This window comes from Panthera tigris, chromosome F2 (assembly GCF_018350195.1).
Source record: "Panthera tigris isolate Pti1 chromosome F2, P.tigris_Pti1_mat1.1, whole genome shotgun sequence".
Classification (NCBI taxonomy): Eukaryota; Metazoa; Chordata; class Mammalia; order Carnivora; family Felidae; genus Panthera; species Panthera tigris.
The window spans coordinates 60130249-60186822 of NC_056676.1; the positions used below are offsets into that span (position 1 = coordinate 60130249).

General features: G+C 41.3%; 1 long non-coding RNA gene and 1 pseudogene across 2 annotated transcripts; both read right to left on the minus strand.

Annotated features, from left to right (window-relative positions):
* Window positions 1–19505: 19505 nt before the first annotated feature.
* LOC122234989 lies at window positions 19506–49132 on the minus strand. Of its 2 annotated transcripts, none has more exons than XR_006213008.1 (5): window positions 48729–49132; window positions 36074–36231; window positions 32895–33043; window positions 28780–28904; window positions 19506–20405 (listed from the first exon to the last, which is right to left on the minus strand). It is a non-coding gene; the product is annotated as an uncharacterized LOC122234989 (long non-coding RNA). The 2 variants fall into 2 exon arrangements; XR_006213009.1 differs by lacking the exon at window positions 19506–20405 and adding an exon at window positions 22563–23586.
* Window positions 49133–55415: 6283 nt separating this feature from the next.
* On the minus strand, window positions 55416–55824 carry LOC102967180 (annotated as a pseudogene).
* Window positions 55825–56574: the final 750 nt, after the last annotated feature.

The following is a 56574-nucleotide window of genomic DNA, read 5'->3' on the forward strand; positions in this document are numbered from 1 at the left end:
CTAGTTAAATATATGCCAGTCACAGGCCGCCCCACCTTATGATGTCCTGGGACAACTTTTTAACAAAATTTTTTACATTGTCTGCTCCATTGATTGTGTGTTGGGCATGAAAAAATAAAGAAAGGGTTTTTGTTACTAAGAAACACAATAAAAGGGATTTTTAAAGATTTTTCTATTTATAATATACATTTGAGGTATTAACGTCCTCCTCATGAAGAAGCCATTTGATATTAAAGATAAGACCCCAGGTCGAAAGTTAGAAGGTAAAAGGTGATATAAACTGGCCAACAAGCTCTTCCATTCAAAAATGACTTTTTCCATCCCTCTATCTCCCGTTTCCCCACCCACCTCACTCCAAACCCACCAAACTGATGCATGTTGACAGATGAAATATTGACAGACCAAGGAGACGTGAAAAACAAATGCTGTTTAAGAGATGGTGGCTGATGTTAAGTAGCCTAGAGGAAGAGAAACCCTTGGAAATTAACATGGAACTTGACCCTTCTTTTTTTTTTAATTTTTTAATGTTTGTTTATTTTTTGAGAGAGAAAGAGAGCAAGCAGGGGAGGGGCAGGGAGGGAGAGAAAGAGAGAATCCCAAGCAGGCTCTGTGCTGCCAGCACAGAGCCCAACACAGGGCTCGGGCCCATGAACCATGAGATCATGACCTGAGCTGAAATCAAGAGCTGGATGGATGCTCAACCAACTGAGCCACCCAGATGCCTCACGAACTTGACTCTTCTTAATGCAATTTGACACGTCTGGGTTTCTGAACTATGGTTTGTACCAATGCAGAAATCCCCAGTAAAGATCCACATTTCAATAGGTTTAGCTGTTTTGTGTCCTCTTTTCGCCAATTTGATTGAATCATTTCCGGCTTTGGTAAAGAACACTGCTCCCATTTAAAAGATTTAAATTTAAATTAAGGGATTGTTTTTTGGTTTTGGTTTCCCAACTGTGGAGGCCAAGGATCCAATAGAAAATAAACAACCTTATCAGAGCCTGTCTTACAAAATGAAGTTTAAAAGGAGACAATAAACATCATACCTGCGTTATGTTTCTGTTTAAAGCCGCAGTAGGCACCACTCCTTGCTTCTTTATCTTCCTCAACAGTATTAAGTGGGTGCCTACCACTGTGGGCAAGCAGCATGTGTAGTCCTTTTGTCCTGGAGCCAGTCACTTCCTCCATTTCAGAATCATGGTCTTAGAGTAAATATTTTAATTGTTCATTCATTCATAGATGCAATAGTTGTTTATTGGGCACCCACTAGAGACCAAGCATGGCTCATAGCATGAACAAGACAAAGTCTCCACCTTCATGGAGTTCACATGGTGGTGGCTCAGATCTTACAGGAACACCTCCTCTAGACACCTGGCTGATGTGGGTCCTCCTTTCATACTGGAGTGAAGAGGTATCCTGGACACTCACAAACTCTTTCCCACCTGTCTCCAGGCCATTCTGCACCAACTCTGCCATTTCTGCCCCTCCCAGTTATACCCATGTCCTCCTGGCTCTCGCCATTTGCTTACTCTGGATCCCAACACTGGATGTCTCAGACCCAGGAAAATCTCTGGTCTCCCGGGGACACTCTCTTGGGAATGGGCAACCCACACAAAAGCCTCAAATCTTTCCCACAGCCCCTCTGCATTGGGTTTAAAGGAGATTTTGAAGTTGTACCTGGATTCAAATGCAAACCCAGCTGCTTTTCCAGCTGTATCCTCTGGGGAAAGTCACTTAACTCCATTGTGCTTACTTTCTTCTTCAAAAAAGAATAATACCAACCTCATAGGTATGTTGTGAAAATTAAAGAAGATAACCTTTGTATGTATTCAGCACAGTCCCAATCACTTAGAATCCTCTGTAAATGATGCTATTATTAACATGTAAATTACAGAAAGAGGTCAGTTCACGTGTATTGACTGGCCCCTCAACCTGGATAAATAATTTTCACAATATTATAGAAGACATTTTTGTCTTCTATATATCAATAGATATATAGCTTTCACCATGGGTGCTGGCCACAAGAGATATTTACTCACTTACTATTTGTCAGATATCAGTTGTTAAGTTTAACCTTTTGTGCCTTGACTGGACTTTAAGATCTACATGTACAAAGTATGTGTTCTGTGGCAGATATTGTGTAAACACATTACACCCATCACATCACTTAAATCACATAAATCATGATTATCCTTGTTTTACAGAGGAACAAACTGAGACTCAGATTCAGAAACTCGCCCAAGCCAGTTCTATGACTAGAAGTGGCACAGCCAGAATTTTAGCCCAGAGCTGCTTGACTTCCTAGCAAAAGGTCTAACTAAGTACAGTGAAATTGCAAATTCACATTCCTTAGCTCATGATCTGAGCAAGTTCAACCCAAAAGAATGGATATCGAGAGAAGTTTCAATAGTAGCCTAAATCTATATGACTCAATTTGAAGGAAATTGAGCTGAATTGGGAAAAATGAGGCTTTGACCAGAAGAAAGTTTTACTTAAAATTGAAAGACAATAGGGGCGCCTGGGTGGCTCAGTTGGTTGAGCGTCCGACTTTGGCTCCTAATAACGCAGTTCGTGAGTTTGAGCCCTGCGTTGGGCTCTGTGCTGATAGCTCAGAGCCTGGAGCCTGCTTTGGATTCTGTGTCCCCCTTTCTCTGCCCCTTCCCTGCTCATGCTCTGTCCCTCTCTGTCTCTCAAAGATGAATAAATGTTAAAAAATTTTTTTTCTTTTTTTTTTTAATTGAAAGGCAATAGTTTCAGATTTTTTCAGACCACAATTCTTTAGGATCTTTGTTTATGATACAGCTAGGGGTAGAAGGAGCTGGTAGATGTGAGCCGTTGTTTAAAATGATGTTGGGGCGCCTGGGTGGCTCAGTCGGTTAAGCGTCCGACTTCGGCTCAGGTCATGATCTCGCGGTATGTGAGTTCCAGCCCCGCGTCGGGCTCTGTGCTGACTGCTCAGAGCCTGGAGCCTGTTTCAGATTCTGTGTCTCCCTCTCTCTCTGACCCTCTCCCGTTTGTGCTCTGTCTCTCTCTGTCTCAAAAATAAATAAACGTTAAAAAAAAAATTTTTAATGATATTTAGGGGCACCTGGGTGGTTCAGTAGGTTAACTATCTCACTCTTGATCTCAGCTCAGGTCTTGGTCTCACAGTTGTGAGTTTAAGACCCATGTTGGGCTCTGCGCTTGGCATGAAGCCTACTTAAAAAAAATTTAAAAAGATATCTAGTTGTTCTTCAATAAACTCCCAGCATATATGACAGGATTTTGCAGCAGGCCAATGTTTTTCTCTTCTGCAGGCTGCCCACTAGATCCGAATCAAATGACCTAGACTCAAATACTTTGGAGAGAGAATAGGATCATGAAGAACCACAAATTCATTTCATACTATCAAAGGCCACATCTGTTCCCACTAAAAAGCAGGCCAGGCAAGTAACAAAAGGTAGAGTTGTTCTCCTGGATGATAATATCTTGTCTAGCCTCCAGAAAGCTCCCCTCTACCCTGATTCTGTGGAGTCTCTTGGACTCTGACTCTTACCTTTTGACCTAACCAGTCCCCTTTTCTGGAATTCACCCCATTATTTGCCATCACCCTAAGTATTAGACTCTAATCTTCTGCTAAATTATTTTTCAGATTTCACCTTTCTTCTACAGCAACTTCCTGGCACCAACTCCTCCTAATTAATGACCTCTGTTTATGGGTTTTATTTTGTTACTCACTGGCCTTTGCATGACTTTGGCATGGCTGGCTTCCCATTGTGTTTTAAGACACCATCTGTGACCTCAGGTCCAGAGTCAAGCTGGATCATCTCTTTAGCTGAAGGTAAAGAAATATGAGAAATGTTTGAAGGAACTGAGATGTATTACCTGAAGAAAAGAACCAAGGAGCCCATATCAAATGCCTTCACGTAATCAAAGGGTTGCTAAATGAAAGAAATTCTAGATTTATTCTGTAGCTCCAGACAGGAAATTAGAACAAATGAAAAGACTGCTTTTTGCTCAAAATTAAGAATTTTCTAGCAATTACTGTGTCCAAAAATGGAATAAGCTGCTCTTATAAGTAACGTTTCCCTATAACTGAAGATATTCAAGCATAAGTTCAATAACCACTTCTTGGGAATGTTGTAGAAGAGATTCACAAATCAAATAAAAGCTAGTCTAAGTACAGCTAAAGCCCTTCGACCTTTGCAATACCATCATATGAGATACTTTAATTATTTTTTTTCAACCAATGGATAAAACCACAGCTCTCAATAAGCCCCTCTGGTGGTGTAACATTTCTTGAGTTCTCTTTTATTCTTTCTATGAAATGAGTTCAGAATGCTGTTAGCCCCACACATTTCTAAGACAGATGCTATTGTGAAATGAGTAGAAACTCACATTTCTCTCCCAAACACAATGCTTTCAGTGTCACTTTCAAGAAGAAGCAAGGGAGTCCTACAAGCGCTCCCTATTAGAATCTCAGGAGAAAGCTCTGAGTATCAAAAACTGAATCCTAGCTATTATGGAAGAACACAGTTTGTTTGTTGCCTGTTTCTCATCTCTGATGGAAAATGTTTTTGATTTAAAGTTACAATCATTTAAAATGTCAAAACTTTCTTCACAGCATATAACCTGAGGCTATATTCAGAAACCAAATGAAATTCCATGGAAACCACTTACACCGCTCAGTGGATTGCGAAACCTCTTTTAACTGCTCCTTGTTGAAGAAATTTAGAACACAAGTAGAACGATGCTCTCTTAGGTCAATCACTGAACTTTACTGCCTCTACTACAACTGAAACATGAAAGGGGGCCCCCGCAGCATTCCAACACCTCTACCTTAAAATGCTTTAAATGATTCTTCAAGCTGTAAATTGAGATATTTCATGGAAAAGGTTTTTATCACTGTAAAGTGTCTCCTTAAAGAACTACTCCACTTCCATTTGATGGAATACTACACAGCCATTAGACATTATGTTCATAAAGAGTTTATAATAGCATGGAACAATACTAATGTCACTTTTGTCAAGTAGAAAAAAAAGCAACTACATACAGTCTACTAATGAACAAAAGCCATTTACTAGAGACTGTAGTCTTCTGGTCAGGATGCTGCCAAAAGTCCTATCCTTCATCCCCTGTGCTCTAAATGTACAAAATCATTGATAAAATATAATAAAGGAAAACCAAAAGATATAGGTGGTTCAACCATAAGTACGTTCATGGACTACTGATGGGACAGAAATGCAAAATCTAGACAGGACTGAAGTCTCAGGACCGGTGGGCTCTGGGTTCAATCATGGCAGCAACAGCTAGGTGTGTGTCTCACTCAGAATACAGGGAGATGGGGTCACAAGCCAGGATCACTGCTTCAAGTTAGAGTGGCTTCTATCAGCCTCTTCACTCCAGAAGAAGCACGAAAATAAAAATAGCTCAGCCCAACCTCTGCAGCAAATGCCTCTCAACAGACATTGAGTTCAGGAAGGCAAGTGGAACCAGGCACCAACTCAAACTACCCTCTCTCTGTGATGGATCCACAAGATCCCAGTATCACCCTGTATTATTAGGCTCCTAGGGCTGCCATAACAAAGTATCACAAACCACAAACAAACAAGTGAATGAAAATAGAAACCGACTCTGTATACAGAGAACAAAAACTGGTTGTTGCTAGAGGGAAAGGGAATGGGGGGTGGGCAAAATAGGTGTAGGGGATTAAGAAATACAGACTACCAGTTATAAAATAAATAAGTCACAGGGATGAAAAGTACAACATAAGGAATGCAGTCAATAATGTTGTAATAACAGCATGATGACCACACTTACCATGGTAAGCATTGCATAATGTGTAGAATTCTCAAATCACTATGCTGTGTGCCTGAAACTAATGTAACATTGAATGCCAACTATACTTCAATAATAAAATTTTTTTTTAAGTATCACAAACCTGGGGCATCTGGGTGGCCTAGTCAGTTAAGCATCCGACTCTTGATTTTGGCTCGGGTCATGATCTCATGGTTGATGGGCTCAAGCCCTGCATTGGGTTCTCTGCTGTCAGCTCAGAGCCCACTTCAGATCCTCTGTCCCCCTCTCTCTCTCTACCCCTCCCCTGCTCGTGCTCACTCTTTCTCTAAAATAAATAAACAAACATTAAAAAATAATTTTAAGGTATCACAAACCAGATGGCTTAAAACAACAGAAATTTATTCTCTCACAGTTCTGGAGGCCAGATATCCAAACTCAACATGTCAACAGGGCCATGCTCCCTCTGAAGGCTCTAGGGAAGAATGTGTCCTTACCTTGTCTTGCTTCTGGTGTCTGCGGGTGTTCCTTGGCTTATGCCAGCATAACTCCAATTTCTACCTCCATCTTCATATAATTGCCACAGAGTGTGGTTCTGTGTCCAAATCTCCTTCTCCTTTCTCTAATAAAGATATCAGCCACTGCGTTAAGGCCCATCCTAACCCAAGATGATTTTAGCTTACCTCAATTACACCTGTAAAAACCCTATTTCCAAACAAGGTCACATTCATAGGTACCAGGGTTAGAATTTCAACATATCTTCCTGGGGGACACAGTTCTACCCACAATATACCCTGAGGTAAGAATCCCTACAGTTGGCTTTCCTGGGCCTGGCTCTGACTTGGAGACCCAGAGAGCTAGATGAAGGATCTCCAAAACCACTAGAGAAAAACAAACAAAATTAAAACCCCCCCACTCAAAGTGAGTATAGAAATAAAAATTTCAAATGCATGGGGAAACAAACCAAAAAAAAAAAAAAAAAAAGCCAAAGTATAAACAACTTGAACACAAATTTACCCTGACTTGAAACTTATTTTATAAAAATATCAGATGAAGTCTTTTAAATTAAGTACATTAAGGAGGATAAATGAAGTTGTCATGTCCATTACAAAGTACAAGGAATTAATAAGCAAGCAGAAGTCAAACAAGAACAAGAGGCTATGAAAAATTATCAATTAAGTCTGAAAAATACATTATGGTTATTGAAATTAAAATGCCACAACAGGATAAATTCTGGACTGTTCCCAGTTGAGGAGAGAATTCATTATTTCAAAGATAGTCACCCTGAGGTGAGGAAGTCACCCTGGATATGACACAGAAAGACAAAATTACTTTAAAAATTAGGACAGCTGGGGCACCTGGGTGGCTCAGTCAGTTAGGTGCCTGACTCTTGATCTCAGGGTCCTGAGTTCAAGCCCTGCAATGAGCTGCACGCTGAGCCTTAAAAAATAATAAACAAACAAACAAACAAACAAATAAAAATTACACAGCTAAGAAATATGGAAAGAGAATGAGAGTCTCTGGTATTTAACAAGTGGGAATCTACAAAGTACAGAATGGAGGAACTGACAAAGAAGCAATATCCAAAATGATACTTGCTGACCACTTCAAAGTGAAAGAGAGATGTGAGTTCTCAGAGAACAATGCCTTCTGATGAATAAAAATAAGCCCATATTGGTAGGAAATGGAGGATAAAGAAATAACCTCAAAAAGGGCCAGAGAGAAGACACAGATTACACACAAATGACCAAGAAGTAGTCCTCGACAGGATTTCTAAGCCACAGCCATGGATGGCAAAAGACAGGGCGGTGGTACCTACAAAGTGTCAAGGGAAAATATGTATCAATCTAGAATTTTATACCCAGTTAATCACTCATTCTACTGTGATAGCAAAATAAATATTTTTCTAACCATAAAAGACCAAGAATGCATATGCCCCACAGATACTCTCTAAAACAACTACCAAAGAATGCATTTTAACAAAGAGAAAGATGAACCCATAGGAAGAATGCGAAAAAAAGAAACAACAAAAAAAGAATGAACACACGTAAAAAGATGTATTAATATTGATAAGTGAAATTAACTATTGGCTGTAACCATAATTATTACTGACTGTAAACAATAACAAAACAATACCAATAATTGGTGCAAATCAAAAGGGAGTAAAACTACAACTTGAAGCAACTATAGCAGGAAGGTGGGATGTTCAATGAGTAGTTACACTGTGCTAGGATTCTGAGAAGAAAGCAGAAATCCCAAAGAAACTTAGAATCACTGAGTATACATGGAAAAAAGACTGGAAAGAAATACAATAAAATGTTAACAATGGCTGTCTCAGAAAATAATAGTCTTTTTTCTTTCCTTCTCATTCTCTGCTGTATTAAATTTTCTAAAACAAATATATAGTCCTTTCATGAAGAGAAAATTTATCCTCCTCTATAAAATCATTTCACATCACCTCTTTTGTCCTCCTCTAGTCCTGAAAGGATGCCCATGCCTCAAAGGTAGAAATGACAGTGTTGGTAATACTATCTCTGGGTGGTCAAATGGCATCTAGAACTTTGTCAAGATAATCTGACCATTTTGCACTGTTGGACGAGTGTCTTGGTTAGCTCAGGCTGCCATTATGAAATACTATAGACTGGGTGGCTTAAACAAGAGACATTTATTTTTCACAATCTAGAGCCTGGGAAGTCTAAAATCAAGGAGTCAGATGATTTGGTTTCTGGAAAGTCCTCTCTGGTTTGCAGACAGCCTTCTTCTCTTTATGTACTCACATAGCCTTTCCTTGGTGCATGCACATGGGCAGAGAGAAAACTTTTTCTTCTTAAAAGGCACCAATCCTGTCAGATTTAAACCCCATCCTTATGACCTCCTAAAAACTCTATCTCCAAATGCAATTACATTGGGAGTTAGGGGCTCAGCATATGAATTATGAGGGGACACAATCTAGTCCATAGCAACTGATATCCTGGAGATTTGCCAAACCCCAATCACTCAATACCTCCCCAAGAACCTATACAGAAAACCCTCACTTATTCAAAATAACTGCCCTAAATCCACTCTGGACTGAAGGAATGTTGCAGCCTTCTTTTTAAAATAAATAAAATGCAGTTTTATAGCATTCAAGTACAATTCTAACCTAAACCAAAAAACAAACTTGGCAAGAGGTAGCACTGGCAGTCCTGATAGGAATGAATTCAATAGGAGCTTCCCTGGCAGGCGACTCTGTGCTACACAAACATAAATACCCGTGTATGTCAAGTAGTTATAGTTCTTGAATGGACAATAAAATACAGTATTCCAATGTTACATCTGATACAGCAAGTCTATTCATAGGCAGAATATTTAGGCAGAAGATATGGTCAGCAGAGGTCTGAAGAGGGTGAGGGACACAGAGCAATTTGTATAGATATGCTGTGAAAAAACATTCCAAGCAGAAGGAACCCAAGGAGTAAAATCTCTGCTTGGCATGTTTGAGACAGAGCCAGGAGCCCTGTGTGGCTGGAATGAAGCGCTCAAGGGAGGTGGTATGAGAAGGAAGATAGGGCCAGGTCCTGTAGGATTCTCAAGACTTTTAAAGGATTTGGGCTTTTACTCTGAGTGCAGTGAGGAGCCACTGAGGAGGGACAGGATCTGACCTAGAGTTTCACTCTGTGTGCCTAGAATAGTCTCTACCAGGCAGAATGGAAGCAGAGAGACCAGGTGAGGGACTCTGCAGTAATCCAGGGGCAAGTGGTGGTGGCTTATCCATGGGCATAATAAACGAAGGTTGAAAAGTGGCTGGATTCTGGATATATTCTGAAGCTGAGGTAAGGGATTCATTGATAATTACCTATGGGCTATGAGAGAAAGAGACCTAATTATACACTTGATTTTTCCACCAACCACCTCACCCCTCCAGGACATGACTAGTGTTCATAGACACCTTCTTCATCCCCAGACCACACTCTAGGAAAAGGCAGCCTGTCTATGGACTTCTAGGATTCAGAGCGTGGCTGCCCCTCTTCCAGTCCTGACTGAGGAAAGAGCCAAAGACAGACTTGGGGGGAACAAAAGCCTTGAAGAGGTACAAACTTTGACTTGAGGAACACCATCTGCTGAATATCAGGACGGGCATTAAAAGTCTTCCCCATCCCTTCGATTGCTTTATTCAAACGCACAGAGGTTCTGCAAGGGACCTGCTATCCACAGTGCCCTGCATAATCTGTTCCTCTCCCCATCTCCTCTCCCTGCATGATAATAAAATATTTGCCAAGAGGAAGGAGAGAATTACGCACCAAAATTCAATATACTCTTTGAAAACTTTATCCCTCCCTATTTTTCCTCTGAAGGAAGGCACTGCACACATCTGCCTTACCAAGTCTATTCACAGGCAGTAATTGTCATTATTAAAACACACACACACACACACACACACACACACACACACACACACACACACTGGCTCCATTCCTATCTAGTTTGTGCCTCACAGTTTCTTTTTCAGTAATAAACAACCTGGTTAACTGAGGAAGGGAATCTTTTACTACAACCCCTAACCAGACCTCAGTAGTTTAAACCCTCCTGAAGAAGATAAAAATCACACCATCATGTTGTATCTTTCTCATATGAAAACGTCTTCTAAAATGGATTGACCAGCCAAACAGTTTAATATTTCAGGGGAAAAAAAGACAAAGAGCCATTCTAGATAAGGGGGAGGGGACAGTACTGACTATAGGCTGTTGGCAGGCTGCCATTCTGTACACATTTTTACATTTTTGAACAGTACTTACCCAATGTTCTCCTAAATCCCATTAAATGAAAACTTTCTCTAATTTTAAAATTAAATTTCCTGTATTTCCTGATGGGCTTCCAAGTTCTTCTTTTTCCCTCCTCCCCTCTGAATCCCATGGTATTTCTACAAGAGGAGAGGTATTAGCCTCCTGGACAGACTCCAGTTGGCATAATTGCCCTCAGCCTCACTTTACCCCCTTGGGATTTTCCATTGGGCATAGATTGTTTCCTTACTTCCTGTCCTGAAGTAGTGCAAGTCCTGCCCTAAAGCTGTGGCTTATGCCTCTGACCAGTCCCCTCGCCACAGGGGGGCATGCTTCATTTACTCTTCAAGAATCTAAACATTGGACTCCAAACTTCTTTAATTACTTACCCCAAACATAAGTAGATTTAGAGCACTCAACTTCAACATGTTCATATTTACTTATACAGCTATGTCCTTGCACTACTATACAAATAAGCTGCAGAATTTTTAAAAATCTAACAAAAGCAGGAATTAAAGAAATATTTTAATACTGTATATTTTAATAACGAAACAAAATAACTGAATTATTATTAATAATATTTTACTACAAGCAGAAAGACTAAGTGTCTGGCATTACTTTTGCAAATCTTAGGGGGGTACCAGAATTCAAGGACATGTTTTCCAGATCTCTGTATTTGGGTACTTAATTTTGTGGGCATTCAGAACTGACATGGATGCCTACCACAGATATACATATCCCCGTGGAAAAAAACACATCACTGGCTTTACTTATGGAGCCATGTTTATTTATTAAGTATTATTATGCAAAAGTTTTGGTTGAAATTCAGCTGGTTAAGTGTCTATCTTCCCTTATGCCACTCATTTTCATTTGTAGACTAATTGGAAAATGCTGTATTTTTGTTTCACAAGTGGGGTACAAACCCACTGTAACTCTAAAAACCCACTGGACATTTGAACAGGTTAGAAAACTCTGATTGAGTTTTTTAATACACAGATATAAAAGTTTTTGTAGACATAACATGTATCATTTTGGGAGACAAAAGCACACACTCACAATATAGTTTCAAAATTGCATCTTTAAAATTCTTTTCTATAGAAAGATTTTATTTTGAAAAAAACCTAGTTCTTACTTATTTTTAAAATATCACATTATGTGAAGAGACAGATTAGATATATTTTCAAAAATATCTTTAGGTAGCATTGTAAGGAGGACTATTTGATCTCAACCTGAAATACTTGTGACTTCATAAAAGAAATTAAAATTAGCGACTTTAAGTTTGAGAACTCAAAAAATTTGGAATAGGATCATTGTTGAAACTCTGTGCAGTGCAAAAGATGGTCACTCCCCACCTCAATACAAAATGATAAATTTCTACTGTGTGGTATTTGTCAAGGTTTTCCAGAGAAACAGAACCAATAAAGTATATTTAAAGAGAGATTTATTTTAGGGAATTGGCTCATGTCATTGTGAGGGTTGGCAAGTTCAAAATTCGTAGAACAGGCCAGCAGTCTGGACATTCAGATAAGAGTTGATGTTGCAGTGTTGAGTCCAAATTCTCTAGGCCATCAGGCTGGAAAACTCATGCAGGTGTCTATGCTGCAGTCTTGAGGAGAATTCCTTCTTTGGAAAACATCAGCCTTTATTCTTAAGGTCCTCTACTGATCAGATAAAGCTCACCCACATTATGGAGGGCAATCTGCTTTATTCAAAGTCTCCTGATTTAAATATTGATCACATCTACAAAATTACCCCCATAGCAACATCTAACCTGGTGTTTGACCAAACAATGCAGCACCATAGCCTAGCCCAACATTGATACATAAAATTAATCATCATGTGTGTAAACGTCCTTTTTTAAATAAATGCTGCTGTGTACATACACTTTTATAAAATTAAACACTTTGATTAACTTAGCATTCCAATGCATTCTGTGACAATACGCTGGGAGCAGATAAGCCAGCATTGTCAGCTTTCTGCATCGGGGAGTTCCCGGTCTCACTTGGGCACTGAGACCACAGTGTCAACCCATGTACTAAATGCAAGGAATGCTTACCTCCCTTTTTAATTTTTAGATTAAAACATGTAAACAAAAATTGAAATATTTTATGACCATGTGTCTGTCTGGAATCCTTTGGTCTAAAGCATTAGGAAGCTATGAGGAAGAACATCTCAGGGCAATGATTTCAAATGTTAAAACACTAAAACAACACTTAAAAAGGTGTTACTAATGCATATTTCTAGGCGAAACTGCTGAAATTGTGACTCAGTGGAACTGGGGTACAACCCAGGGATCGGTGTTCTTAACCATCACCCCAGGGACTCTGAGATAAGTGTTTGTTGTAGGCATCACCATCAGCCTGGGTGATCACAGACCAAAAACTGGGCAAGTGCTGGCTCAGTGCCCACTACGGACCAGGAACTATGCCAAAAAATGATGCATTCCTTCCTCTCCAAAGGCGTGGGATGGGACTAGTCTCAAAGAATTAAGTTTTCTAGATTCTTGTCATTTCTTTTAATGTTTATTTATTTTTGAGAGAGAGAGAAATTGAGAGCCAGAGCACACAAGCGAGTGGGGGAGGAGCAGAGAGAGAGGGGGACAAAGGATTCAAAGCAGGCTCTACACTGACAGCAGACAGCCTGATGCAGGCCTCAGACTCAGGAACTGTGAGACTATGACCCGATCCAAAGTCGGACACTTAACCGACTGAGCCACCCAGGTGCCCCTAGATTCTTGTCTTTTTAAAAGTACAAGCCCTGGGGCACCTGGGTGGCTCAGTGGAGTGGGTTAAGCATCCGACTTTCGCTCAGGTCATGATCTAATGGTTCATGAGTTCAAGCAAGCCACACACACACACCCCCCCCCCCCCCCCCCCCCCCCCCCGTCGGGCTCTGTGCTGACAGCTCAGAGCCTGGACCCTGCTTCAGAATCTGTGACTCCCTTCTCCCTGCCCCTTTCCCGCTCACACTCTGTCTCTGTCTCTCAAAAAATAAATAAATGCTAAAAAAAAAAATTGTTTTAAGTACAAGCCATTGTTATGAAAACCAGTAAACAATCTTGTCTGTGAGTCTATAAGGAGGCAATTGTTCAATAAAAATGTTTTGCGCTACCACACCCTTAGATGGCAGGTTGGAGAAAGTGCCCTGACTGAGGGCAGAAAACCTGACTTCCAGGTACAGTTCTGCCACTAACAATACAACCTGAAGCAAGTTATTAAATCTTCTTATGTCTTGGCTTCTCTAAATATAAAGTGAGGGGGTTGGACTAGATGATTTGTATAGTCTCTTCCAGATCAAACATTGTAGGATTCTGCCTGCACCTGGGAAATCAGCATAGCTCTTTCTTCTTAACAAAAGCAAGATGCATTTTCAAATAATCAAAAAAAGATAGATATCTTCAGTTGAAATTTGTAGGCTTCCTTCATTCACTCAATTACATTTCGTCTGGTTGATATAAAATGAACCAGGCTAGTGATGCAGGTCTGGCTTGTTTCAATAGGGCCCCTGTTCTCCAGAGATCGACCGTGTCTCAACCAAGTAGAAGAAGAATAAAGTGGAAAAGTAAAACAACCCAAGACCAATCGAATTCGTGAGCCTGAGGCGCATGCAGTTTGTTCTTGGTCTGCCCCATGCCAAAACAAATGAATTTTATCAAACTCATGGAAGAAAAATAATCACCCAAACTATTGTTTAACATCCTAGAAAAAAAGCAAGCCACCTCATACATTATATTTATTTTTAATAAAAATAATCATCTTTCACTAATGAGTTCATTTTTACCATTATGCACATGCATTTGAACCTTTCTGCTACTATTTGCTTGAGAATATAAGATGCTCAGTATAGACAAGGGTTCATCGGCCAGTCTTTGCATTCAGAGCCACAGCCCAGAGTGTAATTGTAAAGTGAGCGATTTGTCTCCAACGCCTCTCTGCTTTGCACCACACTCCAATAAAAATTATTACTTTTAAAATACACACAACATGTGTGATTAGTCTTTTAGACTGGCACTTTCACATACTTCCTTTCATTTGGTCCTCACAACCACCCTGTGAGGTAAACTGAGGAGATATCTCCATTTTACAGATGAGAAAACTAAGTTGCAGAGAAGTGAAGTAACTTATCTAAAGTTGCATAGCAAAACATAGCAACTGGTGACTTGCATTCAGGTTTCCTGACTCTAAGAAGGAATTAATAGGGTCCCATGATTATGGTGTCCCTGGCTGACGACTGCACACATCTATCCCCTCCAGCATTTCTCCTGGTGTGAAACCTTGCCTCCACATCCAGACTCACTTCTTTGTCCCTTTCTTTAGGGGCCTTCTTTCTGGTGCCAGATAGCTAATAAGTGAACCCTTACTAAAATGTGCATGGATGCCACTGAGTTTGTATTCTTCTAGATAACATAGAAATTATCTGATAAGAGATGTCTGAAGGCAGAGACTTCACTCAAAGACTATATTCTAATGGTGGTGAACTATCAAGCCAGTCAGGAGCTGGAAATATTTTGCATATTTTGGATCAAGACAGCTCCTACTACTGTTTGAGTCATAGTCACAAAGGTCCATGGCTTGCCCTAAAGTTCTCTCATGAAGGCAGACCTATCAAGAAAACTCCCATACATATAACATCCCACACTACTCAAATCCCAGTTGAATGTAAGTCAACAATTATTGAGCACTGACTACTTATAGGCAATGGCTTACATGATATTGAAAGTCAAGTAGCTAAAGAGTAAAATCCTTGATCAGCTACCAGGGAGACCACAAAGAGAGATGATTAACTACAGGCCTCAAGGGAGAGGCCACTGCTGGAAAAGTAATAAGTAGCGTTAGCATTAAGCAGAGAAAACTAGAAGAAAGAAGTCTCCTTTCAACAGAATTGACTTGATAAAGCTCTTGTTCTCAAAACACCAACTTTGAGCAATGGTAGGCCAAGAGACTGAGAATTAACTGATGGTAGTAATAAAGATCCCAACAAAAAAGTGAACCTGATCTAAATATCATAATATATGTAGAAGATGGTCTGTGGAATTTGGACACTAAAGAAATCTAGACTTGGAACAGGACGGACCCAACTCTGATGAGTAGATATTACCTGGCTTCTATAGTTCAGAGTCTAAGACCTAAAAAGACATGAATAGACACTTCACAAAGAGAATGTCAAAATAGCCAATACATGTAAGAAAAGGTGCTCAACTTTATCAGTCATCAGGGGGAAGAAAATCTAGTTAAGACCACAGGAAGCTACCACAACACACTCCCCAAATGGTTAATCTGTAATAGATGACTGATCATACCAAGGATTAGCAAGAATGTGGAGCAACTGGGAGTGGGAATTGGTACATCCACTTGGGAACAAGTGTTGTAGAATCTACTAGAGCTAAATATATACAATGATCCTTGACCCAGCATCTCTCTCCTGGATGTAGCCTCTGCACAAATAAGTGTTTATGACCACTAAAGCACATCCATGTGTAAGGATTTTCACAGCTGCTTTATGTTTTAAGAGTCAAAGCTCAGAAACAATCCAAATGTCCATAAAAAGTAGAAAATATAAATAAATTGAGGTATATTTATACAATGGAATACTACTTAGGAATAAAAAGTAACAAACCCCATGGATGAATGAAGCAACATAGATTAATTTCATAGACATAATGTTGAGTGAAAAATGTCAGACACAAATGAGTGTACACTATATAATCCTATCATATGAAGTTCAGAATAGGTAAAACTAATGTATAGTGATAAAAGTCGGGATAGGGGATGCCTGAGGTGGGTAAGAAGGGTTACTAACTGACTGGGAGGGGTCCAAGGGAGACTTTTTAGATTTTTATCATTTGGATGGTGGGGGGTGGGGAGAGAGAGAGAGAGAGAGAGAGAGAGAGAGAGAGAGAGAGAATGATGCATAGAATTAATCAGCAGAGAAGGTGAAAATGGATGGGGAGCATTCCAAACAATGAACACAGCATAAGTAAAGATGTGGAGATGAAAATATAAATGGAGAACATAGGTGGCTCAGTCAGGTGAGCACCCAACTCTTGATTTTGGCTGAGGTCATGATCTCACGGTTCAAAGGACCAAGCCCCCGTCAGACTCCACGCTAACAGCACAGAGCCTGCTTGGGATTCTCTCTCCCCTCTCTCTCTCTGCCCCTTCCTCTGCTCATGCTTTCTCTCTCTCAAAATAAATAAATAAACATTTTTTAAAAAGAAAATATAAATGGCTTCCTCTAAGGGAAAGAAATATAATTTGTTGTGATCAAAGTGTGCATTGTGAGGTCAATCAGAGAGATGCAGGAAAGAGAAAATGTGGCTTAGAGACAGACATGATGGGTCTTGAACACTATGGTTGGATAGTTTGGACTCGGACTATGCAGCTAGGAGTTCGTTTATGCAGAGAGTATGGAGTAAAGACAGGGAATACATGTAGACAAGTATGGGAAAAACCAGCTAGTTCAAACCAAAAATGTCTTCTGTCTCTGAACTCAGACAGGACCCAGAAGTCTGCCCTGAAGCAGCTACAATCTTCTTACCCATCCCATCTTTCCATGGACAAGTGCTAAATGCACCCATAAGCCAGTTTTCTGGGAGCATTGAGTCTGTCTCTAAAAGTGGTATCTTTGGTTCCAACATATGCCCAAGATTCTGGCCCTAAAGAAATGACCCACCAAATACAAAATTAGCCTCGTGGGGTTAACATCAGACCTGGTCGAAGCCTCAGTTGCCAGCACTCTCATTAACTATGTCTCCATAGAGAAAAATGAACGAAGATTCAGCCCAAATGCTAGAGTTGTTTACACTGAGAAAAAAAGACTTTGTTGAGATTTTGCTACTCCAATGAATTTTGAGCAATTTCTCTTATTCATAGTATACTGTATCCAGACTTTTGGCACATAGTAATTACCATGCTCTTTAATACATGTTTTATTTTAAAAAAATTCAGAGGTAGCAATTTTCTAACATTGGCCAATAAGTCTTTCTTCATAGAAAAAATATGGACTTCCAGCTTTAATAAAGCTCTGAAAATTATTTACTGATATTTTTGGTGACAAAGTTATAATAGTAATTTGTTATCATATAGTCCCTTTCATACCAATATAGTTAAAACTTGCAATATTACTGTGGTATAAATTATGCTCATTTATGAAATATAGATGCTTTTACATGAAATATGCCATGGTAACTGTTCATTGAAAACATACATGACATGAAGCTAAGGTTCTGAGAGTTGAAGTCCTGATGCAGGATCACACAGCTATTAAAAAAAGACCTTGGATTTTGACCCCAGATTTTCCAATGCTGGCTTGACTCATTCCAAAGACAGCTCCCACAGGCTATCAGTGGTGCGGCCAGTGATATTAGTTAACAATGCCTGAGACCAAATTACAAGCCACAAAAGTGGTCTTTCATCTCCCTCCTCCTCTGGGCTCCCCTTCTCCACGCTTCCAGGTACCAGAGCTGGTCTAGTACCATCCAAAGCCATAGGGAGATCTCTTTAGAGCCCCAACCTCACTCAGTCTTCAGGGACGGCAGGACTGGGGGAGTATCTGGGTACTCAGGTGAGTGGAAGATAGAGCCAGGGACATATAATGGGGCAACCAGTTGTTTGAAGTCTGTACCTTCTCCTCCAATGTAGTAATACTTTACTGGGCTTTGACCTCATCCTATGAATAACTCCATTGTAGAACACATCACCCTATCGCTCAACCATCTTCTCCAAAAGACAATTCCCTTCCAAAAGCAGTTGAAAAGAAACAAACAAAATAAAACTCTGACTTACGGCATTTGTCCTTTCCAGCTGCTTCTTTCTTCTCAGTTATTCACCCTCCAGTTAAGAAATACAATGGCAGTTGTCCATGATACATGAGTTTACATTCCGTGGGATTCTACTTTATATTCTCTTTAGAAGGCGTGTGGCACAAAGAACACACAGCTTAATGACCCAGAACCACTAAATCAGCAAAGAGAAAGGGAGAGGAGGCGAGAGATGGAGTTGAACAGGGAACGAGGTGGCAGAGACAGCCAGGGAAGAGACAGCAAATAGGAAAATATCAGTTCTGCTGAGGCTGACCCTGTCTTCATCCTGATGCACAAATACACAGGACTTCATATTCTGCCAAGTAACCCACTCACACTAAGAATATTAGTGAATAATATAAATTATACTGCAGAATTCATGGGAGGGGGGCAGGGAGCGATGTAGGGGTGAAGAGTTTATATCATGTACCCCAAAGCCCACAGCTCATACATTCAACATGCCACCTTTCCTAAGTTTCTGTGCTATCCCACACTATAGATGTCTTTTCTGGTCCCAGATCCTTTACCACAAGATATGTTTCCTCCCTTCTAGAGCAATCTGCCTTTACCAATATGGTATACATCATAAGATACGAACACGTAGCAAAGAGTCCTCTAGCACCAAGATCTACCCTCCCTAGAAGGTCATAGGAGATTATACATAGGACTTTTTCCCCCCATAACTGATAGACAATAGCTTAAGCAATTAGGAAAGGGGGACAGAAACTGGCATTTTTAGGGCTTCTTATGCACTGGCAACGTGCTGGAGTCTTTCCGTATGTCTTGCCCGAGAGCAACACTTAACATCCTTACTTACATTCAGTGAAATGGACACAACAAAGGCAAGAGATTATTCATGCTCTCATGACCCAAGTGGCATTTCCATCTCCGCCCCTCTGTGAGATGTGGAATGTGCCTAAAATGAGAAAGTAAGTAGCACTAATTTAACAGAGAGTGTTGACATGACAGAGATATGAGGAATGCACCATGAGGTCCAGCCAACTCAGGCCATCTTCTGAGGCTTCAAGATAATTTGGGACAGGCTTCCAATAAGATGTAAAATATTGAGAAGGAAAAAAAAAAGGGTGGGGAGCTGGGCAGGAAGGAGATGCCATATCAGAATCTCTCATTTTCCAATGCTAAACAAGGTTTTATTATTGGCTCCAAATGTCAACTAATTCCTTCCACTTAAAGAAATTCTATAACTTGCCTGTGACCGTCCTCCACGTCGACATTTGGCAGAGCCCGGGAAACACTGTAGTGTTGGCCGCGTGGGCGGGAGCTGGGACTCCAGGACCACAGACAGAATGACCTAATTTGCAGAAGGCTTTGGTGGACGGGAATAAAGACTGGTTCTCTGAAAGCTGGGATGGCAAGTTCAGCCTCGGAGAGTAAAGGTTATTTTATCAGGAAATAAATCAGAGGCCTGTACCGTGACCACTTTTTTCCAGGCACATCTTGGTGATGAGGAGGGTGTGTGTTCAGACCACAGGAATCTCAAAACCACCCAACCGCCCCATCAGCTCCCTGGGACACATCAGGCTGGTGAAAGCCCCAGAAAATAGCATGCTTGAGTTTTGGCTTTGTGTCTTTCAGAGTGTGCGTGGTTTCTTTCATTGGCGTTTGTATTGGGGCTTGTTTGTTTGTTTGGACAGTCTCGTTTGGGGGTTCGTGGTTGCTGTCCTTCCCTCTGTGTGAAGTGCCTGACAAGAAACCTAGTGTCTGCTTCAGCCCCTCTGGCCGGCTGCCAGGCTTGGGGTGCCGGCTGGCGCTTCTGCTGGCCTGGCTCACAAAATACATTCCAGTGGGCACCAGGAAAGCGAGGAGGGGCGGACTTCAGGGCAGGGAGCAAGGCAGGAGTCTACCAACCTGTTACGCAGCCCCAAGGGGAGAAGCAAGTGTCTGTCATAGAGATGTCCGTTGAGAGCAAAAACACCAAGGCTGAAGAAAGCAGGCGGAGGCAGGGGACGCCACGCTCGGGCTGGCAGTCGGTACGCCCTTTTCGATACCAGAAACACATGGTCCTTTGGCAGTGAGCGGAAAGTAGAGTTTGGGGTCCTAGTGGACATCTGTGAAAGGACAAAAGGGTGGAATAGAATTGCCAAGGCAGTTGGACATCATCCCTCGTTGTGGCCTGGAGGTGCGTCCTGCCCCAAAACCTGAAATAAACTCGAACACCCCACCTTCAGAGAAGGTGGAGTTATTTTTAAAAATGCAGGCTTTTGCTTTGAAGCTATTTCCAAAGCCTAAGATATAATTTAGTTTTGAAGGGGGGAAAGCGACGAGAAAGAAAAAGAAGTAAAAACACAGTTATAAAAAAACAAAAAACACAAAAATAAAGTCCTAGAATTAAATTTTGCAACCGAAACATAGGCCTGTGGGTCCCTCATCAATCACGGCTCTGTGTTGCTGTTTTGGTGATTTGGTGATTCAGATTTCTGAATTTTATTTTGAATAGTATAATTTTCAGATTAAGATTTTGAAAGGAGTACAGACTCAAAGGGAAAGAAAAAAAAAAAAAAGGAAACTGCTCCTTACCACTCCTTCAGCAGCTGAGGGCGTGGACAGATGTGCCTGAAGGAATGTTTTTTCAAATTTTCCACTATTCCCCAGCCCCTTGCTTTCTCGGTGCTCTGGAAGTTTGCCTTGCTCAGAGGGCCTCGCCTGTCTGCCTATCATCAGAGACAACCTCAGGTCAGTGCTTCAATTATCCACTCTCTTTTTAGAGATTTAACTCAGGTATAAAATGTGTTTGGGGCTCAAACTCAGCAGATAACATCTCAAACCAGTGGTTAAATCTCTAACATGTTTTTAAGGGCAAACATTTTTAACTTATTTTCTGATCCCAAAGTGCAAATAAACAGAAGGCCCTACACTGAAATTATCCATAGCAAGCCCCAGAGCTGGCAGGCCCTGACTAATTGCATCCTGAGAAGGCGGAACATACAACAATACAATTTTTACTTTTTTTTTTTTAAGTTTATTTATTTATTTTGAGAGACAGATCACCAGCAGGGGAGGGCAGAGAGGGAGGGAGAGAGAGAATCCCAAGCAGACTCTGCACTGTCAGCACAGAGACCAACACAGGGCTTGACCCCATGAACTGTGAGATCATGACCTGAGCCTGAAACCAAGAGTCAGACGCTAAAAGGACTAAGCCACCCAGGCACCCCTAATGCTACTTCTTAAATGGGACATCCTTTGTAGGGAAACACTGAACAAGCAGAGAAGGGGGTCTGGGGAGGAAGCAGGGGGCTATTTTGAAAATTTCTTACAGTTTCAAGAAGACTCCTGAAAGGAGAGGGAAACCCAATTTCTTCTTCATTCTTCCTTCCCTAAAACTTGTATAAAGTATTACTGTAATCATGTCTAGAGCTGTCTGATTTTTTTAATGTTTATTTATTTATGTGTGTGTGTGTGTGTGTGTGTGTGTGTGTGTATGAGAGAGAGAGAGAGAGAGAGAGAGAGAGAGAGAGAGAGAGAGAGAAAGCAAATGGGGGAGGGACAGAGAGAGAGGGAGACATAGACTCCAAAGCAGGCTCCAGGCTCTGAGCTATCAGCACAGAGCCCGATGCAAGGCTTGAACTCACAAATCACAAGATCATGACCTAAACCGAAATTGGACGCTTCACTGACTGAGGCACTCAGGCGCCCTGAGAGCTATCTGATATTTAAGAAAACAGGATTTGACACCACGATCATTCACAGCCACTACATTGAGCATTTTTTAAAATATTTATTTACTTGGGGGAGACAGAGTGACAGAATGAAAGCAGGGAAGGGGCAGAGAGAGAGGGAGACACAGAATCTGAAGCAGGCTCCAGGACCAATGCAGGGCTCCAACCCACCAAGTGAGGGATCATGATCTGGGCTGAAGTTGGACGCTTAACCGACTGAGCCACCCAGGCACCCCACATTGAGCAGTTTTTTGCTGGGGTTACAGTGACTTAAAGATAAAAGCCATGGCCAGTCGCTTCACAGGGTCAAGTTGAGGACAGGAAAGAAATAAAAAGAAAAATAAAAGGATCTGGAGGTATCAACCACACACTAAATACATTGGCAATAAGTGCCCTGGCACAGGGAGGTGGAAAGAATAGAAATGGTCTCAAAGTCCAGGCTTGCTAAATGAGGTTGCTAGCAGGAGCTTTGGAGCCGAACATCTAGGCTTTTAACGTGACCCCATCTTGGAAAATCTCCGGAACCGTTCTGTGCCCTGGTTTCCTCATCTGTAAGATGAGGTTAAATATAATACTGGGCTCGGTGGGCACAGAAAGAACTTGGAGCAGTGCCTGGCACCCAAGAAGTGCTAACTGTGTAAACTGGTATATGATTATAAGGGAGCGGCTGATATTGGAGAAACCTCAAAGGAGGGACCAGAGGTGAAAGGCCCAGTAGCTGAACTGCTTTGCTCCTTTATTTTTCCCTCCTGAGTCCTCAATTATCCCCAACCTGTTGTTCAAGTTTCCTCAAAGAGCATGGGCAGAGTTCCCACCTCACAAGTGTAGGTCTTGTCAGGTGCCTGAGGAGGAGAGGAAAGGACAGCTGGAGACAAGGCTTGCCTGCCTCCGTCTTGTCCTCCTCCCACTGTTTGACCCTCCTCCCTCTGTCTCGCCCTCCTGGATTCAGACCTACAAGAGGAGGGTAAGGAAGCTCCCCAAACACCCTAGCTTTGCTGCTCCCCAGTTTCCAAGTGCTATACACACTAGTCCAGATTCTTTTGGGTGCAAAAGTAGCAAAACTGAAACTCAAACCAGCTTTTGCAGGAGAAGGGAGTTGTTGGAGGATGCCCAGTAGTCCCCACACATGAAGCTTCGGAAAGGCAGGGACAGGAGCAGCTCCGGGGTCCCCAGAGCCTCAACCCGTCAGGCTTTTCTTCACGTCTTGTTTCTACTTCTCTCTGCTTGTTGGCTTTGTCTCTTCCATCTGGCTTGCTCAGGAGGCAGGAAGCAGGGCCACTGGCAGCTTCGGGCTCACATAGAGAAAAGGCCCTTATTCTTTTAGTTTTGAGCTGAAAAAAGTCCCGGAGAATGACTCTGGTTGGGCTCGGGTCACATGGCCACCCCCTGCTAATCCCTGTGGCAGGAAGTGGGGTTGAGAGACTGCGGTTGTCTTCTCTGGAACAATTTCCGTGGCCAGGTACCCGGCGTCCAAGAAGAATACGCCAGCTCCCATCACAGTCAGACACGCTGGGCTCAGGGCAGGTGGAAGCCACTCCCCTCTACGGAGGCGCTGCTCTCTACAGAGGGGATCCTGGAGGGCAAGCACACGGGATCCTCAATGTTCAGAGCAGCATCGTGGAGACAGTACTTTTACAGACGACATTTGGCAGACCTGGATAAAATGGCTGTTACCTGCCTTTACAGATTCTTCATCGCCCATCTTTCACCATAAATCAATCCTGTCTCTTTATTTCATAAAGGCAAAATACATTGGTGTGGGGATACCACCCCACACAATTCCAAAAGCCTGCATTCACTTTACATTCTGGAAGTTAGAATGTAAAGTCCGTGGTATTGCCTGGAGATCTCTCAGTGCCTCTTTGTGGTAGATTCTCAACAAATGCTTGCTGCCTGAACGTATGAATGAATGATTACAATGTAATTTTCTTTCCCAGATGCAACAGTGCGATTATAGACAGATCAATTGTACACCTATGTTAAAATACGAGTTCTTTTGCTTTAGCCTAAGGCAAGTCATTTCATCTGCGTATACCCCAGTTTCCTCATTTTTAAGATCCAAATATAACACCTCCCTCAGAGGATTGTCCTAAGAGTTAAACAAGATAACATATATGACAGTGAATATGTATTTTTACAGTGCTCTTTCCCTACTAACTTTGTTCTCTTTGTTTCTGTCTTCCTCAGCACCCCAATCCTTTCAGGGAAAAAGGTACAGTTTTAATACTAAAAGAGGAATTTTAAATAATTTAGTTCAGTGTTCTCATATACAAATCACTGACTCCTCATGGGCTGAGGAATATATTTTCAGGGGCCCTTGAGCACTATGAGAAATTTTAAGTTTTGTTTGCTTTCCTTTCAAGAATAATGGTAAAATTAACATAAGCATATTCTGGATAAATTAGATGATCATCTTAAAAGCAAATACTGCCACCAACCTCCTGATGGCACTTAGAATTTTTTGGTGACAAATAATTGTGTAATAGGCTAAACCTAAGGGTTTTTTTTCCCAAATCTCATAGCAGTTAGATAGATAGACAGATAGACATTTATCCAAACACACAGACCATTTGTTGAATGTCTACCTTGTGCCAACCTCTCTCACTTACACATTAACTCAGTCCTTTCCACAACACTACCGGTAGGTAGATTGCCCAGCTGCAGATATATGAGGAAACTGAGGCTCAGAGAGTTTAAGTGACATGCCCAGGGTTTCAAAGCCAGAGAGTGGGGAGTCAGGACAAACCTCACCACAACTGCTATCAGAAGCTCTTTCTCTCCCACTGCATGGGGTCAGCTCTGCACCCCTGCAAGAGCCCCCCGGCTATCGCTCTTGCCAAAAGTCTTTTTCTCAGCCTTTCAAAATCACATCTAACATAAAGAAGAAACTTCCAGCAAAGAAAAAATAGAAAAACAGCTGTGTGTGTATGTGTGTGTATACCTCCCTACTGGATGGATGGATGGATGGATGGATGGATGGATGGATGGGAAACTCAGCAACATTTTCTCTGCCAGACTCTATTTCCCACCATTTAGATTACTTTCTACTTTTCTCTCTAGGACACCTAATTCAGTCACAAATGTCTTGAATTATCTATTTGCCTTAAAACTACAAAAATGCAGAAACTTATAGGAACTGGTACCTTCTTAGCAGACAAGTACTTTTTAAAAAATGCTTCAGAAAGTTAGCAATTATTACCTCCCTTGGTACAGAACAAGGCATTTTCAAAGAAAACTAGCATTTCCTAACATATCATACAGTTTAGCACCATGGCTGTTTCATCCTTCCATTGAGGGCTGCAAAACAGAACCTGTTATCCCCAGATACTCTTATCCCCTTAGTTTCAAACAAGAAAACTCAGAATAAATAACCTTCACTAAATTGGATATCTAATATTTGACAAAGGCAGGATTTAAACTGGTTCTGCCTGTCTGTAGAGTTCATGCCCTTCCTTTCCTTCTATTTTCTTTCTTTTTTTTCCCCTTTCTATTCTGTTCTTTCTTTTTTTGTATGTGTGGTAAAAACAAACAAACAAACAAAAACCCTTCACCTTGAGATCTACTCTCTTAAAGTTTTCAGTGCATAATCCACCATTGAACAACTCCCCATTGCTTTCTCCCCTCAACTTCTGGTAACCACCAACCTACTCTCTATTTCTACGAGTTTGATTATTTCAGATACTTCATATAAGTGGGCCCATGCTATATTTATCCTTCTGTGACTGGCTTATTTCACTTAGTATAATGATCTCCATGTTAGTCCATGTTGCTGGTTAAGACAAGCTTTCCTTTTTTTTTAAGGCTGAATAATACCCCCAGTATATGAGTTTACCACATTTTCTTTATCTATTCATCTGTTGATGGACATTTAGGTTGTTTCCACCTCTTAGCTATTGTGACTAATGCTACAGTCAACATGGGAGGGCAGATATCACTTTGAGATCCTGATTCCAGTTCTTTCAGATATATACCCAGGATTGCTACATCACCTGGTAGTTATTTTTTTAATTTTTTGAGGAACCTCCATACTGTTTTCCATAGTGGTGGCCCCATTTTACATTCCCACTAATTGTATACATTCCGTTTTAATACCAAAGTTGTTTTTTGTCTGAGCTGCCATTTTGTCTATAGAACTTATATAAATTTTTTTTTTTTAACGTTTATTTTTGAGACAGAGAGAGACAGAGCATGAACGGGGGAGGGTCAGAGAGAGGGAGACACAGAATCTGAAACAGGCTCCAGGCTCTGAGCTGTCAGCACAGAGCCCAACGCGGGGCTTGAACTCACTGACCATGAGATCATGACCTGAGCCGAAGTCGGCCGCTTAACCGACTGAGCCACCCAGGCGCCCCTATAGAACTTATATAAAGTTCAGTCCTTTCACAAGGACCACTAAACAAGTTGACAATTCACATGGCAGCACATGCTACAGGTGAAATTCGTATTCTCAGGGAACTTTTATGTTGGAAAAAGATGGACAAATTGATTTTTGAATATTTCCCTAGAGCACAATATGGGGGAAAGACAGCGGATCAGATCAGCTTGTAGAAGTTAAATTCTTGCTTTAGAAAAAGCACAATTTGGAAAGTCCTGGTCCAACTTTCCTGTTTCCATACCTCCCTTCTTCCCAACCTTCAACTTTTGATATTCTTTTTTTTTTTTAATGTTTATTTATTTTTGAGACAGAGAGAGACAGAGCATGAATGGGGGAAGGGCAGAGAGAGGGGGAGACACAGAATCGGAAGCAGGCTCCAGGCTCTGAGCCATCAGCCCAGAGCCTGACGCGGGGCTCGAACTCACAAACTGTGAGATCGTGACCTGAGCTGAAGTCTGACACTCAAACAACTGAGCCACCCAGGCGCCCCTCAACTTTTGATATTCTTCAACGTGTACTCTGTGGTCCAACAACCATTTGTGTTTCCCCAAACACCCCATGCTGATCTATGATTCTATGCCTTTCTTTACTCTGTTAACTGTGCCCAGAACAAGTTTTCCACACACCACACAACCTATATTCCCTTGTCCACCTGGAAAACTTCCAGAAAACTCAAGGAGATGAGTCTGGAACTTTCCAGACCCTCTGCTACTCCCATTGCAGTCATGCCTCCCTCTATACTACTTCTAAGCCTTGCATATATTGTGTAGAGCTAATTATGATGTCCTATAATTATTTGTTACACATTTGTCCACTCTGCTGGACTGTGGGTTCTACGAGCACAGATGCAGAATTTACTTATTTTTATATACCCCTAGTGTATAGTGTAAGTGCCTGACTTAAGCTTTTTGATTGCTGAGGCATCCATTTCAAAGATATTCATTTCAAAGAAACTTACTGCCAGCTATACCACACAGCTAGTAGCAAATCAACTAGGTAAAGGAACAGGCTACCTCCACACATGAATTCCCCTTTTAGAATGCCCTGGAGAAACCTAGGTAACTGACCACTTGACTGACCTGGTTTCTCCCTCCCCACTCCCTTAATTCCTACTCTTATGTTTCCAATTCTCCAATAAAGAATGAACCTGCTAAACCCTAGACACCCCCACTCAGACAGCTAATAAAGGCAGAGCCTCAGGTCTACATGTTCTCTCTCTATCCATGACCATGCTTGTGTGGTGCTTGGGCATGCCATGTACCCTCCAGAACCTGTGAATAATAAATCTTGTTCTGCAAAATTCCCTGAAGGTTGTTGCTGACGTGTGTCCTGCAATCATATAATAAGAACCATAAGGGCTGCTCCAGCCACAACATTGGCAAAATGGGGCTTGTCACAAGTGATACAGGCCCAAGTGAGTGCCCCCAGTCGTTCCCAGCCAATAGCATTGCTATTGATAGGCTGAGACCAATACAACATCTTCACACAGTGCCAGATCACAATGATGTTTAACACATGACAGTAGATTAAAGCAAACTGAAATGACTGCAAAACAACTGAGAATGTGTAAACCTGTGACTTTCAAGACTTAAGATCCTTATAGCTTCCTTCTCATTTCTTTGGTTCCAGTGTTTGTCTCCTACGTACACCTATGTATATTCTGGAGAGCTTCCCTCTGAGTATGTTGTCCTTGCAAGTAGTCCTTCCTTTCCAGTTCTGTTCTTTCGTTCAACAAGCATTGACTCAGCACCTACTGTGTGCCAGACCCTGTGCTAGAGCTACAGATAGAAAGACTGATGAGCCAAAGAACTGACAATATAGCAAAGTTTCTAAGACATGTTCAGAAAAGAAAAAAATCTTGAAACACAGTACAAAGGGGTCATCACCATGTAAGAAAAACAACAACATTCCTTAAGAGGTCAGAGAAGAGAAAAAGCATTCAGAGTGAAGCATCAGGGAACACTCTCCAGAGGAAAGGATGTTTGAGCAAGACCATGATGGGAAGGTTTCAAAAGCATATATACATTTTCCAAATTCCCCCCTTAAGGGGCACCTGGGTCCGGTGGCTCAGTCAGTTAGGCATTAGCCGAAGCCAACTTCTGCTCAGGTCATGATCTCACAGCTCCTGAGTTCGAGCCCCACATCAGGCTCTGTGCTGACAGCTCGGAGCCTGGAGCCTGCTTCAGATCTGTGTCTCCCTCTCTCTCTGTCCCTCCCCTGCTCACACTCTGTTTCTCTCTCTCACTCAAAAATAAATAAACATTAAAAAAAATTTAATGTCTTTGTAAATAAATAAATAAATAAATAAATAAATAAATAAATAAATAAATCCATCCTCCCCTTAAAACAAGATATTTGCCAGCCATTCTTTACAAGTAAAATTGCCCTTACTTCAAGGAGTTTTTCACCACAGTATTGTTAACTTTTTCTCCCCATGTCTTCATCATCTATCTTGAAGTCTTGGAAGACGTTTTCTGCCAACTTTGACAGATCTGTGTAAACAAGCTATGAGGACCCTGAGAACAAAGAAATACCATTATTGTGCTGCTATTATTATTGTTGTTGTGATTAATGATCTTATAATAACACTGCCAGAGAACATAGTCAGAATGAACTAAACCTAGAAACAAATGTTTAGGAAAAAACAAAAAAGGTTTGTTTGTTTTTTATCACATTCAAGGAAGGTACAGGAACAATGGAGGCTCAAGCCTGCTGAATGGGAGAGACGGTGTCATCGGATAGTAAGAAACATGAAAACTCTGTGGTTATGGTGATGTTTATATCTTCTGTATTTAAAAAAGGGGGGAGATCATTAATAAAGTAAGTTGCTATGCTGAGTGACTGAAGTCTCCATGCTCCAATGAACTTCATGAGGAAACCAAGAGAACACTTGAGCGAATGCTACTGGGATTTCTGAGAAAACAGAGTGGAGCCAAATCACCAGAAATTTGGTAAATGTTGTGTTTTTCATAAACTGAGCATTAGAAGGCTTAGCCAAAGCCATGTCCACCAAGCACAATTCAGATCTACTTTAGTGTGCCCTATCAGGAAGGTATGTTGAATGAGAGTCTTCTAGAAAAGAACTCATTGTAAGGGAAGAAGGAGTTGGGCTGACCAGCGTGGCCCAGTCAAAATGATCTGATTACTGGAGGGAATGAATAAATGTCAGGCGTGAACGTGTCACTTAGACTTGGCAGAAAACGGGCAATCTCATATATTTGTGGAGCGTGAATAGGTACCACTACCAGTTTGGACTCTATCTTCCCTATGGAAGAAGAAGCAGGGTGCAAGGAAAAAGTAAGACTGCAAGATGGCTCTGTGTTTTGTTTTGTTGTTATAAATCCACTTTCTGAGCTTGAACTCCATGCCAGTCCAAAGATAGGAATTAGAATTCTGAATGCTGGAGGGAATTAAGAAGGGCTAGTTGTGGGGCACCTGAGTGGCTCAGTTGGTTAAGCGTCCGACTTCAGTTCAGGTCATGATCTCACAGCTCCCAAGTTCAAGCCGCGCATCGGGCTCTGTGCTGACAGCTCAGAGCCTGGAGCCTGCTGCGGAATCTGTGTCTCCCTCTCTCTCTGCCCCTCCCCCACTTGCATCTGTGTCTCTATCTCACAAATAAACATTAAAAGAAAAAGAAGAAGGGCTAGTTGTTCTAGCTTCTATATTTGTAAAGAATGGCAAAAATAATCTGGTGGAATTAATCTGTTTCTTATGCTTGTTCTAGATGTGTTTATTTTTCATCATTTCTCTTCTGATAGGAGAATGCCCCAACTCTACATTTGTAGTTTCTCTCAAAAGCCCAGCACTGAGCAGACATCTTGCTAACTGTTTCAGCCTGCTGTGCTGAGGGGCATGAGCAACTGAGTTGTAGAAGGAGTTGTTTTGCTCCTTTTTGGAAACCAGGACCATTTAGAAGTCTGTTCTCCCTCCTTCCCTTGTCCTAGAGAGAACAGAAACTCTGTCATGCTCAACAGCTCTAAGTGGGACTGATGTTTCTCAGATACACCTTAATGTTATGTGTGTTGTGTTTCTTTAAATCCAATACCTTTAAGTGAATACAGAGAGAAGGTGCTAGCATCTGAGCTTTGCCTATGGGATTAGACTTAATGATCTTTGAGATTCTTTCCAGTTCTGCAGTTTGTTTATCTTGGGGGTCGTATAACCTCCAATGAGATATAGAGTCATCGCAGAAGGGATTCAAAAGAACGAAGAGCAAGAGCGTGGGCCTCATCAGTAAGTAATGCGCAAGCAAATGGCTGAGCTTTTTTTGAATTTCTTAGAATGAATGAAAAGTCTTTAAATTATGCCTACCCTTTGACATGGCAACACCACTTCCACAAATATGTTCTATGGAAATATTTAAGAGTGGTGGAGTGTTTCCCAGAAGCACCAAGCAATTCTCCGAGTCTCAGCAAATACTAACCAGATAACCTACAAATTGAATTTTGACACTACCTACCTGGAGTCAGCATCAGATTTCCCAGCTTAAAGGGTTTAGTCCCACAAGACTGTCCCCACCCCCACTTCAGATGCCAATCAGGAGTCCAGGTTTTTACCTCTGTTTCTGACCGACTGGCTATAAATCAGGGATCCCCATGCCCCACACCTCTGATTCGATTAATTTGCCAAAGCAGCTCACACAACTCAGGAAAAAGTTTATTTATTAGATTACCAGTTTGTTACAAAAGATATTATAAAGGATACAGGTGAAGAGCCAAATGAAAAGGTACATAGGGGCAAAGTCCCAAAGGGTCTGGAGTACAGGAGTCTCTATTCCTCTGGAACTAGGGTGTTCTACCCCCGGCACATGAATCCACTCACTAACCCAAATGTTCATTAAATACCATTGTTCAAGAGTTTTATAGAGTTTCATCTGGAGCCCCACCCCCCACCTTACCCTTTCCGGGGGTTAATGGGCAGGACTAAAAATTCCAATCTTCTCATCACTTTGTTTTCCTCGGGACCAGCCCCATCATAAAGCTATGTAGGATCCCCACCCTATGTCACTTAATTAGCATACACTCAGATACACCCTGAAGGACTCCTTATGAATGATGAAACATACTCCGGTCACTCAGGAAAGTGTAAGGGTTTTAGGAGTCCCATGCCAGAAACCAGGGACAAAGACCAAATATATTCCTTATTATGCCACAAATATATTCAAAGAGTTTAGCAGTGAAATGTGTATATGATGTTTTTTAAAATAACTTTTAAAAGCAAAATAATATTTAAATGCCTAACAGTGTGCGGGGGGCAGGGGGGGGGGGTTCTCTAAACTGTGGCACATGTGCACGCTAGAACACCACACAGTCACCAAAAACTAAGTACTATCATATAGTTATCAAAGTGAAAGAGAAGATTATAACAACAGTATGACAGTATGATCCTATGTTTGCAGCAGACCACATACCTACTGGAAAAATTCTTGATGGAATTATACCAAAGAATAAATAATTATACACTATTACCTCTGATGATGGAGTAAAATATGACTTCCATTTTCATCTCTTTATACTCCTTTTCTAAATTTCTACAGTGAGAAAAAATTTGTATTGCAAAGAAAAGTTTAAAGGACCTAAGTATGTACTAATACATGTATTAATTTTTGTGTTAATTTTTGTGTTACCAAATGCCCTTTATTCACCAATCCTTGTGGATACCTAAATTTCTCTCTAAAATTCTTCATTGATTGCTTTCCTAGTAATATATAAGCAAAAGGAGCCTAGTGCAGCAATTTAAAATCAACAAAAAGTTGAAAAACTTATTTAAAGTCACATAATGAATTCAAAACAGCCAGCCAGGACTTGTAACCTCAGATTCTTAAAGCTGAACTCAAAAAAATAGATGCTGTTTTATTAGTCCTGACTTCTGGTCATTGTTAATTGGGGGCTGAAAAGTACCTTGGTGTAGTAGTTTAAAGGAAACATTGGCCACAATGCTCTGCAGCTGCTCCCATCAAGGAGAATAGTCTATTTCCCCACCCTCCAATCTGGGCTGGTGTGTGACTCGATCATGCCAGTTCTGTCCCTAGGCCTCCAAAGACCTTGCAGTTTCCACTCTTTTAGAACCTTTGACCACCGCATGAGTCAGCCTGGGCTAGCCTGCTGGAGAATGCATGAACCCGTGAAGAAAGGCTCCAGTCATCCCATCGTCCAGGCGTGGCCATCATAAACCAATTGGCCCCAGCTGCCCTACCAGCTGACCGCAGACACATGAGCAAGCCCAGCTCAGGTCAGCAAAGCCCAGTCCCAACCATCAAAACCACCCAGAGGAGTTCAGTCCCAAATGCCAACCCACCGAACTGTGAGTTAAATAAATGTTTGTCGTTTTAAGCCACAAGGCTTTGGGGTGGTTTGTCATGCAGCAAAAGCTAACTGCTACATCTTGGCTCATTTACTCCTCGTTCTTCAAATGAGGAAACCAAGGAGGTGAACAAAGTACCCCACTTAGAATCACACTGTAAATCACAAACCGGGAGAAGGACCCCATTCTCTTGGCTGCCATACCTGTGTCCAAGCCACTGAGTGCTTCAGAGAGGAAAGGGTCAACAGAGTTCACATACACAGACAGAATTAAAATCTTGGCAAGACAAATACGGCAAATGGGCTTCAGGTCACCGTGGGCTCCGTGTCGTCTTGCCAGCTCAACAGTTTGGCTGCAGGAGAAAGGCAAAATTACCACGTTGTGCTCTTCCCTGCTGTCATCTCAGTCAATCCCAGACACTCATAGACCACCTGGGAACTATGCCCTCAGAGACCTCAGAAGTGTCCACTCTCTTCTCTTCCCTTCTTTTCTTTTCCCTCCCTCCTCCTCCTCCTCCTCCTCCTCCTCCTCCTCCTCCTCCTCCTCCTCCTCCTCCTCTTCCTTCCCTATTTCTTCTTCAATCTCTCTCTCAGAGAGCTAAAGAAGCGTGTCTGACCAACATACCCCCATGTCTTCCCCTGACCTCACCCACCTCCTACATGCCCAGAAGGGGGTCACGATGACAGAAAAACTCATCATAATCACAACCTAACCCAAGCTTAAGCATTGCCCTACAACTAATCATAAGAGGCTGCACTTCAAAGTGTTTGGCCCCAGACATTAGCCAATTAATTAAGCCTTGCAGGCACCTCATATGTGAATTAGGCCTCATTATTCACCAGTTACAAACCAGGAAAACAAAACCAGAGTGAGTAGCGGCTATACCCAAGGTCTTGGAGGCTGGAGGAGAAGCCTGGTGCTCCTGGCCCCGTGGCAGAGGCTGGGCACAGACCACTAAGCCACAGCTCTCCCCCTGGTGTGGGCCCAGAGGCCGGTGCCAAGGGGCGGCTCAAACTTTTCCTTTTCCATTAGCCACAGGTGTGTTTTACCACAGCCTAACTAGCAGCTACTATTTATTCTCTGGGATTTTCTAAAAATGTGCTTTTGCAGACCTTCAAGCCAAAGCCATTCCCAGCATCCCTCTTTATTAAATTGAGCCACAGAAATGTATTGAAAATCATGAGCATTTTGAAACATACTGAGTCCTTTATGGCTGAAATAATCTAATAGACAAGCTGTTGTTAATTTACAACCTTAATTTTCAGACACACTTCTTGAGTCAAAAGTACTTCCTGCTCTGTAATTCCTGTAGGGATACAGGTGGCCTAGCACTAAGTACACATCTACTGTACATTAAAATGTATTTCTTACTTAACTTAAACATTTCTGAAATCTCAAGTTTATGTCTAGACTATTTTAATCAGCTAAATGTCATAATAAGCCATATGTTGGTCTTGATCGGTTACATATACCAGCCCTACTCATAAAGTATCAAAAGGTGTTTTTAAAGAGAAGTCTGTGTTTGTTTTACCAAGAAAATGGTGCTTTCAGTCTATCGTATCAGGCATGTTGGCAGGCATGTTGGCAGGCAGAAAAGGACCTTACGTAACTGCTAGAAAAAAAGGGAGTTTTCTCCCTCTTTTCCCTCCATGTACAATTCCATCAATAGCACTTTGAAACTTCAGAGTTTTGAAGCAATAAGCTTGCATTGATCTAAAATGTCACTTGACCACTATCCACAAAATATCAACACTTAGAGAAAGCAGGTTGGTGTCAAGCAGGTATTTTTGTTGCTGCTGTTCTCATTTTTACAGGGGTTCTCCCCTGTCAGTTCATTCCCATCTGAGTTGGCCTGTACCTCTCAACCCCAAAAAAGCCATCAAGCCACCCACCCAAATATAGGGATGGGGGAAAGTAATAGCATTGCTGACTAAATAGATATCCAAAGAGTTGTCGAGCACCTGTCATGGCTCAGGTGTTGTGTTACAGCCACAGTGATGAACATGAGAATCCTGGTGCCTGCGTTCATGGAGCCTGCAGTTTTATTGGGGGAAAGATATGAAACAAATAACTCCACAAATAATCATAGAAATACATTTTCAGGGGCGTCTGGGTGGCTTGGTCGGTTAAGCGTCCGACTTCGGCTCAGGTCATGATCTCACAGTCCATGAGTTCAAGCCCCGCGTCGGGCTCTGTGCTGACAGCTCAGAGCCTGGAGCCTGTTTCCGATTCTGTGTCTCCCTCTCTCTCTGCCCCTCCCCTGTTCATGCTCTGTCTCTCTCTGTCTCAAAAATAAATAAATGTTAAAAAAAAAATTTAAAAAAAAAAAAAAAAAAAAAAGAAATACATTTTCATAAGTGCTCTGGAGAGGAAGTACCTGATACTATAGAAGTTCATTCCAAGGACAAAACTGGCATTCAAGGACAAGGAAGGTTCACCCAAGGAGTAATGTTAACCATTGACCTTAGGGATTGGTAGGAATTGATCAGATAGAAGGTGGGTGTGCAGCTCGTCAAATGAGAATTACATAGGAAGGGAGGGAGGGAGAAAGAGAAGGCGAGAAGGAGAAGGTAAGAGGAGGCAAGGGGATGAGGCGAGAAAGGATAGGGAGGAGAAGAGAAAGGAAGGGAAAGAAAAGGGAGATAATTAATTTGAAAACTGTTACCTTCATACTTTTATGACAAGTGAGGAAGCTTCAGAAAGTATCTCAAGTAACTTTGTTTTCAATTTCAAAGAAAAAGCACTCATTAATCAAATTGGAAAATAAAAGCTTTCTTATCAGCCTAAAAAGGATTCTTAACTTTGGAGAGAAACACACACACAGACACACACACAGACACACACACAATGATACTTAAAGGGAAACAAGCAAATTAGGTTTTAATGTTGGCACTTGATAAAATTTTATGAACTGTAGATTATGAATAAGAGTTCTTGCATGTAGACTATTCTGGAGATGAAAACAGCCATAAAGCTTGTTCTTACCAAGCCTGGACAGAGTTTGTTTCCCATGATACCACGCAACCACATAATTAATTGCTCTTGGTTCACATAATCAGATGAGTAGGAAATACCTTTTTTATGATAATACTTAAAAATGATGATGTTTTCTCTGGGCATCTCAGTGTATTTTCTGGAATAAGCAATTGGAATGAGCAACTGTTGAGGGGGAAAGAACGTGGAAATTCCATTTGTGCCTCTCCCTTGAGTCTGGAAACTGCATTATGCTCTGCGAGTACTGAATCAGGATCTACACTCTTGAGCCTCTCCAGGCTCTGGGTTAGTCTGGGTGCTGTTCATCAACTATTCCTGGTTCTTCTTCTAGAAAGATTGTATGATTATACTCCCCCACCTTGAAATGAGGCTTGGCCATATGACTTACTTTATCCAATGAAATATTAACAGAAGTGATGCAAGTCACTTTCAGGTGGACACTCTTCACCCCTTTGTCTTCACCTACTACAGCAATCTTGTAAGTACTTATCAAGAAGGAGCTCTGTCATTCTGAAGTTCCGAGTGATTATCGAGCACCGTGCTGGCCTTCATTGCACATGAAAAATACAACATATTCCATTGAGCTACTGAGATTGAGGGGTGGTTTGTAACTTCATATACCCTCCCTCACCCATCCTAGGTCCATAAGGATTGATGTTAGGATCCCTTTTTTCATATATGCCTTGCTACCCTCTCTTGTACTGCTCTCTCAGTCAAAATGATCAGTCTACCTCCTATATAAATGCATTTGGAAATTAAGGAAGTGCCAAACGTATAATCATTGCAACTCAAAAATTGGGGCTTCCAAACTAGCTCCTAGAATATGGTCAACCCATGGTGACTGTCATATCCTCTGCTCTGGACCTTTGCCAGAGAAGAGTACAGACTGTGTTCCCTCCACCTGAAGCTATAGACAGGAGTGATTAAAAGTACACATTCTAGAAACAATCTGTGTGGGCTCAATTCCTGGTCCTGCCATTTATCTTCTTTAACCTGGAGTATATAATTTATCCTCTCTCTGCCTCAACTTCCTCCTTTGTAAAATGAGAGTTCTTCATAGTGCTTGTGTCTTCATTAAGTTTATTGAAGGAATCAAAGGAGATGGTGCAGATAAACCAGGAACAGTGCCTAGTAAGTGCTGAATAGCTTTGGGTATTTTCACACTAAGAGGTAGGGCAGGGCTATGAACCCACACCTTAGCACCATTTCATGCTATGCATTTTACACTCAACCATATATACCTCTTAACTGGTAAAGAGCAAGACTACATAGAACAGTTGGACAATTTTAAATGTTTTTTAAATACCAGCCAGTGTTAAAAGCTATTCCTTAAAAAGGAAAGCAATAATAATAGTAATAACTTCACCACTGTCACAGCAAAATGACTCGCCTGTGCCTTCTCATCTTTGCCACCACAGCATATCACATAGACCATTATGTGGTTCACGTACTCTTTTTCGCAGCCACTGTAAGGTGCTCATGCATTCTTGAACTCATTAGAGTGCCCGAAAGCCAAGTTGCTTCCCAAATCTTCCCCAATTGCTTTCACCAGAATTTCTAGAATAATCTCACTCTGCTACAACTATGACCACATCCTCCACCTCCGACACACTCCTGCCTTCTAAGTGAGTTGTGTTTATACACAAGGCCAGCGGTATTGGGTGCCGCCTGAGGACAGACTGCACTGGGAGAAGGGAAGAAAGCAAGAAGAACCAGAAGCCAAGTGTGAGCATGTAGCCAGGAAGTTAAGAAAGGCAGACACTCTCTGATCAGGTCTCTGAAAGAACTACCTGGGTAAAGAGAAGGCACTGTGATCCCCTTTCCAATTATTTGAGACTGAAATAAAGATTTTTATTGTTAGTCAGCATTAGATATCAAATGTGTTATTTTTTCTGGATGCAACACCATGCTTGGACTGCTCACACAGAAAACACCTACTATATAGGAGCTAGGCATACATTGAGGCTTCTGCAAACCTCTCTCTCTCTCTAGGTGCCCCTTTGGTGTTTTCCTTTCATCCTGACACCCCATAAATTTTTTAAAGACCTCTCATTTCTAATATACCTTTGTACCTTAGTCTACTCAGGCTGTTTAACAAAGCACCAGAGACTGGGGTGGGGCTTAAATAACATTCATTTTCTCATAGTTCTGGAGGCTAAAAGTCCAAGATCAAGGTGCCCACCAATTGGTTCCTAGTGAGAGATCTCTTCCTGGCTTATAGACATCCACCTTCTCACTGTGTCCTCACATGGCAATGAGAGTGATATCTCTTTCTCCTCTATCTTCCTCTTCTTATAAGGCCACTAATCCCACCATGAGGATCCTACCCTCATGATCTCATTTAACCCTAATTATTTCTCAAAGGCCCCATCTCCAAATGCCATCATATTTGGGGTTAGGGCTTCAACATGTGACACGAAAATTCAGTCTATAACCTCTATGAGGACAGATAGCCTAAATTGTGAGCTAACTCTAACTTTCAAGATTTGGGAAGTCCATTTTGTTCTACTCAATTTATTTTACTTTTAATTCTTCAGGAAGTACTTACTAATTATGCAAAAGACACCATGCTAGAAACCGAAGGGAAATACTAAGAAGACACAATCTTTGCCCTCCAAGGGCTTCATGGTCCAGTTGAAAATAGAAAAGTTGCAGTGCCTGGGTGGCTCAGTTGGTTAAGTGTCCTACTCTTGGTTTCAGCTCAAGTCATGATCTCACAGTTTGTGAGATCGAGTACTTAGTTGGGCTCTGTTCTGAAAGCACAGACCCTGCTTGAGATTCTCTCTCTCCCTCTCTCTTTGCTCCTCCCTCCACCCCTCTCTCAAAATATAAGTACATAAACATTTAAAAAAAAAGAAAATAGAGAAACGTGCAGGATAAACATGAAAAATACCAAAATATATTTTTAATTAAAAGGAAGTCTATTTCAGTAACAAAATTGTGAAATAAAAGAGTGCTAGGGGAGAGTCAGGGGAGGCAGAATAATATGATGGGTGAGAACTCAGATTCTAAAATCAGATGGAAATGGATTCACATCTTGACTCTGCCATCTCCCTGTTATAATGATCTTGAGAAAATTAAATAGCCACTCAAACCTTATTCCTCTATCTGTAAAGTGGTGCTGATAACATTACCTACCTCATAGGCTTGCTATGGTAATGCCTGCAAAATTCTTAGCCCAGTGACTAGCCTGGAGTAATCACTCAATAACCATTGATTTAAAAAGAAGTGTGGGTGGAAGAACCATTTCCACATGGGATCTAGAGAGAGAGAGAATGCTTCCCAGAGGATGATAGAATTTTCTCTGAATGTGAAGTCCTGGGATTGCGGGGGGAATTCAGAGCTGTGAGAGGTAGAGGTAAGAGGCTGGGAAGCACATGAGTTTGGGGAAATGTAAGTAGACGTGTCTGGGTGGAATACAGGTATGGTTAGGGAGACATGGAAAGATAGACTAGAAAAGTAGGGTGAGCTTGGACACCAGGTGTCCTTAAAAGTCAGACCAAGAAGTTTGGGTTTTGTCCCACATTCTACCTTATCCAGTAAAATGGGGCACCTTGTCTTCAGTTCTTATAAAAAATGTTTTAACTCAAAGTACATTTTCCTAATAAACCCAGAGACAATCATGAAAAAAACATCTGTTTTTCCCTTCAGAGTGTTCAAGAGCAAATCCCAGTTTGATTTTATATTCAGAAGCTTGTTCAGCCCTAATGTAAAAAATACATAATGGGACTCAAGTGGTACATAAAACTATTTCAAAGAAATTTTAATTAAAAACAATGTTTAATGAAGCCCCTTCTTAACCCTAAAGACACCAAAGGTAAGTGAATTCTTAGGCTTTTTCCCACTTCCTTTTTCTAAGATACAGGCTTTTCTAAGACAGTAAATATGAATATCATGCTAATTTAATCTAATTGGTAAGGTCATTCAAAGTGGGTGAAACCTCTGAATTATTCAATATGTTTAAAGTTATCTTAATACTTTTCAGAACAATACAAATCATAGATTAACAAGGTGTTTGTCAGGTAGACATCTTAATGAACAGATAATCACTGGTAATTTTGCCTTAATGAGTTCTATGTAAATGTATTCTGTTAAAATGGGAACAAATGGGAAAAGTTCTTTTTCCCTTTAAATACAATCATACAACCAATTAGTCAGTATTAGGCACAAAAATGAATGAGAGAGACTCCCTGCCTTCTGGTAGCTCACTGTCTAATGTAGGCCAATGATGGCAATAAGCTTCAGGATGCTACAATAGAAGTAAAATCAGAGTCCTGTCAAAGCACCTAACGGACAGTCCCCTTGGTTCTTTGTATTATTGCTTTTTTAAATAAACCCAAATTTTAACAATGGCAGAGGGTGATGCTACCATTCCATCTCACAAAGATTTAATTCCACTCTCATCAACTCCAAACCAGTGGATTCCAAACACCTTACACTCCACACACATCAAACTCATCTTCTTCTCGAATTTTATCAGTAGACACACTGTGTTTGCTCCCAACTTATTTCTTTGCTCTTTTCTTACTTGAAACCTCAACTTTGAAATTTGGGGGGAAACTAAATGTCTGTTTACAGGTCATGAGGTTGACAGCTTCTTGATGATGAGGTTTGCAGCTTGAGTCCTCTTTAATTCTCTAGACCCTCCGACAAGTTAATAGAAAGTGAGAAAGAAAGGAAATAAGTGAGTGAATGAGTGAATGAATGAGTGAATATGTGAATGAGTGTTTGAGTAAGTGAATGCTTTAGGGAAAAAGGGCTTTGTCCAGAGAAGAGTCATTTAGTTGAGGAAATGTCATATAATAAGAATCATAACCATAAGAGATAATCATCGAGTGCTCACCATGTGTTATGTTTTATTCTGAGCCCTGTGTGTTTGCTCATTTAATCTTCATTATACAAACGATTGTCTTTATTTTACAAATAAGAAAAATGGGCACAGAGAGGTTACATAACATCAGGAGCTGGACCATATGTGAGAGTTCTTCACTTGGGTACATGACCCCATAGGGGTTTTAGGGAAACTGCACCTAAATTTGTATGTTAATTTTTATATATTTTTCTGAGAATGATCATACTTTATTTTGTATATTTTTCTGAAGAGAAGAATAATATTTTATTTTGTGTATTTTTTCAGGGGAGAAGGATCATACTGTGACATGCCCTCTCCCAAAATGTTAAGATACTTTACACATTTCAGTCTCAACTTAGATATTAATGTTTGAGGAATGAAGTAGTCACTGCACTAAATTAATTATAAATCTAGCACTGATATTTTTTATTATTTATTTGTTTATTTATTTTAGCATTAATATTTTAAAATAAGGATTTCTTATACTCCAACTCAATTTCCTCCAGGTTTTCTCTTAAAATAAATGAACGAGCAAAAAGATCCTTAGAGAAACGAATTCCACCAAACTTCCCTAAATGTCCCATCTGACATTTCCATAAGAGAGAAGAACCAATAACAAAATCAGGAAAGCTCGACAGTGACCATCTGTTTGCCATCCCGGCAGCATTTTCTCAGGTGTCCTTCAAGTCTTGGACACCCACCTGCCTGGAAACTGTCTCCCTCCTTGCTGCCCTAGCTCTCCTTCTGTCTCTGATTGTTCCTCTGTCTCCTTTGCTGGCTTCTCTTTGAACGGTGGGGAGTCCCCACATCTCATCCTTTCACCCTCTGCTGGCTCTTTTCTCATATTTTGTCAGAGCTCTCATCCAGGCTCATCACTTCGTCACAAACCTGTCACCAAAAAATTCCCCAATCTTTCAAGGTCACTCATGACCTTTAACTAAAGGTTGGTTACACACTTTCAACTGCACCCCAGACATTTCCAATGGACATCCTAGCCCCATCTCAAATTCAACATATCTGAAACGGAACTCAGCATCTCCCCCATTAGACAAACTCACTTTATTGTCTTCTGGTTTGAAATCGTTTGTGTTTAAAATCAAGAAGATACTCAGTGGTTTTTCTCTCTCATTTCCCTATATCCAAGATCTATTTTTTACATTTGCCTCATCTGCTCCTTCTTTTCAATTCCTCCCACATCCATCCTAGCCCAGAACTTCCTCATGGCTTCTTCTTCCCAAATAGCTCTAGTCCCTTGGATTTGCAGGTCATTTTCTCCTTGCTAGTATGCCCTATGCGTCCTTTGGGACTCAAGTCCCATCTCTTCTATAAAGCTTTCTCTAAGAACTCTGCAATGCCACTTTCCTCCATGAAGTGGACAAATTACTTATTTGACACTATAAAAACTCAACAGAGTTTAGAAAATAATGGGATAACTTCGTATGACCCCTTATTTCACATATGGGGAAACTGAACTAAAAAAAAAATGTTCAGTGACTTGTCCAAGGTCATACCAATACCACTGATCTATCACAGAGAAGTTCTGGAACCAAGTACTCTACTCCCAGCTCAGGTTACAGTCTCCAAAACCAGGCTCTCAGCTACTTGGAGGGTGAAAGTATGCCTTTTACTTCTTTGCAGCCTCCTAAACGTCCAGCACAGAATTCCGTGCATAGTAAATGCTCAATTAATGAAAATAATGTGGAAGGAGAGAGAGAGAGAAAGAGCGAGATTAAAAATGGGAGAGAGGATGAGAGAGAACAAAGAATGTCCAGCTAACCTGCAAAGTTAAGAAATCCACACAGATCCCCAGCTGCCTGAGCAGCCAGGACCCACTGCCCACACTAGCACTACCCTAAGAAGAGGAAAGCCAGCATCTGGATCACACCTGGAGACCACAGGAACACCATGTTCCAGCCACTAAGTTGCTGCCTGCCTTGACCCAGCACTGAGAGACTTTCCCAAACCTCTAGCTTGCTATGTGGTTGGTGACTCAAAACTGTTCCTGTTGTCCGAGGTATCATTTGTAAAGTGCTTTCTTGGAAGAGAAAATGTTTGGGACAGCTGGAAAGGGAGCTCCCTGTGCTAGAGCCACAAGGAGACTTGTTGTGTGCTGTGTGAGAACACAGGCTTCTTATTCTCCTCCCTCTTCCCCTGGGCTGTGTTTATTTAAAGTTCCCACCACCACCGTGGGGGTGCATGCCCAGGACTTCAGGCTAGGCCCTTGGAACCACCAGGGAGCAGGCCCGGTACTTAGTTGCAGGGACCGCAGTAGTCATGAGCCCGGGCCTCAGGGCCCAGGAATCAGGGAGTGTGGCCAGGACAGTGGGAGGCGTTGGGAAAGAGTTGTTACTGTGTCTTTGGCAATCCTGTAATTATTGTTTGTTCTTATGATTTCTGTCTCTATTGCCATTTCTCTTGGTAAATCTGTTCCCACTTGTGTCTTCTACCCAAAGACCTTAAAAAAAAATAGATTAGATAGCTGGGTTGACTCCTCAAAGAAGCTTAGGAACTTTGAGGGGTTGGTTTTCCAGCAGTAGCTCTGGAAAGGGCTGAAAAGAAGACAGATGCCTCTAGGGAAGGCTTGCATTCATCAGCAAGACAAAGACAACAGGTGGGCTGTCCCACCCTACCTTCTGCTCCTTTCGCTCAGCTAGTAGCACCCAGTGGATTTACTAGCACAGATATCCTACAGACAAAGAGATATCCAAATGCACTTGGAATCCTCCCCCACTACCTTCTACACACTAACTTCTGCTCAATCAAAAAATGAGGAGGAGGACAGAATGGGGCCCAGAGACTTATTCCTCCCAGCAAAAGGGCCCAAGCATTCTACAACAAACATCCTAGGCCAAAGGGTAAACCAACAAAGATGTCCGTGACTTACAAGAAGAAGCCAGACTATTCTTTCCCTGTCAGAGTCTTATGCATATACACAAATCACAGCGTAAATTTATCAAATCCTCACCTGGGTTCCGTCTTGGAGCACCTTTGTTTGCCAGCGGCAAACATTATTGAGGCTGGGTTTTACTTTAATCTTTCCTTTTTTCTGTTCCCCCAGAGAATCTCCAAAGGCAAGCAGGATTAAAGCTTTTTAAGAGTTAGGAAAATTGCCTTAATAATGACCATAGTGTGCTTTAAGAGTAGGAAGAGAGAAAGAAGCATGGTTAGATCTACAAAGATGATATGATTCCACAGCGGTGAGCAGATATTCAGTTACATCCATGTTCTGCCTCAGCTCTTCCTCGCCAATTTAAAGCAAAATTCTATTTTTCAGTTCTTACCCTACCAGTGGCTGGTGAGACATTGGGTATTTATAAAAAGAGGAGGACTCTCATTAAAGATAATTATTAGGTATTTGCAAATTTAGCACCAATTTTATTTTTCCTATTGAGACTTAATATAATGAATATATCCTTACAAATGCTTTTTTTTTTTTTTAAGCTGAGTTCTTTCCTTGAAAAAAAGTCCTAGGGTCAATATTTCTGGGTCAAGGAGTAGGAATGTTTTTATGGTTCCTGATACATATATGTAGAGAGAGGTCTCCTTACACTGCTTTCTGAAAGAGTTGTACCGAAGAACAATACCACCAACCCCATCTGAGCTTATTCATTTTTCTAGCAGGTCACCAGCACTGGCCATTACCAGTTGATATTAAATGGTATCTCAGTTGCAAGGTATTATTTTATAGCCTTGTCTAATATCTAATGGAAACAGATTCCCCACCTTACCCGATCTTCTTGCTCAAAGCTGTCTCTGGTTGTATGTACCATTATTTTTCCAGATTAGTTTTTGGGAAAAGTTTGGTAAATTCTAGGGCAAGAATCCTAGAATTATTTTTATTGGAAAGATAAATGAATTAACTTTAAAAATAAACATGAATTAACTTTAGATCCATGAATTAACTTTAAAAATAAACATATAGAAACATTTTGTGTTTCCATTCAAAAACAACATCCATTTATTCTGCTGATTTTTTTCCTACCGCTCCCCTTATCATGTTGACAGCTATAAGGCTGTAACTGAGAAAGTCAGTGCTCTCCAATACATGTGCTTCTCCTCTCCTTTCTGGACTTTTCCAGAAAGACTACACACCCCGTGTCCTTGCAGCTATGAACAGTGGAATATAGGAGAAAAGTGTGCCCCACAGGCTGACCTCTAACCCACTCACTTCCCTCCTCTCCCAGCCAGAGCAGAGGATTGGGGATGGACATCAGAAACCCTGGAAGTTGGCAGAAAAACTGACTAGAAGCCCAGTTCCCTAATCACCATGGAAAGGACCAACTTCCCAATACTCTGTTGGATCAAGATATGGAGGAAATAAAATTTTTATTGTGTCAACCCATTGAGATTTGGAGATTGTTTGGTACAGCAAGTAACTTACTCTGAGACAACTGAGAGACTTCCTACCTTCCAAGCTGAAGACTCAAATTTAATTAAAGACTGTATTAGCCAGGGTTCTCCTGAGAAACAAAACCAATAGGACATATACAAAGAGAATGAGATTTAAGGAATTGGTTCACACAACTGTGGGGCTGACAAAGCCAAAATCTGTAAGGCAGACAAGCAAGGTGGAAATTGAGGTAAAAGTTGATACTACAGTCTTGAGGCAGAACTTTTCCTTCTCAATCTTTGCTCCAAGGCTTTCAACTAATTGAATGAGGCCCATCCAATTAGAGAGTAATCTTTGTTTTACTCAAAGTCTATTGATTATAAATGTTAATCATATCTAAAAAGCACTTGCACAGCAATTTCTAGACTGGCTAAACAACCAGGCAAATAACTTCTTATTTGACTAAATAAGTAGATGTTATAACCAAGCTAAGTTGGCATAAGAAATTAGCCATTATAGGAACCAAAGCAGTAATATTTTCGAAAGAAAGAAAGAAAGAAAGAAAGAAAGAAAGAAAGAAAGAAAGAATTAAACAAAGAAAAGAAAGGAAAAGAAAAGCAAGGAAAAGAAAAGAAAAGAAAAGAAAAGAAAAGAAAAGAAAAGAAAAGAAAAGAAAAGAAAAGAAAGAAATTAGAGGCATCACAGTGTAATAAAAACAATATGGAGTTTGCATGTAGGCAGACCTATTTGAGTCACAAGTTCTTATAATTGGCATGTCCTCCATGCTCTTGTCTGTAAAATAGGGATAATATAATACATGGCAAGTTTGTGGCAAAAATGAAAGGACACCAGGTATGTAAAGCTCACAGCACAATGCTGGTCACATGAGAGCAACGGTTTCCTTCCCCTCCATTCAAAGGGAAGTGGCACCCTGTCTTTCAACAGTTGCCTCAGGATAGCTGTGCTCCTTAGTCCTCCACGGCCCATTCTTCAGAGGTGATTCATTGGAATTTCCAACCACTTAGTACACTTAGTCCATTTTGGCTACTAAAGCTATTTCATTATAACATGGAGAATCACAACAATTCAAGAGCAGGAAATCTATTTCCAGGTACAAAAATTACCAGGGACAGTAGAATTAATGAGATCTTTAACTTGACCAGCTTACCAAAAATGTATGTAATTCATTTCAAAAGTCTACTCTGTTTTATCCACTTTCCACCTGAATTAGATTCCTAGGACCTCCATAACAAAGTACCATAGACTGGCTGGCTTAAATCACAGAAATTCATTTTCTCACAATTTTGGAAACTAGAAATCTGAGTCAAGGTTGGTTTCTTCTGAGGCCCCCAGCTTGTGGATGGTCGTCTCTCCCTGTGTCTTCACATAGTCCCTATCTGTGTGTGGCTGTCCTCTGATATCTTCTCAGGAGAAGACCAGTTGTGGTCTCCTCATTTTAATTCAATGACAGTTTTTAAAGACCCTCTCAAAATATAGTCACATTCTGGGAGTCTAGGGGTTAAGACGTCAACATATAATTTGGGGGTATGTAATTCAGCCCATAACACCACCTAACTTACCCACTACCTCCCCACCAACCACCCTCAGTGATACACATAAACTACTCAGACTGTTCTTACCCCATTGCCACACACACACACACACACACACACACACACACACACACACACACACTGTGTTCAATGTTCCACATCACAAAATCAGAGCACAGACAGACTTTGGCCTTGGAACTGAGCCATCTAGGGATTGAATTAGTGACCTTGTTAGCAGGATTTGCTAACTACCCACAAATGGAAAGGTACCATATTGCAAAATAATCACAATGGGTCAGGGTATTTCTCCTAGCCCACTTATCTAGGGATGCCAACCATATTGCATTTTACTAGAAATAACCAATACCTAAATGAAATGGTCCAGAGTGCATGAACTATATCAATAATGAACATGCATTTTAGATGAAAGAATCATAAGCATTTAATTATCCCAAAAAGAAAAAGAAAAAGCATCCCAAGACTCTGTGAACAAAGAGACAGACACCACTCTGCATTTTGAACAGGTTTCTAAATCAAAAAGGGCAGTAAATCATGTTACTTATCATTTAAAAATAACTAGGTTTTAAGAAATGAAATTAGACAAGTGATTAATGCGTCAACTTCAGCCAGAGTTCCTTTGATAGTTGGAAGAAAATAAAAGCCAGCCAAGAAATAAACATTTCAAATTCAGGTGCTTTGCAATCTGTGCTCCAAATGTTTCCCCCAAGCTTGTGAAGAGGTGGCTTGCTCTGCATACACAGCAGCCAGATTGCTGGCTCAAGTCAATTATCTTCAAAATAAGAACATTGGCACAAAAGAGAAGCTATAGTTGAAATGGTCAAAAGTCCACTTGAGAGAAACAGTCTTGATAGGCAAAGGGCAGGGGCGGAGGCAATGCCACTGGCTACAGGAGAGGGGGTTGTCAAGGTGCTCTTGAGAGATGTTTGGGTTTTTTACCTATAAATTTCCATTTATATTGGGAATCTAAAGATGGGTAGAGTCTTCCGTATTGAATTGAAAGATTCCCATGATAGAGTTAAAAAAAAAAACGTACGTAACAGGATATTGTGCTCGAGGAGAGACAGAGTTCATTGCAGGTTAGAGCACACACTCTAGGAACCCCGCTATTAAGTTCAAATCCCAGCTCTGCCCCTCACTAACCATGTGACCTTGGGCACTTTCACTCTGCATGCCTCAGTTTGTCCATCTACAAAGTGGAAATAATATAAACAGTACCTACCTCATTGGGCTGTTACAAGAGTTGAGTTAACACATAGAGGACAAAGAATAGTGATTCTATAGAATTATATAGTAAGTGCTATAGAAGTATAAAATCTCATTATAGTATGGTTTTTTTTAACGTTGTAAAATAAGCTGAAAATAAAACTTATTTTAATAGTAATGTGTGTATTCCCAGGCCAGGGCAAGCATGAGACAATGACATAGAACAGAATTCATCTCAGGAACAAAATTTAAGGGACACCAAAAAATTCAGTAACTAACACAGATAATATTTCAATGTAATGTTTGAAAAATCAAAGTAATGCAAAAAAATCCATGATGAACAAAACACCAACATTTTAAATAAAGAAAAGATCAATATTGTTTGTTTGTTTTGCCTCAGACATCAGTATAGTTAGGCATGGGGTACATTCATTTATATTATGGTAAAGTATTTGAAAGGTTATACCCCAAACTTTGATTTGTGGAGTAAGAAATTATGTGGAATTTCATTTTTAAAATATTTTTGTATGTTTTTCTTTTTTCTTTTTTAATTTTATTTTAGAGAACAGGTGAGCACATGTGAATGGGGGAGAGGGGCAAAGGGAGGTAGGGAGAGGGAAAGAGAGACAGACAGAAAGAGAAAGACAGACAGACAGACAGAGAGAATCTTAAGCAGGCTCCACACTCAGCACACAGCCCAATCCGAGACTCAATCCCATGACCCCAGGATCATGACCTGAGCAGAAATCAAGAGTCAGAAGCTCAACCAGCTAAGCCACCCAGGCACCTCAGATATTTTTGTGTATTTTTATTTTTCTACCATGAAAACATATATAATAAAATAAGTGACGATTTCCAAGGTTTCTTTCTTAATGAAACCTTGAAAGGAAAACACAGGATAAAGCTCAAGTACATCTAGGCAGTGGACTAATAAAAAGGAATGAGGCCACACAGCCCACAGAGAATCCTCTGGCAAACCATCTCCCTGCACTGCAGAATTTGCTACTTTGTTCTTTAAATCTACAAAAGGCAACAAGAAAGAAGAAATTGGGAATATAAGAAATAAGAGTAAAATTCACTTAACCTTTCTGGGCCTCATTTTCCCCCTGTGTAAAAGGAAGGAATTAGTGGAAACCCCTCCAGCAGCATTGCTTTACTATCGAACCAGTGTCTCCCCTGGTGACACTCCCCTGGAGTGAAGATTCTTCCATTGTCCTGTTTCCAAGGGAAACCCAGGCCTTGGACCTGCTGTCCTGCTCCGTCTCACCAGTCCCCGAAGCCAGAGGGCCCTGCAGCACCCTTGTTGTGAACTGTTGGCAGAGGCGAGGCTGGACACATGCTTCCACATGCAAAGACCTGGTGATGGATCTTGGTTCCATCCATACCCCAGGTGCCAGAGTTTGAAATTCTTCCTGAACCTTCTGATTCTATTCCCTCATCAGTAAATGGGAAGTAATAATACTCATTTTACAGGGTAGCCATGAAGGTCAAATGAGAGAACATATGTATTCAATACATGGTGGGCCCTCAATAAAAGTAATTTCCTCTTTGCCTTTCCCCATGGGTCAAATCTGTTAAAATATTTCAATTCAAAGGCTCTTTGCTATTAGAAGGAAGTAGTGGCGTATCCATACCCAGAAGCAAGCGAGATTTCAAGATTCTGCTTTGGAGAACGGTTGTGTAAAAGATTTCCCTCCTGATCACATTTCTTTTGAACAAATGTTAAAATTCTTTGACATTTAATGAACACACTGATGATCTGAGAAGGTGACCCAGGAGGCTGCTTGTAACAGAAGGTGGGCAGTGATTAATAATTTGCTGTGCTTAATCCCTAAAGCAGATCAATAGAATTGAGATAGTCAAAAGTTGATAGTAATGTCTTTTTTTTTTTTTTTCTTGTTGGACCATTTCCAGGGAAGAGAAGACACAATGCTTTCCTAATATAGGTTAACCTTCAAGAAAACTTTATAAATTGAAATAACACCAGAAAAATGGGATGGGACCAAGGGTTATGAAACAGTATAGAAGTTCTTTTCAAAGACCATCAATATATCACAACATACTGAAAACAAAGTTAAGCATAAACCAGTAATCTCTCCACATATATAAGCAGTCCCTTTCCTCTCAATTTTCTTGTTCCTTTTTAAGAGTATATATTTTTTAATTTTAATAATATCTATGAAGTTCTTCAACAAAAATTAAAGGCAAAAATGTTGCATAATCAATCCCTCTATGTAGGTAGCCCTTACTGAGGTTTGAACAATAAAATAAAGCAATGCTTCCACATGGTCAGAATATTAAACATAGAAAGATAGAAAAGTAAAACAGGTGTTTACCCTCAACCACACTCCAAGCTCATCTAGTTTTTTACCCCCAAAGTAAGTCTGCTTCAGAGTTTCTTGCAGAGCTTTACAGAAAAAATTGTCAATGCATATACCAGCCTTATGTAGCTTTCCAAATTACACATAAGACAATATACTATTCATAAGATTATCTATCTTTTCCACGTATGTTATGGGTGAATTATGTCCCCTAAAACTCCTATGTTGAAGCCCCAACTCCTAGTACCTCAGAATGTGACTGTATTTGGAGGGTCACCAGAGTGGTTCAGTCAGTTAAGTATCCGACTCCAATTCAGGTCATGATCTCACAGTTCGTGGGCTCAAGCCCCACATCGGGCTCTGTGCTGACAGCTCAGATCCTGGAACTTCCTTTGGATTCTCTCTGTCTCTCTGTCTGTCTCTCTTTCTCTCTGCCCCTCCCCTGCCCGCACTGTGTGTGTCTTTCTCTCTTTCTCTCACAATAAATAGACATAAAAAAAAACCACGCACACAAAAACCTTTTTAAAAAGAGAGAAAAAAAAATGTGACTGTATTTGGAGGTAATGGCCTTTAAAGAGGTAATTAAGGTAAAAAGAGGCCTTAGTGTTGCCCCTAATCCGATGTGACTGCTGTCCTTATCAGAAGAGAGAATTAAGATGTGCGAAGGACACCAGGGGCACACATGCACAGGGATACCATGTGAAGAGGCAGCCAAAGGGTGGCCATCTGCAAGTAAAGGAGAGGTCTCTAGGACTTCCAGGCTCCAGAACTGTGAGGACATTGATTTCTGTTGTTTCCACCCCCCAGTGTGCAGTATCTTGTTATGGCAGCCTTAACAAACGAATAGAACATATCGGTATATGTTTGTGATATGTCCGTATCAGTGCTCCCACATCCACATTCCATCAAATCATCACGATTTCTTTAAACCCTGCCCTGTTGGTTGACATTTACATCGACTCCAGGTTTTTGACTAACTCACACCAAAGCTGCAGTGAATATCCTTGCACTCTCTTGGTATAATTTTGTAAGCATATCTATAAAGCAAATTTCCAGAAGTTGATTTGCTGGCTCAGTGTATAAATGCACACATACTTAATTTTAATACGTACTGTCAAATTGCCTTTCAAAAGTTTCCACTTCCACCCAAGGTGTGTACAGATGTCATTTTCCCCAAACTCTTGCCAACAATAGATGTATCAATATATCAAGCTTTCAAATTTTTATCATTCCAATGGCTAAAAATCAGTGTATCATTCCGGTTTGTACCTATGAACAGCCTGAGCATCTTAGAGAGTTGTCAAGAGCTCAGACTCAGAGGCCAGCTCCTGAGCTTGAATTCTGGTGCTGCCATTCCTGAGCTGTGTGACCCTGGCAAAGTTGCCTAGCCTGTCTATACATCAGGTTCCTCTTCTGCTAAATAAGGTAATAATAGAACCTACATCGCCATAGAGGTCTTAAAAGTATATCATGAGTGAAGAGATGCCAAATGCTTAGAACAACATTTAGGATACAATAATCTCCAAATTAATTATCATTAATGTTGTTAAAAACATAATAGTGCCTGTGTACTGATTATTTGTATTACTGTTTCTGTGAATGCCCTGTGTTATGGACTGAATTTTTGTGTCCCCCCAGAATTCATATGTTGAAGCATTAATCCTGAGTGTGGCTGAATTTGAGCTGAGGCTTCTAAAGGAATAATTAATGTTACATGAGGTCACAAGGGTGGAGCCCTGGTCCAACAGGATTAGTGTCTTTATAAGAGAGACTAGAAAGATGGCTCTCTCTCCCTGCACTCATGCAAAGAAGAGGTAGAAAGAACACACAGCAAGACGTGTAGGCACCTGCAAGCCAAGAGGAGAGGCCTCAGAATTAAACCACCCCTGCAGGCACCTTGACCCTGGACTTCCCAGCCTCCTGAACTATGAGCAATAAATTTCTGCTGTTTAAGCCACGAGGTCTGTGGTGGTTTGTTATGGCAGCCCTAGCAAATGATTATATCCTATTTGCATCTTTTATTCCCTTTCTATCCAACTAGTTTTTTTCTTATTGATTTCTATGAGTTCCCCTGACCCCTGCCACGTTCACTGGATTTATAAGCATAGACGTGCTGATTACAGGACGCTGATGGTGCATGCTATTGGCTTCCATGTGGATCTCCCAACCAGGAGCTGAGCTGGATGTAGTAGAGAAGGACCTACAACCACTGTAGACAGAACGGGAATTGGGAAGAGCTTGTGGTAACATTTCAAGGCTAACCAGTCTAGCTTTCAGGATGTGTGTTGTAAGTTCTGGTCCTCAACACCAGCACAAGTATGACATTCCGCAATCTCCTCCAAAGACTAAGAACAAGAACCAGGGAACCTTCCCTTGACTTTGGATTTTCTTATACATCTCCTCTATTAAAAATATGGAGGGTATCAGTTACTTCCCACCCTTGTTCATTTCCACATCAAAGTCTTGGTATTGAAATGTACTTTTTTTCAAATTTAAATCCAAAATGGTAATTTAATGCAGAGCAATTATAAGTAACAGATGCTGCAAGGTTTGCACTTTTTTGCTTCCACAAGAAATATACACATTGGATCCAACTTTTTGGATATGATATCCAAACTAAGTTAGAGGCTGGAAATGAGAGATTGCTAAATTTAAACCCAAGTATATTAGCTTTAGAATTGGAAAGTATGGGGAAATTGGGAAACCAGACACATAAAAACTGCACTCCATTTGACGGACAGCCCCACTTGACTGGCACATTGGACTCCAAAGGTAAGACAATGGGGCATCATGGTAGAGGCATAAACTTCAGAATTCAAGTGCCGTGGATCTGAAACACAGGCTTCACTCACCATATGATCTTGACCAGGGTAACTTACTCTCTAAGATTCAGTTTCCTCAGCTACAACATAAGAATAATGTTACCTACCTTACCGAGTTGTAATAAGTCAGGGACTGGAAAGTGCTCAGCTCCATGCTTGACATGTGCTAAGAGTTCTGCAAATGACTTAATACCTCTAAGCCTTTCAGTATCTGAACATTTTACTTCTAAGTTTTTCGTGATCCAGCCAATTCAGTTCCAACCAATCAACTGTGAAATGCTTACTGAGTTCTAAGTGCCCTACCCATAGCAGGAGTAAACGAGAAAAAGAAGACCTTCCCTAAAGAAGTCGAATGTGTACATATGAAATAGTGAACAATACAAGGCAGGGAAAAGCAAGTAAGTCAGACCATTCAGTGTCACTGGAGCCTGAGCCTGGAAGTGTTTGGGTGGAGTAGGAAAGAGAGTACTTTCAAATGGTCAAAGTGGAAGTCAGTCAGCAGTTTACCATTGCAAAGAGCTAACCGTGGCCAGCCACTCGTTGACCATCTTCATGACCACAAAGCAGGGCTCCTTCCTCAGAGAGGGCATCCCAGGCACAGAGTGTAGCATTGCCGACTCAGCCCAGTTAAGTCCCTCAAGTTTTCTCTTGCTTGTGGCCTTGAGAGAGGGGGGTAGAAATTCCTTTTCTCTGAAGTACTTCATTGATAGATTTCCTGTGGCATTACTGTATGGTGTCATTCACTGTTCCTATGCATGTCTCCCTGACTAGTGATAAGTCTCACAGGGACAAGGAAGCTGCTTTCTTTTCTTTGACACCACCCCCCACCCCCACCCCCTGCCATAGCCAGGAGTTCTGGGCTCTCAGTAACTGTCACCTCCATGACCAATGACTAAAATAAAAACATGAATGAATGGAGTTCATATATTCTCCTGTATCTTTCTCTCTCTCTCTTTTTTAAGGTTATTTATTTACTTGAGAGAGAGAGCACCGAAGAGGGGCAGAGAGAGAGACACAGAGAGAGAGAATCCCAAGAAAGTTCCACATTCTCAATGTGGAACCTGATGTGGGGCTCTAAGCCACAAAATTGCAAGATCATGACCCAAACCAAAATCCAGAGTCAGATGCTTAACCGATGACTGAGTCAACTCAAGTGCCCCCTTTTTCATGTATCTTATGTCAAAGAGCAGGACAGGTAGAAACAAGGCAAAATGAGAAGTGAGGAAATACAAACCAAAAACCAGCTCATGAGAAATGTGGACAGTGCTGACCAGGAATCTTTACAATGAGATTTCTATCACATCCTATATTCTTCATTTTCTCCATGGTTCTAGTTCCTGGCAATGAAGTTGCAAGAAGCAAAAGAGTATTCAGTTCAAAAAAAATGGAATTATGTTTTCAAAGGAAGCGGCAGAACGCAGGAAGGGTGTTTTGGGTATCATTGCTACACAACAAGATGCCCCAAAACTTAGTGGTTTAAAATAGCAGTGTCTTCTCCCTCACATTTCTGTGGGTTGACTGGCCACATTCGGGCCCATCTAGTTTGGGGGTTTCTGTGTGGATGCACCCAAAGGACAGCTGGGCCTGGGGTCATCTGACGGCTCACCAGGGCTACCTCTCTGAGACGGCTCCTTCACACAGATGCCTTCCTCCCTGGTCTCCCCACATGGGTTTCTCACGACCTGGTGGTCACAGAGGAGTCTCCCAGTGTTCATGGCAGCTGGCCTCTGAGAGTGGAGGCTACCAGGACATGAAAAGGGCTATGGAAATGCCAGGGTCACTTCCACCACATTCTACTGGTCAAAGCACTAATGGGGCTCAAGGGAGTATAGAAATGGACTCCACTTGTGACCAGGAGTAGCAAGCTCACATTTTAGAAGAACATGCAGAATGAAGATATGCCTGCAATCAATTTTGGAAAATACAATCTGCCACTGTTTACTGTTGTCCTCACTGATGCTGCTATCATTGTTCTTAAGAACCCCTGCTTGGCCAAACTAATGTGAGAAAATGCAGAAAACTCCTCAGGCCCCAAATCCCATTTCCAGGGTGTTTGATGGCTAAATGGCAGTGAGACACAGATGTTCCCTGAGACAAAGCCTCTCCCATGGGCTCTTGGTGCTCCTAACCAAGCCCTTCAGTAGCTGATGAAGTTCCTCTGTGTATATTAGACAGAGGTGCCCTTTCTTCCAGGTAGATGCTTGTAGGAGAGGAGAACTTTTCCCTTTTTCCCTTCTAGTTTCCTTGACTAGTCTAGTATTAAGTTGACATAAGACAGATTAATAGGAGAAAAACAAATTTCATATATGCAGGAGCCCCAAAGACAGTCAGGCAATTGAGACTTATATGCCATCCTGAGCCCAGGAGAAAGGGGCAGAGGTTTGAGTTGCCAAAGGGGAGGAAGATAATTCATAGGAAGATGAGAAGAGTTCAAATGTTTGATAGACAAATGTTTGCGGTGCCATGCACATAAGTCTTTATGGTAAAAAGTTACTTTGGCATTAGCTCTCTCCTGGTGCAGTTCCTGTATCTAAATTCCTTCAAGACAGTTAAGCTCCTTGCATGCTTTTTTTTTTTTTTGTAGTTTTATGGTTTTATTAACAGAAATACAATGTGCACATAAGCTGTCTATTCGTTTTCCTTGCTGCGCAGCCTGGCATTGGGATTGGTGACTCTGAGGGCCAGCTGGGTTGCTCGTTCCACAACGGCTTTGCGGTTCCTGGAGGAGACACTGTGAGCACTGTCTACACAGTAAGATCTGTTGCACATCAGCAGTACTTCAAGCTCCTTGACCTTGTGGACTAGGAACTTTTCGGAAGCCACTGGGCAGCATGTGCTTTGTTTTCTTGTTGCTCCCGTAACCAACGTTGGGCATCAAGATCTGGCCCTTGAATCTTCTTTGCACCCTATTGTCAGTGCCTCTGGGTTTCCACCAGTTGCACTTAATTTTGACATAGCGGTCTGACTGGTGCCAGATGAACTTCTTGGTCCTGTTTCTAACGATCTCGGGCTTTACCAGAGGTCTGAGGTCAGCCATGATGCCCAGTGACGGATAGCTGCTGCCTCCGCAGGAGTGCTGAGGAAGCCCTTGCTTGCTTGTCATCTCATTCATTCCCACGTGACCTATGAGGCGGGCACTAACAGTAATAATATCAAAAACAACAGCAAATAGTCATGCAGCACTTACTATGTGCCAGGCACTACTGGGGAAGGAAGGTAAACAGCTCTTCCTGAGTCTGTTGGGCCTGAATTGTCTTCAGCTCAAAAGAATCCACATGCCAAAGGGGCATACTTTGGAGCCGTGTATTCTGCTTCCCCTAGATGCACAGCTTGGGAAGGCAATACAAGCTGCCCCAGCTGGCAGCCTGCTTTGGACACACCCACAAGTACTTGCAGCTTCAAGGCCTTCTGGGAAAAACGGATAACTGAGTGAATGAATGAGCAAGAAATATCTTGCTTTCTTTTCAAGATGGCAGCCTGTGGAGTAGCTATGGAAGAGCAACAGGGCAACTGGATCAGAAGAAAGGATCCCCAAGGGCACTCAGCTCCCGATGGGCAGCTGAAATCCGTGCCTTGAGGTGACAGTGAGGAGGAGTGACGAAGCACTTGCAGCTGAACAGAATGCAATTCTATTACAGCCAGGAAACTGGAGCTGGTGGCAACTAGCTAATCTAGGAAAATAAAAGTAGAAGGGACCATGTTATTTATAACCTTAGTGAGGCAACACGGCCAAAAAAATATTGTCTAAAGTATTACCAAAGAACATAATTTTTCAGATACATAGTTA